The sequence below is a fragment of the Tasmannia lanceolata genome, unplaced genomic scaffold (genome assembly GCF_043159265.1).
Source record: "Tasmannia lanceolata isolate RefF3 unplaced genomic scaffold, GAP_Taslan_0.1 ptg000011l, whole genome shotgun sequence".
Classification (NCBI taxonomy): domain Eukaryota; kingdom Viridiplantae; phylum Streptophyta; class Magnoliopsida; order Canellales; family Winteraceae; genus Tasmannia; species Tasmannia lanceolata.
This window is the reverse complement of record NW_027518688.1, coordinates 26,123,827-26,195,366: the sequence shown is the minus strand read 5'-3', so window position 1 is coordinate 26,195,366 and position 71,540 is coordinate 26,123,827. Positions and strand designations below refer to the sequence as shown.

At 37.3% G+C, this 71,540-nt stretch overlaps 4 protein-coding genes across 9 annotated transcripts; 2 read left to right on the top strand and 2 right to left on the bottom strand.

Annotated features, from left to right (window-relative positions):
• Positions 1–6,858: 6,858 nt before the first annotated feature.
• LOC143886814 (CMP-sialic acid transporter 2) lies at positions 6,859–17,503 on the bottom strand. Of its 2 annotated transcripts, none has more exons than XM_077390948.1 (15): positions 17,304–17,503; positions 16,095–16,158; positions 15,899–15,962; positions 15,675–15,786; positions 15,396–15,475; positions 13,688–13,763; positions 13,491–13,591; positions 9,001–9,072; positions 8,686–8,734; positions 8,544–8,585; positions 8,338–8,459; positions 8,131–8,190; positions 8,002–8,050; positions 7,315–7,409; positions 6,859–7,211 (listed from the first exon to the last, which is right to left on the bottom strand). In XM_077390948.1, exons 1-15 carry the CDS (start codon positions 17,328–17,330, stop codon positions 7,160–7,162), a joined length of 1,065 nt encoding a protein of 354 aa, XP_077247063.1. In that variant the 5' UTR covers positions 17,331–17,503; the 3' UTR covers positions 6,859–7,159. The 2 variants fall into 2 exon arrangements, with proteins under 2 accessions (XP_077247063.1, XP_077247064.1); XM_077390949.1 differs by having other exon boundaries at positions 16,046–16,158; positions 17,304–17,330.
• A 3,898-nt stretch (positions 17,504–21,401) lies between these two features.
• LOC143886813 (ADP-ribosylation factor GTPase-activating protein AGD2-like) lies at positions 21,402–53,972 on the top strand. Of its 5 annotated transcripts, none has more exons than XM_077390944.1 (20): positions 21,404–21,552; positions 22,962–23,038; positions 25,296–25,396; positions 25,908–25,978; positions 30,472–30,534; positions 33,184–33,228; positions 33,831–33,896; positions 33,991–34,038; positions 34,130–34,225; positions 34,337–34,378; positions 34,515–34,730; positions 34,898–35,029; positions 37,946–38,164; positions 38,374–38,460; positions 38,584–38,868; positions 43,998–44,119; positions 45,854–45,944; positions 49,277–49,731; positions 51,829–51,983; positions 53,522–53,972. In XM_077390944.1, exons 1-19 carry the CDS (start codon positions 21,505–21,507, stop codon positions 51,941–51,943), a joined length of 2,379 nt encoding a protein of 792 aa, XP_077247059.1. In that variant the 5' UTR covers positions 21,404–21,504; the 3' UTR covers positions 51,944–51,983; positions 53,522–53,972. The 5 variants fall into 5 exon arrangements, with proteins under 5 accessions (XP_077247062.1, XP_077247059.1, XP_077247058.1 ...); XM_077390943.1 differs by having other exon boundaries at positions 38,581–38,868; XM_077390945.1 differs by having other exon boundaries at positions 21,479–21,552; positions 22,962–23,025; positions 38,581–38,868.
• A 2,184-nt stretch (positions 53,973–56,156) lies between these two features.
• Positions 56,157–60,590, top strand: LOC143886810 (uncharacterized). Its single transcript, XM_077390941.1, has 4 exons — positions 56,157–56,328; positions 56,486–56,657; positions 59,205–59,551; positions 59,839–60,590. The coding sequence occupies exons 2-4, from the start codon at positions 56,501–56,503 to the stop codon at positions 60,415–60,417; spliced, it is 1,083 nt and encodes a 360-aa protein (XP_077247056.1). The 5' UTR covers positions 56,157–56,328; positions 56,486–56,500; the 3' UTR covers positions 60,418–60,590.
• Positions 60,591–62,350: 1,760 nt separating this feature from the next.
• Positions 62,351–67,741, bottom strand: LOC143886811 (ATP-dependent Clp protease adapter protein CLPS2, chloroplastic-like). Its single transcript, XM_077390942.1, has 4 exons — positions 67,374–67,741; positions 63,389–63,487; positions 63,112–63,221; positions 62,351–62,630 (listed from the first exon to the last, which is right to left on the bottom strand). Exons 1-4 carry the CDS (start codon positions 67,615–67,617, stop codon positions 62,550–62,552), a joined length of 534 nt encoding a protein of 177 aa, XP_077247057.1. The 5' UTR covers positions 67,618–67,741; the 3' UTR covers positions 62,351–62,549.
• Between the last annotated feature and the right edge of the window lie 3,799 nt (positions 67,742–71,540).

The following is a 71,540-nucleotide window of genomic DNA, read 5'->3' as shown; positions in this document are numbered from 1 at the left end:
GATTATATATTGCTGAACTATGCAGGTCTGAAATTGACTTAAATGAAACATTGGCAAGTGATTTGTATGGCAACCATGTTTGTGGAGGTATTGATGACTTTCAAAATGTGGGAGATCTTGAAGTGAACTTCAGTAATGTTTTTTAAGACGGTTTCTGTGTGAGGGGTTTAGATTTAGAAGAAGAAAGAAATGATGATGATAATGACGATGGTAGTGATGATGATGATGATGAGGAGGAGGAGGAGGATGATGATGATGACGATTATGGAAATATCGGTGTTAGTCCATGCGCTCAGCCTTTCAGTGCGGATTCTCCTATCAGAGAGGGATCTCAACCGGTTCCGACTAACAGTAGTCGGCCAATGAAAGCAGATGAGATGTTTGTTGGGGCCCATGATGTAGATACTAATAATCTTCAGTTTGAGCAGTTAACGGTTGGGGCAATATTTTCTATATGCAACACTTCAAAAAGGTTGTCAAAGAGTACGCTATTCGGCAGAGGTTTATGTTCGTGAGGTCAAAGTCAACACCGAAGAAGTATGCCGTTCGATGCAAGGTAGAGGGTTGGAAATGGCATATAACGGGTACTAATCATATGACCTGTGTGTTAGTGAAGTCGTTTGTCCCCGACCATACGTGTAGAACTAAATTAAGGGGCAATGATCACCCTCTTGTCACAGCAGCTTGGGTTGCTCAGACATGTTTACGCTTATTTGCTTGCTCAGATGATGTGAGGACGAGGATGATACGAGAATATATCAAGAGGCATTGGGGTATAATTATAAGCTATTGGAAGGCGTACAACGCGATGAACATCATACTTGAGATTAAGTGTGAGAATGTGGAGGACTCTTATTGAATATTGCCTGCACTTACAGTTCAGATGATGAGAAGAAATCCCAGCAGCTATATGCGTGTTTTCAGAGCCAGAGATTTACGACCTAGGGGAGATGATAGATTTGTTCGCTTATTTTGGACATTTGGTCCTAGCATACGGTCTTTTCATCGAACACTCAGGCCTATAATTTTGGTTGATGGGACACATCTGCGAGGGAAGTATCTAGGAATCTTATTGATTGCAATCGGGGTCGATGGTAACAACGGTTTATATCCATTAGCATTTGGGGTTGTTGAGACGGAGAACGAAAATAGTTGGAGGTGGTTTTTTATGTTGCTGAGGCAGTACGTATTGGCAGCGGAGATGAACATATTCACCATATGCTCCGATCGACATAAGGGGTTGTTGCAGGCAGTGCCTAATATATTTCCCAATTCTCATCATAGTTATTGCATGCGTCACCTCGCCGCCAATTTGCGATCCGAGTTCAAAGATGTTCTACTTGAGAGATTGTTTTGGAAAGCCGCAAGGACTTTGAGAGAGAGTGTGTTCAGAGAAACAATGGAGAAGATTAAGGTGAGGAATGAACGTGCACACAAGTGGATAAGTGACATTGCGAACGAACACTGGGCTAGTTTTTATTTTAAGGGGAATATGTATGATGTATTGACTACAAATAGATCGGATTGTTTCAATGTTGTCCTGAAGGATGCGAGAAGATTGCCGATTGCATCATTGGTAGAGCACAGTAGACATCAGACTACAGACTTCATTCAAAAGCGTCAGAAATTGGGTCATAGTTGGCAAACAAAGTTGACTCATTAGGCAGAAGAACGTATAACATTAGCGAGGGAAGAGAGCCGCCAGTATACAGCTTATCGAGTTGGGGTTCATGAATATGAAGTACGGTCCATTGAACATACAAACTTCTCAGATATTGTGATGACTTCTTTTTTGTTATTTTGTAAAGAATGGTTGTAATTGGAACATCAATACATAAACAATTTTTTTGGATATAGATATGCTATTTGTTCTCTATTTAGTTGTCGCTCTCCTACATCTAAACCATGAAAAGGGACTTATCAACAGTCAGAATTGGATTACCGGCACAAACAATAGGATTATCAACCAAAATCTAGGTTATCGACTCCCCCAAAATAGGTCATCAACCAATCGGAAGTGAGGTTATCAACACTCAAAATTGGATCATCAACCCATTCCCTTGGTTGATAAAGCTACTGGAATTCAAAATCCAGGTTATCGACTCCCTCAAAACGAGGTTACCAACATTCGAAAGTGGGTGATCGACCGAAAAATTAAGGTTACCAACCTCCCATTTTTTGGGTCATTGACCTTGGAATGTGGGTTACCAATCCAGAAAAAGGGTCACAAACCAATTTTCCGTCCGAGGAGTGAAGCTGCTGGACTTGAAAATTAAGGTTACCAACCTCCCATATTTTGGGTCATTGACCTTGGAATGTGGGTTATCAACCCAGAAAAAGGGTCACCAACCATTTTTCCATCCGAAGAGTGAAGCTGCTGGACTTGAAAATTAAGGTTACCAACCTCCCATTTTTTGGGTCATTGACCTTGGATTGTGGGTTATCAACCCAGAAAAAGGATCACCAACCATTTTTCCGTCCGAGGAGTGAAGCTGCTGGACTTGAAAATTAAGGTTACCAACCTCCCATTTTTTGGGTCATTGATCTTGGAATGTGGGTTATCAACCCAGAAAAAGGGTCACCAACCATTTTTTCAGCCGAGTAAAGCTGCTGGAATTGGAACTTAAGGTTACCAACCTCCCTTTTTTTGGGTTATTAACCTTCGAATGTGGGTTATCAACCCAGAAAGTGGGTCACCAACCATTTTTCCAGCCGAGTAAAGCTGTTGGAATTGGAACTTAAGGTTACCAACCTCCATTTTTTTGGGTTATTAACCTTCGAATGTGGGTTATCAACCCAGAAAGAGGGTCACCAACCATTTTTCCAGCTGAGTAAAGCTGCTGGAATTGGAACTTAAGGTTACCAACCTCTCTTTTTTTGGGTTATTAACCTTCGAATGTGGGTTATCAACCCAGAAAGATGGTCACCAACCATTTGTCCAGCCGAGTAAAGTTGCTGGAATTGGAACTTAAGGTTACCAACCTCCCTTTTTTGGGTTATTAACCTTCGAATGTGGGTTATCAACCCAGAAACACACATGTCTAAAACCTGTTTAAATTTACAAGTTCCAATATTCAAATTGAAACACAAACACAAATACACTTCCATAAAACCTGCTTACATTTACAACTTCTCCACATTCATAAACAAGTTCACAATTCCATAAAACCTGCTTACATTTACAACTTCTCCACATTCATAAACAAGTTCACAATTTCATAAAACCTGTTTCACCAACCAAGTTCTCCACCCATTCACAAACACAAACACACTTCCATTAAACCTATTTCAATTTACAAGTTCTCCACCCATTCACAAACAAAAACACAGACCATAACAACTTCCCTTGCCATTTAACAAATCCCCTGCCAATCTCCATTAAAAAATAAAGTTTGATCATCAGAAAAAATAAACATCCATCAACATTAGAAGGTGTTCCTATATAAGTGTGCAGTCCCCAAACTCTCCTCGTAAAAATCTCTCACAGAGTTGTAGCCGAAATTCATGAATGACTTTCGGTCCAAAGTTCAGTGGTTGACCATGGTAGAGATGCTCAATCGCTTATAGGACAAAAGCGCCGCAATCAACCCTGTATAAAAGCATGCATTGAATGGAGTTACTTTTAAGCTAACTACGAATGAGATAGGAATACTAAAAAAAATCGAAAGTTTTAAGTTTGAATCCACCCATTGTTCTGCTTTCGGAAGCCATCCATCTTTGAATATGGAAAGTCATCGATGTTGCAACCCCGGCCCTTCAAATATTCCTTCATTAATGCTACCTGAATTTAAGACAACGAAGTAATATTGAGTGTTATACATATGGAAGTAACTTTAAATGTTACGGAAGATGTTAATTTACTTACAGTGGGAGATGCTCGCTCCTGAAATGAGTCCCCTTCCATGAGTTGAACTCGACCATCTTTTTATTCACCATATCAACAAGCACAAGAGGCCAATGAAAGTCTTGACAGCATGGGATTAAAAGCATCCCAATATCTTCTGACGGGATATGGTCAAGTGTACGATGCAACAGCTCGTTCGCCAACCGATCGGAGTCCAACTTATTTTTGTCATCCATTGAATCACGCCCTGAAGTCTTATATCCCTGTACAATGAAATGAATTTTGTGGGAACACTAAATCATGGATAAGTTGTAAAGTAACATGTATAGCTACAAAAAAGCCTCTTACATGTACTGACGAAGGAATATATACAATCCGTCCAATCAAGGCATTGCTGGAGGCGCACAAATACTTCCCATATACATCCAACACCTACAACTACATCAAGTGTCAAAACAAGTTTATCAGGTAAATATATGGGACTTACCAACAGCAAATAAGGGATTATCAAGTGCAAAAAATTGTGATTCATGTACAAAAGGGTTTACATAAACCATCTATATTCGGGTCATCAAACACTAATACCAACTTTATTAGTAGGGTACCAACTCTATAAGAACAGTTTCAGAGATAATAGAAGCAGAAGCCCTAAGTCACTATTTTAAAAGGGTTATAAGATAGGGTTATCAATCACAATAAAGATAGGGTTATCACACACAATACAGACAGGGTTATTATCACACACTAAAGACAGGGTTCAAACGCATTAATGGAAGCACTAATCCTAAGAGAGTAGATAAGCTACTAACCTTCACTTACACTTCGTGGGTTTCAGGCGTTAATGGAGAAATTTGCAAGAGGTAGGCGGTAAACTTTGGTAGGTGAAAAGTAAGAGAGAGAAAAATCCAGTATAACGTGTTCTTTTTGCCACGAGGGGTATTTGGGTAAAAGGCCATGTCAGAAAAAGGTGTTTCGACCTCCGTTCACCAACTTTCAAAAGGGTGTCACCCATTCACTATTTTCGTATTTTTCTGTCACCAGCTGACAATTTTTCCTTGTTATTTTTCTGTCACCAGTTGACAATTCTTTTTTATGTTAAAGGAGCATTTCTTTCTGGGCGTTGATTTTTTCGCCCCACTGTAAGATGATGAGCTATTTTGGGTAAAAGGCCATGTTAGAAAAAGCAGAATTACATCCTTTTATAGAAAGTTCCCGACAAATAATTGCATAATATCATCCAAGAAGTCCTACTTTTAGAAAATATTTGCTAAAAGGTCCCTACAATTAGCATACGTCAATTTTCTCCCTTTAAATTTTAAAAAATTTTAAAATGGCAAATTTACCTGTAACCCCTTTAATCCGTTTTAGCCTATTTTGATTTCCCTTCCAATATTTTCAAAAAAATAGAAAATAGGAGAAAATAGTATCTCTTCGACTCTTCCAATATTTTAGACAAAAATCTCGTAAAATCCTACAAAGTTGTTAACGTTTTAGCCAATTTTGACTTTACTTTTAACATTCTCCCTACCTCTTCTTGTAAGATTAGAAGGTAAACCCTAGCTAGCTTATTCCCGGAACAAAACTAAAACCCTAGCTTACTGCAACCGGTGGCCGTGATATAAATGCTCGTCATTCCTCCAAAAAAGGGAAATTCAATTGTTTTAACGAAATCAAGAACGCCTCCAAAAAAGGGGAATTCAATTGTTTTAACGAAATCAAGAACGCCGAGACCTCCAAGCGTTTGAGATTGGCCAATCGAGGGTTGATCTTCATGTTGTAGACCCTTGCTTTGGTTTGGTTTTCTAAAGAATCATTAGGGTTTTCTAGAGAGGTTTTAAACACCCCAGACACAATTAGGACTAAACAAGGCCTCAAGACCGAGTCAGGGTAGAGCCTAGTTCAAGTTAGAAAAGGTGAAGATCGTATTAGTCTTCTAATTGATCTAATTGCTCAGATACCATGTACAACAATCTCTACAGTGTTTCTCAGGTCCGTTTGCTTCAATCTGTTGACCCCACCCATGCTCGGTCTTGATCAAGTTTCTTAGATCTATAAGCGTATCTCCTAAAAAAATGTTTGTCTTAATCTTTTGCAGGGATCTGTAGTTCTTACTGCCTAGTATTTTCTTAATCTTTTAGCTCTATATACATTTCTAAAGGTGTTCGACTTGATCATTTTCGCCTATTTCCTAATTTATTTTCGAAAATCATGGAACGGAAATCAAAATAGGCTAAAACCGATTAAAGGAGTTGGGCGGAAAGATTGCCATTTTAAAATTTCAAACAGAGAAAATTGACTTATGTTAGTTTTAGGGACCTTTTAGCAATTCTTTTTTAAAAGTAGGACTGCTTAGATTATATGCTTTCTTAGGCACTATTACACAATTATTTTGGGGACTAATCAGCAAAAATCCTAATTTTTAAAAGTAAACTCCATCATCTTCTTCATTTTCTTCATCTCTAACCCAATCTCTTTCCACATTTCGCCCCTTTTAATTTTTTTTTATTACTGGGATGAATGATGTGGTAACTTGGTACAGGTACATCCTTAGGTGAATCACGGTGGCAGTGTGCGAGAAGTAACTATATTATGGTTAGTTAAAAAGTGAACCAGTTTAATATTAGCTAATGGGGGCTATTATATAGCAATATCCCAACAGAGGAAAAACTACCTTCAAGTTGGTGAAAACACTGGCCACTGTAGCCCAAATAGATCTTCGCTTGGCATTGATCAAAAGCACTCTCCTCTCCCCTCATCCCAATCACATTTGCATTCATCGTCTTCTACATCTAGCATTGTTCTTCTCTGCATTCAGTTTTTCATGCTACAACATCTTGAGAAGTTAGAAGACTGGTTCCCCTCGAATCTAACAAACGGCACTATTCTTCTCTTCAACATCGCATTGTAGGTGGAAAGAGGAGAGAACGTATCATGAGCACTCAAAATATCTGTTGTCAGGAACACTTAAAAAAATTCATTCTGATTCTTGAATGTAGAAATGATGAATAAGAGAATGGTTGTCGAACACAGCCAAAAATTTTATCTTCATTTTCCCCATATAAAAAATATAGCCACGATAAAGAAGAATTGATCCAAGACATAACATTTAATTTTGATCAATAAAAATTCACTTGAAGTAAACTAATGATTAAAACAAAAACCCCGGTTAGGGAAGTTAAACCAACTCTCATACGAGCTCCCGGCAGTTCATTCATCTGACCATGGACTAGAGCAACTTTTGATTCTGCTATATTTTCTTCATTGATATAAAGTATTACACGGATTAGTCAACCACGGGCGGGGAAAAAGGAGGAATCATCTTTGAGGCTTTCCAATGGAGTGCAAGTAAATTGAGACAGAAATCACCCTGAAATCATATCTAGCAGTTAAACTTTGATTTAATGCAGAAAAGAATAACTAAACTATTGCACCAAAGTAGATGTTAATGGCTAGAACTTATAAGTACTTACGTTGAACCAAGGAAGAAGGCAAGAGAGAGATGAAACCCAAAGAGAAACACAGATACAATGGCTGTCAGAAGCATCGCGACTGAAGTAGAATACACCTGTATATTGATGGATAACCAAGTGAATTTTGCAGTAGTCAAATTACTCGAGGATTCAAGCAAAGAGATAGTAAGCAAAAAAAAATTATATGATGAAGGAAAAGTGTAAGGTAATCCATTTTTTCGAAATAAATAAGAAAATGAGCTAATATAGATAGACAAAAGGGGGAGGTTGAATATTCTCACAAGAAGGATCCAGTACAAAACTACTTTTCCACGCTAGATAAGAATTTAACACGAGATCATATTGTTAATCCAGTGGCCATCTACCAAGGATGACCATAGCCCAAAAAGCACACTGATTGGAAAATCCTTACTGCTGGGTTGGTGGCAATAGATGTATGAAATAAAAAAAGAAAAAGAAAAAAAGGACCTTTTTAACAGACTTGGGCAGTTTTTGGCACCCATCAACTCTTCAAGTCATCGCCAAAAATGGGTAGTGAGACTCAATGAGTTCCCGACCCATTTCCATCATTTATTTGAATAGCCTTTGTTAACCCATTTTTCATTAACTTAGAAAATCAGTAATCACAATGACCATTCTTACAACGCTACTAATGTATGATGAAAACTAGCCATGTTTGCAACTTACCTTCACAATATTATCAGCATATTTCATTACCATTGATACGGCAATTCCACTGCAAAAATAGCCATTAGAGAGATCAGATAAATGCCCAGCACAGGAAACATAGGGCACAACATGTCTGATATAAAATACCTGAGTGCATGATTGAGAACCATGCAAGTTGTGATTAATGAATAGCCATGAAAGAAACCCCTGAACATCACATATGTAAGTCACATTTAGTTACTTGGATTAATAAACTGGTTAGCAGAAGAAACAGCATCAATAACTTCAAGGTAAAATAAAATTCATTTTAAAAAAAAAAATAAAAATCCAAGGTAGAATTCTCTCCAATCTTACTTGTTCATAACTGCATCAAAATCCTGAACCAATATTGCAACGGCATTAAAGGCCATCCCAAAGACATAGAGCCAGAAGTTTTGCACATTGATATTCCGCGAAGGACGCTTCTTAATAATTGCCTGGAAGTCATAAATAAGAATCATGACAGATTCTACCAAAGACAAAACCCACAAAGACAGCAAAACCAATGTATTAAGTTAGACCTCTGTGTAGACCCCAGCAAAGCCGCTTAATAGTGCCATAACCTGAAAAAAAAAATCATTAATTTCAGTGATTGTTATGATCACTAGTATCAGCTTTAAAAGTTTTTTTTTTAATATAATGATGCAAGAGCTCAGGACTCACAATAGCCATCATCCAACCTTGAAAAGGAGTTTGAAGAACACGGTCGGAACTGTGTAAAGAATGTTGTTAATAAGAAGTGGCTAATAAATCTTAATGACCACGTATAACTTATTAGAACAAGATTCTCTGAGAAAAAATTGGTCAGTAATGTATAAGTACAGTGTTTTTTTTTTAAAAGGATAAGTACAGTGTTTTTGTTTCTTTTTCAGACAAACATGAAGAAACTTCTACTATTTACTGATTTTATTTTTGATATCTCATCCTTTTTATACCAAGAGGCAAGACATATTTCCATGGATAACAGACTATGCTTACGAAGAGTTTAGTTGTGCCGTTGTGCATCCTGCACATAATAGAATAAAAGCTGCCCACTGGATTTCGCTTAACCTGGAAAAAATAATCAGCAAGTGATGGAGCATTTATAATAACTGAATCTCAGTTTAAACAGATAAACCAACTTGCACAACATTCATCTTTAAGAAGCATTGCTTTTTTTTCCTTTTTTGAGAGATAAGTATGAAAATTTAATTACTGACCCCAAAGTTATACTTGGGGTCGTCACCACTAAGATGTGCCACTTAGATAAAACCATAAAGACAACAAGCAGCAACCAACTACATTCCATTTGATGCCTATTACGTTATCTTAGTTCGAGTTTATCATCGTGCCAAAGTAAAGATCCAACTAGATGTATATTAGGCATTTATTCTTTCTTACTCTTATCGCTATATTCTCCCCTTGAGAGTGCAATCACAGGCGGCCAACTTTATAATTTGGACATAATTGTCTGACAAGAGAGCACGGCAATATTTTTGTTAACTTACCAACTTCTCCAATAGCTTATGCTGTTGGAGAAGTTGGTAAGTTAACATGGTATCAGAGCCAAAGGTCTTGAGTTCAAACCTACCGGATAGCAAAAATCCACATGCGATGGTCGGCCCAAAGTGGGACCACATGTGCCACGTGTTTGCCAAGTGGGCCACACGTGCGGGGGAGTGTTAAAGTATAAAAGATAAATAACGCCTTTCTCTAACGGCTTAAGCTTTTGGAGAAGTTGGTAAGTTAACAATTTTCATATGCCAACAAAATCATGGAATTACTTTATTGGCAAATGCAAATAGAAATTAAAATAGAGATTGAGCATTACTTGTCCCTATTCTTGATTCCTGCAGGTGATCGAGAGAATAGAGGTTTTACAAAAGAACTTTCTTTGGAATGACAAAGTATCCAAGAGGAAATATCATTTAGTTAAATGGGAAGAAGTGTCAAGCCAAAAAAGGAAGGAAGGTTAGGCACAAGAAATTTGAATTTTTTTTTTTTTTTTTTTTTGAATGGCAGATAAATTCATTAAAAGCAAGCAAAGACCGAGATGGTCAATACAAGCGAAATAGGCAAGACAAAGTATAATAGAAATACACAATGGCTCCCACTATGCAATAAGAAAAGGGAAAGGGAATCATGGAGGAAGGAAATCAAACAATTCTAAAACCTCTCTAGAGACACACACCCTCATTAGCCAACCTATCGGCATCCCCATTTGTAGACCTCCTCACATGCTTGAACAATATGGATGATTCGCCCACTCTAACAACCCATCAAAAAAACCAGCAAATCTCCACAGGTGAGCATGCGAACCCCCACGCCATCGGATTACATTGAGGGAGTCCCCTTCCACCACCACCTCGTTCATGTCTTCATTTTCTAGAAGCTCTATTCCTTGGTGGACCGCACACACTTCAGCCCCACTTGAATCTGTCTGATGGGACCCGCAAATGCCCAGCTCATTGCTCCAAACTCATCTCTTAATACCCCTCCAATACCAGATGGCCTTGGATTTCCAAGGCTCTCAATTTTTCATAATCTTGGGAACTTGTTCGAAGCTAACGCAAACTTCTTTCCACTTGTTCCATGGGTCATATTCTGACATAAATCTAAAACATGTCAGGAACTTGACCCAAGAGATCATTAGAGCTATCACTTTGCTGGAGAGGAAAGAAGATCTCTTAGTGTATCCTTTAAATACACGCGCATTTCTCTCTTTCCACAATCACAGTATCTTTCCTTTTTTTATCTCCATGGGGCCGCCGACCATCCTTCCAATAGACCTATGAGCATTGATGGAAACACACAAGATATTTCAAATCTAGCCAATATATTGCTCCACACCTCTCTGGCCACTCTGCAATGCATAAACAAATGATCGATTGTTTCCCAGCCTCGATACAAAGAGCACAGTGATCGATGATCAACAACTCTCGCTTTCACAAGAAATCCATCGTCTGTATCCTTTCTAGGAGAGCTGCCCAACTGAATACACATACCTTTGGTGGCACTTAGATACTCTAAACTTTGGCTACTCTAGAAGGCACAAGGCAAGACACAAGCTCATAATATAGAGGTTTGATAGTGAAGTCCCAAGATGAGTTCTAGATCCAAACCCTTTTATCCGCCCCTGATTGCTTTATGCAGAACCCTTCAAGCATCTCCATTAACCTGGCCACCGCACTAGCTCCCTATTAAATAAATTCCTTCTGAACCTGGGCAACCATACCACCTTATCTCTGCGTTCAAAGCACTCGCTTACTAGCGCCTCCTTATGAGCAGCCATAAGAAATAATTCAGGGACGATCTCCTTCAAAGGGAGATGGGTACACCACTTATCCTGCCAAAAACTAATCTGCTCCCCTGAGTAGACTCTAATCCCATCAGAAATTTGAAGTCAATGAATAGAGTGTCAATTGGGAAGTGGTTATTGAGATTCAGAGAGGACTGGGCAAGCCTATGGAGATTGGCCATTTGTTCTAAGTATGGGTCTAGATTTGGAGGTTAGTTCTCAAAAAAAAACTCAGTGGAGAGAGATTTGGAAAGTATAAGATACTTTTCAGAATGGTATAAGGTTGGAAGTGGGTAATCTATTAAGATTCCGGTATGATGAATGGAGTTTTATGTTATGAATAGAGTGGTTATAATCCCCTTTTGTTATGAGTTATGACTATCCTGATTTACTCAACTTGATGGTGGATAAAGGATTATCGTGTGGAAGACTTTTTTGAAAGTGTGTGGAAGGGTTGCTGTTCCATGGAGACTTTTTAAATTGGGAAGTGGGAAGGGTGGGTAAGAGAATGAGGAAAGGATCCTCAACTGGAGTTTGTATAGTTTGGTCGCTTTATAACCCCTTAGTGAGCCAAGATCCTAGATCTTAGGCATCGAGGGCTTGGAGTTCTTCGGGCCCCCTTAGAGTGAAAGCCTTCTTATGACAGACCTGTTTGGACAAAATTCTCATAATTGATCATCTTTTCCGAAGCGGTAGGATCATTTTTAATCACTGCTCCCTTTATTTGGCAAATGGAGAGTTCGTAGACCATCTGTTGATTCATTGCATGTATTATAGGAATCTTTGGATCTTTGTTCTTAACCTATTTGGTGTGAATTGGGTTCGTCCAAGGCATATAGATGAGATTTTTTTAGACCTAGGTTTTTGCTTCTTGGGGTTCTAGAAGCAAGACCCTGTGGCACATTTTCTTCACTGCCACTATTTGGCTCATTTACAAGGAATAGGTGAATCTTTAAGGGGACATCCAAGAGTGTGTTTTGCATACATAGGCAACTCTTTGCGACAGTGGTTTTTTTAGCCTCTTGCCGACCTTCATCCAAAAGCTTTTTAGTTTCTTCATTAGACTGATCATGGGAGGAGGTTTGGCTACGAAAAAACAAGGTTGATCATCCTCATCCCAGGTGGGTGTCTGCCCCTGCTGGCTTCTTTAAAATGCACTTTGATGGGTCGAGTACCAGGAACCAGGGTCCAGCTAGTATTGGAGGTCTGATTAGATCATATCTGAGTAAGACTATTTGTCTCATGGCTGATCGAGGTGAAAGATTCCAAGTTTCCGACATAGCAGAGGTGCAAGCTACTCTCCACGGTATTCGCCACATTCACCAGGAGAAGTTGGAGCACGTTCTTATTAAGGGAGATTCCCACAATGTGAATCTCTGGGTGAAAGACAAGTTAAGTTTTCCTTGGATATTTGTGGCTGCTATCGAGAAAATTATCAATATGACTGAGGGTTTTGACGTGGAATTTATTCATGTCTTGCATGCAACTAACGAGGAAGCGAATCACTTGGCCCCGTATCACATTTTTTTACTTTCTCCCTCCTTAAGGGGAGTCTTTTGCCCTATTCTTTTTCTCTTCCTGGATTGTTATCTTTGCTTTCCTTCATGCTTCTGTTTTGATTGGTTTGTCTCTCTTCGAAAACCTATTGGTCTTTGTCTTCTTTGGGCCAGGGGACTTTTAGGAGCCGTTTGGATACGCGGATTTTAGAATCTTGGATTTCCTCAAAACTGTAGATGGGAGACAAGAGAAGAAAGAGACCAGCCGTCGTTTTCAGATTTCTCACCCTTCTTTCCGACAGCAAGAGAGCAGGAGATCATCCTGTGTTTCCAAGTTTTAGAAATCCCATGATGGGGGAGAGATTTCTAAAACGTCGATTTCTTACTTAAAATCCAAGAAACGCTGTCAGGAGTCAGGACAGCATACAGCAGCTTGATCATGAACCCTCTTTTACACTGTTTTCAAACTAAAACCTGGATTCTAAAATCCGCGTATCCAAACGGCCCCTTAATGAATTATCATCATTAAAAAATAGAAATTGAGGAAAAAAAATACAGTTGACACCTGACAACAAAAAGTGGCAACAAATTGTGTTGTGTCGAGTTGAAATCTGTCTAAGTATACAAATATTGGAGAAACCCAACATAACATGAAAACACCAATTACTTTTCACGTAACAGAGCAAAGGCCTTACTGTTTCTTCAGAATGATACGGTACAACACACCAGTGCTGATGATATTCAGGTTCTTCAGTATCTGGTAACCCGGTGCATCCACATAGGCAAAGATGTAATACTGTGCAGCAAAAAATAAAATTATAATCTACCCAGGGTTTTCATTATTGCAAGCTAAATACACTTATTATTCAAAATAAAGCTTAACGTGACCTACCTGTAGTAAGTTCTTAACAAGGTAAAGTGCCGCAGGAATAGGATAAGCAATAACTTCATCCAATGATGTACTTAACCTGAGAAACAACAGGATGGCACACATAAGAACTGGAGAGAAGTAGCAATCTAATCCAAGCCGAACCAGATTGTGACTTCTATCTGTTAAATTTTTAACCTTGGTCTGGCAGTTATCAAGAACCAGACAGTGTATGGTATCAGTCCAGCTTAACCAACTCCCGTAAAGAGCAAAATATCGGTTCAGTTTAACCAACTCCATTAACAGTAGAAGCATCTCACTATCCAAAGCAACATGTTAACTAGAGGAATGCTAAAGTGAAGGGCGCCCTTGCAGACAAATATGGAGTCAAATCATTTCAACTCCTTTGGCATGGAGATTGAATGGTTGCCTCAATTTATGGAAAAGCATTGATTGATAACTAAATTGGACTTTAGGACTCATTTAGCTGCATTTCACTTTTTGAATGCCAAAATCATCAACTAACAGAAGATTCTACAGAGGAACAACTCAACATGGGGAGATGACATTAGGCTCCCTTGTCTTGATACTGGCATCCCTCTCTTCCTTTTAAACTTCTGTGATTGGCTGTTGAAAGCTTGTTGGCAATTGGAACAGCCAATGTAAGAAGTGTAAAAAAACAATGATGGCACCAATATCAAAATGAGGGAGTATGGATATCAGCTCCACTCAACATATACCTCTCAGATCCAAGAATGAATTTATCGTTGAAGGAACACTTAAAGTGGGAAACAGAGGGACTGTTCAGCTTTGTTCATGCATAAGCAAAATAATTTAATTAAATAACTCCCCAAATGCCATTACACTTGTGATATCTAGATAAGGGCATGAATATAGACATGGATCAGAAATACAGCTTGGCATTTTTCAAATTCTAGGACTCTTATGAGACAAGATGCAATAAATGTAAAAATAAAATATCATAAAAAAGTTAACTACATTTAACTTTGAGATGGAATTAATAGTAAGTTTAAAATAGCAACTATAAGAGACACGGTCAATTTTATTGCAAATATGTGACACCAACAAACAAAAAACATGAGAGCTAATTTGAAGAGAGGGATATGTGTTTGAAATATGATAGTTAGGAGTACAAGTATTATACTGTGTCGGACACGATATGATAGGCCCTGCAACTATCTAGGTATCATGGCATCATACCAACAGACATACTTAAAGGGGCCAATTTCGACCTTGCATTGAACATTTAACTGTTTTTGTAATTGAAAAATGAGTACAAATGCACATTTAATTGGTGTTACCTCTTTGCCATCCATCTAAGCAAAGCTCTAATGAATGAATAAAACAACAAATTTTAAAAATTATCTCTAAAGTGTGACAACAACAAATTAAGCATTACCAAACAGTACTCAAGAACGATTTATGGATAAGACCAAAGTTTTTTTTTTTTTTTTTTTTGGAATGGTTTAGACCCAAGTTTTATATCAAGATTTGGAGGCCCGGGTTCTAAATGCAAGATACAAATTGTCTTTAAATCTTCGGCAGTAGCCCAAGCCTCCAACCGACAATCAAGATAAAAAGGTGTTATGAATTTATAACATCCTAACTTCAGGCAAGCAAATAAACCAAATTCATCTTCTATATTCTTTCTACAAGATTCAAAGAAAGAATAAGATACTACAAGATATGATAGACATTGCACCACTCTTACTTGTTATCTTCTGTGACACCTTCACTTTTCCATATTCTTCCAAGGGCAGCAAGTGATAGAGCACATTTCAAAGCCTCCACCTAATTCCAGGAAAACAAGTAAAAAAAGAATTAAGTTTTCAAATATTCACAGATCACATTTCATTATATTGCATTTTTTATATCATTGTGACAGGTTTTGTTTGATATCCGTCATTTCTTCTATACAACAAAGATAACTGATTTCAATAAGGTCATGATCTTGAAATAGACTCATAAAAAGGATGTTTTATTTCCTTACCGAAAAATTTGCAGTAGTAACACTGTACTCGTACTTCCCAGCCCTTTTGGACCATACAATCAGTATTGCCTGTGAGCTCGTAAGCAATGTCAGGGCAATTGTAACAATTGACCTACAACAACAAGAAAAGGTAATGAGAGAAGCGAACCATTAGATTATTTTTAATATTTTCTCTTGATCGGGTACCGAGTGAAATACTATTAACATTTCTCTACTGTTCTTACTTGAGCTTCCACTTGGATCTCTCAGCCAAGCTTCCCCCAAAGCTGACCATATTTCTTACAGGTACTGCAGAATCATGAGCTACATACTATAAGAGCTAAAGAAACAAAGGCTAGTCACAGAAAGGCTGATACAATAAGGAAAACTACCCATCGGGTGCTGCTCCAGGTTCAAGCTTGAGCTTTGACAAAAACATACCGCCTAAGAGAGGTTTCCCATGTGGGTCCAATACATCTCTTTCGACGAGATCCCCATCTTCCTCCTACAAATGATATACCATTAAATATATATACTACGCAAAAATTATAAAAGATATTTCTTCCTAGCTTTTATACTTAGAGTTTTCAACAAATTAAAAGTTTCAATTCAACGAAACTCTTGAAGTTCATAACGGTTGAAAAATATGTAATAATACATACGACGAAAATGAATCCAGATATCGAAACCCAACACAATTTCCACTAAGAAACCAAGCTTTTAATCTCCCCCAAACAGAAGTTAATGACAATGCACGAGTTTTGACACACAAAGAGCGTCAAATAAAGCAGTTTTAGATCCAAAAACAAAATCACTTTCGACCATGATCGGCCACCTAGCTTTCAAATTAATCAAAAAACAACCAATTAAAGAACCTAGGTGTGAACTTAAACTGAAAGGCAAGAGCTTAGAGAATTTTTCACAAACTAATTACAATCAAGTTGCAATAAAATCAATGCTAAAAATGCCCAGATAAGAGTTGTAAATAATATAAGTTAAACAGGAATCAAAAAGGCATTTTGAAAGATCCTAATTTTCCACAAACTAATTACAATCAAGTTGCAATACAGTCAATGTTGAAGGAACCCAGATAAGAATTGTACAATATAAAAATTAAACAGGAACCAAAATGACATTTTGAAAGCTCCAAATTTTCCACAACCCAGATAAGAATTGTAAAACATAGACATTAAACAGTAACCAAGATGACATTTTACAATCAAGTTACAATACAATCAATGTTAAAGGAACCCATGTAAGAATTGTAAAAATTAGAAATTAAAAAGAAACCAAAAAAGACATTTTGAAAACTCTGTAGCTAAAGTAATGCCTAATTCCAACCAAGTTGAAATACACAGATGTCAAAACCAATCAATATAAACTGACATCATTCAAAAAAAAAAAAAAAAAAACAATATAAACTGACTAAAGAAATCGACATGGAAACTTAAACTACTGAACATTAAAAAAAAAACAGATGGGCTTTCGGGTATTCAAAATGGGTACCTGCAAAAGAATTCAAATCGAGTAATGGGAGTGAAGATAATCTGAAACCCTAGGCCAAAAAAAAAAAATCCACAAAATGTACGGATTTGATTGACGGGAATAGAGAAAAGTAAATGGCGGATAAGATTATGGCAAGATTATTACCTGATCTTTGATTTTTCTGTATTCCATTGAGAGGCCAAATCAAACCCTAGAGAGCGATAAATGAGAAATTTAATAAGCTCAGAGAAGATCCTCTGTTCTCTGTCCTACCTCACTCTTTCTCATTTCGTGCTATGCTCAATTTTTTGGGAGAGGGTAAATTCGCACCCCCTATAGGATAATTCGAACCGTTTTTAACTGAAATGTGGCAGACTTTAACGTTTTTTGACGTCAAATCACTTTACTAGGGTGCGGATTATCCTGCAGGGGGTGCGGATTTATTATCACCCAATTTTTTTGCTTTTCAGAGGTCGCTTCACGTCCTGCGCGGCTGAGGGAGGAGTGTCCGTTGCCCGATTTCCACCGTTTAAATGAAGTCGATATAAGTGATCTAAGTCGTCCATTCATATGATCGTTCTCGCCAAATATCTGCCCTGACAGATGATCCTAACCATACGATTAGTACCCTGCACGATTGAACGGTTGGAAATAGGAACGGCTCCTATGCTAAACTGAAGGGCGACCTTACATTTTTAGTGTTGTTACAAATGCACTATGATGACTTTGACGGGGCAGATCCAATGGGGCGCCCTTGCGGCTGGTTCTGGAAGGGTGCCCTTGATGTCTTTTGTAGAGATTTTATAGGGTGTAAGCCCTTATAGTCCCGTATTTTTCAAAAAAGTACTGTATGGACCACATCATAGGATGACCCAAACCATCAAAAAATTATTTCTATAGGATGATCCTAGACCTCCGATCTATGAGGTTTCCATAATACACACTGCTCTTGTGGTAGTAACGTGATGCTGCAGGTATTCAACTTGAAGTGAGGTTGAACAAATTACACGTGGTTGTATGGTCCTGATGAAAGGGGAGAAGTGTGACAGTTGCCATCATTTGGTGGGGAACACATTGACAGATGATGTTTCTAGCAGTTTAATGAATGATTATAGAGGGAGTGACATGCGTGCTCATAAGGTCTCTTTCTTAGTTGTTGCATGGACAGATTTTCCATGCTATGATGAGGAGATGACAACTCTTGTTGGTGGAGAGGACAAGTCGAGATTCCTCTCCTGACTTGTTGTTGAGAGTTGACTTGGGGTGTGGAGTTATGATCCAGATGATTCGATATTATATAAATGTGCTGCTAGTGGTTGCAGACGGTCAGACGGTCACTGAATGTTTGTTGTGACAACAAATAAATGGAGAGGCTAATGAAAAATTTATAGGGTGATTAGAAAACAGGCAAGTTGGAAATTGTTGTGATTGGTGTCTTGGTTCCACTCAAGTGGAGACTCTTGTAGTCATAGCGGGATTGGAAACTCTTTTATAGCCACAGAAAGAGGGTTGTGAAATTTGAACAATTTCACAAAAAGGCGGGATTGTATTCTTCCTATGGGGAAATTCTGCTCAAGACCATTTAACGGTAAATTCGGTGGAATTAACCAGATTGACCTCATGTGGCTAAATTTCTACAATTATCTTAGGGCCCGGTTCGGATGCTGAGAATATTTTGATTTGGATTTCTAACATTTGCGGCCCTTTTTGTGTTGTGATTTGGATCCGGATCAAATCCTTTGATTTCCAAATCAGCGACAATGATTAGATTTCCAAATAAGCTGTGGAAATAACTAAATGGAAACCCACAGATGTGGCAGTTTCCTTCACCCTCTTTGCTCCTCAGCCTCTCCCCTCCGGTAGGAAGTACCCCCTTCCCTCTCCGTCACCCTCAACATGAGCTGGCAGATCTATTAATTTTGTATTCAAAATTAAATTCCAAATCCAAATACAAAATATGAGGTATCCAAACGGCCCTTAAGTTCGCAGAAACAAACTTGTAATAAAGCTGACATATGTGAGTACAAGAGTACAGAGCTGTATTGATTTACTGCATTTCTAGAAGGAGCCAAGTGTTTGTTAGAGTTAATCCAACTAGGTTGGAGAGAAGGGGCCAACTTCAAGAGAACAATTTTCTAATCTTGAAGTTGGTCCTCTTCCCTCCAACATAGTTCGATTAACTCCAAACAAAGTGGGATCATAGTTTTGCTCAAGGATAATTATGGCTTCCAACATATGTGGCAACCTCATCTTCATTGTTTAGGTGACAAAAATTATAGCCAATAGAGAGTTCAAATGGATGTGATGTATGAATTTCAAGATCTATAGTATATTGTTAAGGCCATTCACTGTGCTATGAAATCAAGCGACTCTCACTCAACACTAACTCAATTAGTAGAGTGAAATTGCAAGAATGACAGGAAAGCGTTGTTCTTCGTCATCATTCATCAAGCTGTGGATGAAGTCACATTTGAAAGAATCTCATTTGAAAATAAGTGAAAGCTAATTTAATCGAATAATCTCTATTGTTAATCTATTAAGAGTGAATGGTGAAGATCTCATGATATAAAAAATTATAAGAAAATTCTTAAAAGCATGACCAAAATTTTTGAATATTATATGGTTACACTATATTTGTTTTAAGGGTTTTTTACATCATGCCAGAACAAATTGGTATGACAAGTGATCAAAGGAGGAGATACAAGGTAAAAGACCTGAAATTTTGTCGAAGATGAGATACAAAACTGTAGACTACCCTTCAAAGAACAAAAAACAATCACCCAAACTAAAATAATCAGGGCTCCACCTTAGAGACTTCTATTTCTCCACTTATGTAAAGGTGGGCTATATGGAAATGAAGCCCCGAGGACACAATGCCCACAAACTATTGATTGAGGACTAGCTTCAATAACAAACAAGGGTGCTCGCACTTTGATGTAATAGAAAGAGACGAGGATACAAATCTAGAAATCATATACATCTCTACAAAGATTGTTTGAAGCAAGACTCCAGACAAAGCAATAAATCATATACTGACCCACTCACAATGCAAATGGGAATGGCAATACATGGTGGAATCTCACAACCAATGAAAGTTTGGTCTAAATATAATATAAACACACATGCAATCTATGCACTGTGTACATTTCCCACTGCAAGGACATATGCCTTCCCTTTTTTAATAGTAAGATACAAATGGGTGTCTTCTTTATTCTTTAATATTCTAAGGAAACTGTGATGAGAAAAGTGTTCCTGCGCTGTGCTTTAGTGGTTTATAAAGCCACCCACTGGTTCCTATAGCAGTCCACAAAAAGTGATGAATAGGAGGCTTTTATAAGCCACTATAGCGCAGTAACACTTTCCTCAACTACCTTATCTAACATGATATATACTTTCATCAAGACCACTTATTTAACCTTTAATAAACTTTTAAAACAAGATTAGGCTGCTGATATTGGAACTACCATGTTTTAATAATTGCACAAGCTCAGCTTATCTTTTTCCTCCATAATATGCATTTGACAACATTCTGGAAACTATAATAACAAACGACAAGATGAGTTAGTACAATTATTTGCCCAAGATCATTTACAACCATTAGTTTATGCAACGATGGACTGAATTATAAGATCACAGGCTCGGAAACAGCTGATATTTGCACTACCATGTTTTTGATAATGAGACAAATTCATACAGTCTTTTCTTTTTTAATTGCCTGGGTTGAGATTTTTGGGAATTGTAAGCTGAATACATAATAAAAGACAAGGCCAGTTCGTCTCATTATCAAATCATGGTATTGGGAATATCAGGAGCTAAATAATTGACAATTCTCGGTCACTGTACACCAGGTGTACGAATAGGCAGATGTCTTTGAATTTAACGATCATGATCTTTGATCGGATTGATTTATTGGGGCCCACTAGATGGACGCTTCTTTGACTTCAATGATCATGATCTTTGATCGGATTGATTTTTATTGGGGCCCACTAAATGGACGCTCCAGATTTTACCAATGAAACTTTGTCTCATAAATCGCGCACAGTCAAAATCTTTTACATCATCTCTCTGTACAGCGCGTGTGAGGACTGAGGAGACAGTAATAGACTTTCTTTACCTCCTTGCCACCTCATCATCTGTTCTAGATCCAGTTCAATCACCAACAAAACCCCTACTTCCAACTCAAATAACGAAAATACCCTCCTTAATCAGTAAAACCTAGTCCTTTGATATTGATTTTCAGAGGGAGAGGGAGAGAGAGAGAGAGAGAGAGAGAGAGTACCCTCCTTAATCAGTAAGACCTAGTCCTTTGATATTGACTTTCAGAGAGAGAGAGAGAGAGAGAGAGAGAGAGAGCTCTGAAGAAAAAATGGCAGCTTTTACGAAGCTCGAAGATTCCCCAATGTTCAGAAAGCAGGTCAGTTTTAGATAACTCTGGTTCGAGATTTTTCTCTCTCTTTAAGTTTTTGTTTTGATTCGATCGTTAAAAATCTAAAGAGATTTCCTCATGTTTTTTGATTCGATTCTTAAAGATCTAACGAGATGTAATGATGATTTCATGCTCTTGCTTTTGTAACCGTTTGGTTACATGGATTTAACAAGCTAGAAGAACCTAGATTTTATAAGCTAAAACCTGTATTTTGTAAGTTAAAACCTAGATTTTATCATCCATGTATTGTAATATTCAGGTTTTAGCTTATAAAATCCAGGCTAGGTTTTAGCTTGCAAAATCCAGGATTTTACAATCCTAGATTATAAAATCCGTGCAATCAAACCGCAAGTTTGTGTTTTTTTTTCCTTTTCTTTTTTGAACATTCCGTGCAAATCTCGAATATGTCATTCAGTGAAAATCCGAGCTATTGAATATTCTATAACTGAAGCTGAAGATTTTACTTGATTTTTTATTTTCTTGGTGGAATTGCAAGAAAGATTGGATTTTGATGGTTGTTGTGACATTGGTATGAATGCTATCCAAATGGGTTTGGGGATTTTAGATTTACATCATTGGTTCTGTGACAACGCTAAATAACACGAGAGAACCGTTCTAAAATTATAGAAAAACCTGATTTGGTTGCTCTCTCTCTCTCTCTCTCTGAAAAATTGTTTTGAGTTTGGTCTCTCTCTCTCTCTAAAATTGTTCTGAGTTTTCTACGGTAGTGGTTGGTTTGTGCAAAATTAAATGAGTCTAAGTTGGTATTTAGATTTGAACCTGAGATTGTTGGGTTAGCAGTTTGCTGTGAAAAAGGGAAAAAGATGACTTTCTTTTTGTTTAGTAAGAAAAATGATCTGTTTTAAAGTAGTTTGATGATTATTGTGACTTCTATCTCTAATAGTGGTGAGAATTATACGTTTACCAATTTTTTTTTCAATGGGTTGTAACAGCTTGTGGTGAAATTTCAGTGACTGTATAAAGCTATTTGAATCCAAGACTCTGGATTGATAGCAAATTACTGCTGAAAGCTGTGAAGGAATAATAGAAATAATTGGGAGAAATATGAACAAAAATGGAAGGATAACATGGTAGGATTTTGAAAATAAAATCAGATAGTGATAGTTCCCTAGTCCTATTAAAACAGCCTAATCTAAGTCATGTATCCCCTTAATCACGTTTTCTTGTTTTGAGTGCATTTAAGACGACCCACCTATATCTTGAAAAGTTATTATTTTATCTGATTTATTAACTTTGACTCAAATTATGGATTTTCATCTGGTGTGCTGTTTAGGTCCTTTCTTTAAATGAGCTGCAATTAAATTTATTGCGTCTCTGTATGGTTTGGGTGCCCCATGTCAGTATGTTAATTTTTTCTTCTTCCATTTGTTGTGCAGTTATATACTCTTGAACAGAACACGGAGGAGTTAAAAGATCGCTGCCAAAAACTTCACAAAGGATGTAAGAAGTTTACGTGAGTCCCTTCCTTTTTATTTCCCGGTTCTAATCCATGGATCTATTAAACTTTGAACCAGTTGGAAAACATTCTTCTATCCACTTTGAAGATGGTGCCAATGTATTTCCAAATCATAAGTTTGTCACATAAAGTGATGGATCAACTATTTTTTAGTTTAAGGTCCTTCTACCCACATTTATTTGTTTATTTATTTTGAACTGATGAACTGATGTTGGAATAATGCTATTTGTTTCAACCATGATGTTGTGGATTCAATTCCATCTTATGTAACAAAATGGGAAAGAGGTGAAATCTATTTACCTACATCTAACCATCCCTTAGTTATGTGCTAAAATGCATGAACTTAAGTGAGGATGGGTGGACACTTGAGGACTTGGATCAAGAAGAAAGCAAGAAAAGGACATATAGGGTTTGGTTGTGTAAGAGATTAAAAAGAAAATGATGTGGAAACTAAATGAAGAGAGAAAATGAAGTAGAAGGGAAGGACAAGAATAAGAAGTTCCTTGATCTAGATGTAAGCCATTGGATCTTGATCTTGATGATCTATCTGCTCTGATGCCATGTAAAAATTCCTTGAAGGTGATGAATCAAAATAATAGAGAAACAACAAGAAGGGACAAACGTAGAGTGTAAATTCTGTTGAAGCTTCATTAATTTCGTAAAATAGGGAATACATTGGTATTTATTTTTATATGAGTGATCAAATGACCTAAATACCCCTCAATTATACAACTCATCTCTTTTCAAAGTTTCAAGACTCTTTCAACAATTTCCATGATAATTTTTGGAATTACTTGAAAGTAACAGTTATTAGAAAATTCTCCTGTAGTTCTTTCTTTCCAAATAAGCCATATAAGTTGAAAAAGTAAAATTCTTCAAAGGCTCTTTTATGAAATTCTACAATAAATTCTAGAGTTACTAACTTCAATATCGAAGTAATAATCATTTGAAACGGCACTCACTATGAAGGAGTTCAGATGGGTGGCACTGAACGAGCTGGAAAATTGCTTGGGGAATGTATAGACTATAGAGACAGCTATATGTCACAGCAGTGGCCTACATCTAGGCGGACCCCTCCCCGTATCAGATTTCTTAAGCTGGACTTAGTGGCTCTAGCTGGACTATTTTATGTTTCTCATCTATGAGCTTTCACCATACAAGACTGAAGCATCTACTGATCACATATATAAACTTTAAAAAAGTGAATATTCTTAGTTATATACCAGCCAATGTATTTACACGCTATGTTGTTGTTTGGAAGTTTCATGAAAATTTTCTAAAGGATTCATTAACCGACCCCAACTAGTTTGGGACAAAGGCTTAGTTGAGTTGTTGTTGTTTGGTAGTTGCTGGCATGTTGCTAAACATCTAGATTATTTCTCACAAGAACATTTGATTAGGTAAGCATGCTTATAGGGTTTTTTTTTTTTTTTCTTTTGAATGGTGAGCATGCTCTTAGGTTATACACCTTCCACACAGTAGTTGCTATAATGTATAAACCTTAATTATAGAATCTTTAATCTCTTGATGTTGCAGTTTTCCCTAAGGACATTCATGCCTGAGGAACTCAGAGTTATAACAATCATTCTCGACTTTTCTGATTGTTTTTGTTTGTCTACACATGATCTTACATATGAATTGTTCTTGAGTGATATAACTACAGATATCTATGATGCATGTTTCATGAATGATTCCATGCATGCATGCTTGCATATGTGTACTAGACCTTCTGTTCATCTGCTAAGGGATGTATGGATGGATACACGTCTGCATTGCATTTGCATGTGGATGTGGATCATAGTGAATTTGCATGTGCTTCTCCATGTGTATGTTTGTTTGTGTGTATATCTGTGCTTATAGCATGGCTTTACATGGACATCTGGGTGGGTGCAAGGGCTTGCATGCGTGTGTATTTGGGCATGTCTGTCTTGTTTATGGATATATTTTTTATTTGATGTATGAATATCTCATGACATATGCATTTTTTAAGCTGTAATGTGCATGTATTTATGGATGGTTTATTCACTTATTGTGACCGTGTTTAGATTCATGTATCTTTGTTTGTATACACAAATGATACTTCATTGTGTGCGGCATTTATGAAAGGCATTTTAAGCTGTAATGTGCATGTATTTATGGATGGTTTATTATGACCTTGTTTAGATTCATGTATCTTTGTTTGTATACACACTTGATACTTCATTGTGTGCGGCATTTATGAAAGGCACTGATGTCTCATTTCCAATTTTTACAGGTTCGCCCTTGAAGAAGCATATGATGGAGACCTTGCCTTTGCAGATTCCTTGGAAGCATTTGGGAGTGGACATGATGATCCCTTAAGTGTATCCATTGGAGGTTGTTCCCACTTTCCATGGATGCGCTCTTTTTTCCTTTCATATTTCTCATTTCTTTATCATAAGCACTGACATGGTACCTTGCCTGGATTACAAAATGAGGTTTCAGATTTATCCAATAGTTTTAGTGGTGTTTTTTGTCATCTTTAGTTACAGTTACTGCTGATCTAATCCTCTCTTTTCTACGAGCATGACTAGTCCACAATTCTTCATTATGTTTCTTTTCCCCCCACTTTATACGGTATAAAGCTTGTGGCCATTTTTGTTTTCTTTTATCTTGTAAGACTGGCTTTGGGAGTTTTTTTTTTTATGTGGAACATCATTTTGAGAAATATCATCTTAATTGCAATACAGCTCTCAATACCTTTTAAAATCTCTTAATGATACCATTCATTTAAAATTTATTTTTACTCTTCTACCAGTCATTATTTATTTATTATTTTTCAATCCTTTCCTGTTATTTATGTATTTATTATTCTTTTTTTGCTGCTTACACAATTGCATTGTGATAGGACCTGTTCTATCTAAGTTCACCACTGCATTTCGCGAACTGGGTACTTATAAGGAACTTCTTCGTTCGCAAGTAAGTCTTGGAGCTACAACTTCCACACTTGATTTTTTTCCTGATGCTTACTCATTGGTACTTTTGCATCTTGCCATAATAGTTATACTGCATGGCTGTTGGAATTTCTTTTCATTTGCTTTTCAATCTTATAAATAACATTTGACTTTCCTCTTGATAATACTTCTAGGATTTACTTGGGTCACACTTACTGATTTCATGGAGTACTAATCATAGTTATTAGAAAGGGAAATTATTTCAGGAAGCAAAACATGAAATGAAAGCATGAAATGAAGGAAAAAGGGGCTACGAGAAATAGGGAGGCAACATGAAAGGGTATGCGAAAAATATTGAGAAACGTCTTAGGAAATGTGTTAGAAATGTTTGGGAAATGATAGAAAAGCAGTCAAGGAAACCTTAAGTGTATTAAATAATAAAAAATTTATAAAACAAGAACTGTGATAAGATGAATGTCTATAATATGAATGCAAGTGAAACAGTAATAGAACACATGCACAAAGTGTCAAAGCCACACATAGAAGTTAAAGTAAGAACCGTGTTTCATCGCGGTGAAAACCATAGAAAAATAGATGGGAATCCAATTTCCTTACGGCAAAAACAAATATAGAGGACCCATTAATAACAAGAAGGAAAAGGTGAAAAGAAACAAACTATATTCTGCCTCTAAAATCTTATGAAGCATAAAGGCAATGATAAAAATGCATGATTTTTTCACACCTAGCACACAAAAATAGAGTTGAAAAGATCAAAAGAACCACATCCACAACCATTCGACATGCAAACCAGACATGTTTCCACCCCTAACCTGAAATGGATGCCATATGCACGACCATTAGAAGCACTCAATCGAAGACGAACCTTCTGCCCCAATCACTGTCTTCAACGAGTAGAACCCCCAACTGTTGTCTTCAAGAAAAGAGGAAGAAAAAAAGCTGGTGAGAGAAGAAGAAAATATAAGGAAATAAATAGAGAGAAGAGTTAGCCATTGTCATAACATATCCAAGATTCATGATAATCCGACGGTACGATCTGAATTTGAGATCAGATTGGAGCCACCCATTTCCATAATCTGCAGATCACGTTGTTTCTGCCCTGAAATTGACGGTTTTACAGTCTGCTCGTCATCCAACTCTGGTAGATCGATCCTAGATACATATCCTAACCTAGATCCGAAAATTTGATTGATCCGAAGGAGGATCATCCTAAGATGCCAAAATTATAGATTTGGTTCAAATCTGCAATCTATTTGAACACTCATATTCTTAGATCACCTTCTCTTTCTCTCCCCTCATAGATTGTCCTGCATAACATTTGGTATCAAAGCTAGACGGTCTTGCATCAAACAATCAGATTTTTTAGTCTTTAGTTTCCTAGTGTTCAATTTCATTGATTGTAATAAATCTTTTGAGATGTCGCATTTGCCGTCTTTGTAAGCTTAGAAAGCATTCTTAACTTCTTAACTGCCATTTAGTTCATAGAATAGTATTTGCACTTCTTTTCTATTTGATATTGTGCGTTTTGATGTTTGGGGTCTTGGTCCTGTTTCTTCGATGTTTGGCTCTCTTTTCTTTGTTATTTTTGTTGATTATTTCACTCGATATACCTGGATTTATTTCATGAAAATAAAATCAGATGTTATTTACCTTCTCTTCTTTTGTACGTACATTACTTAGCGTCATGATGCCTGTATCAAATGCCTTCGAAGTGAAGGTGGAGTGGAATACACCTCCTGAGCATTCAAGGAATTGTTATACTGTCATGGCATTGTGCTCAGCTCTCTTGCCCACGTATGTTGGCTCAGAATAGGGTGGCAGGGCGAAAGCATCGCCATATTTCTAAGACTTTTCCATGATGTTTCTCTATGGTGTTCCAACACACCTATACACTAAGGTTTTTCATATAAATGTCAGAACATCAACATCCTCCCATCTTCCACTCTTGGCCATTGGACATTGTTTCATGCATTAACATGTTGACAACTCGAACATTCCCTCGCTTATGGGGATGCATCTGCGGCATTCACATTCTATCGACTTAGAGGTCTCCCAAAGAAAGTTGCATGCATCTTTGTTGGCTATAGTGATGAACATTGTGGTTACATGTGTTATTCTTTTATGTGGGACAGATATTAATCTCACACTACATCATCACCTTCACTGAGAGTTGTTATGACTATCGTCACTTTGGGCCGTGAGATTAAGGAAGAGACATGCAACCTTGTTCATTGCATCATGTCTATCGACACATCTATTGATTCTCCCTCCATCCATCGACAAAGGATTCTTCGGCCTCATGGAAAGTTCCAGGGTCAACAACACAAACACAAGCATGCATTGAGAAAGACATTAGATATCAATGATTCATGACCATTAACAAAAGCCACTACTAGTGATTGATGTGTTGAGGCTATGGCTGATAAGACGGGTGCTCTATATAGAAACGATGGCAACTCATTGTACAGGCTAACTCATTTTGATGGTCCTTGTCTCAGCTAAATGTCAAGAATGCGTTTCTTCATAGGAATATGAAAGAAGTGTATTTGGAACAACCGTGGGAGTACGAAACAACTAATACAGATAGCTATGCGTGCAAGCTGAAGAAAGCTATAAATGGTCTCAAACAAGCACCACGTGCCTGGTTTGAAAGACTATATCCAGATCTCCATAGATTTCAGTATGAAGGAATGAGTTAAATAAATCTTTTATTATTAGACGTACTTCATCAAGTATGACATTGATCCTAATGTATGTTGATGATATTATAGTTACTGGAAGTGATTGTTGCGGGAATAAGAGTGATAGTGAACCTGGAATCACACTTTGATACGAAAGATCTTGATCAGTTGCGTTAATTTATAGTCATAGAGGTTGAACACTCAAAGGAATGAGTGGCAATGATCTAATGAAGATGCACACCAAATCTTCTTCATTAGTTCCACACTTCCACATTACCAGTGAGCGCTTCTATTGCTTGTGATAAGATGATAGAAAAGGAGAAAGGATAGAGTACCCTTTTATATATAGAGCTTCCTTGTTCATTAGTTCCACACAAGGTTTAAAATTTCGACCGAAACCAAAATCAACTGAAACCGAAATTTCGGGAAAATGCAAACTTTAATTTTTTTTACAAGATTTCAGCCGAAATTTCATTACAATAATGAAATTAGCCTTTTTTTAACCGAATATCGGCTGAAATTTCGGTTTCGTCTCTGTCCAAAACCGAAATTTAAAACCTTGGTTCCACAGGATGAATTGCAAACCAGTGAGTGCTTCTATTGCTTGTGATAAGAAGATGATAGGAAAGGAGAAAGGATAGAGTACCCTTTTATATATAGAGCTTCCTTGTTCATTAGTTCCACACAAGGTTTAAAATTTCGACCGAAACCGAAATTTCGGGAAAATGCGAACTTTAATTTTTTTTACAAGATTTCAGCCGAACTTTCATTACAATAATGAAATTAGCCTTTCTTAACCGAATATCGGCTGAAATTTCGGTTTCGTCTATGTCCGAAACCGAAATTTAAAACCTTGGTTCCACAGGATGAATTGCAAACCAGTGAGTGCTTCTATTGCTTGTGATAAGAAGATGATAGGGAAGGAGAAAGGATAAAACACCCTTTATATATAGGAGCTTCAGTACCAATTGTTCACAAGACCAGATATCTTGTATGTTATGAATTAGTTATGTTAGTATATACATAACCAAAGGGAGGAGCTTTTTCAGTCAAAAGGGGAGAATTTTGAGTTATATTATAGGGATAATGAGTTGTGGGCTGTTTAATAAGGTGGACGAACGGAGGAGTTACAATTGCAGAATATTTAGATGCTGATTTGGCATGAGATCCCGATACGAGAAGATCTATGACAGGGTTTTGTGTGGTAGTGACTAAATTTCTTGTTTCATGGAGCCCCAAGAAGCAAAGGACTGTGGCTGGAATGGCTTGGTCCGTGCATAAGTAGAGTATAGGGCTATGACGTCCATTATTGCTGAGCTCACATGGGTCTTGATACAAGAGCTGTACATCTTTTTAGACTCACATTCATTGTTTTGTGAGAGCCAAAGCGCCATTAAATGTCAGAGGATTCTGTGTTTCATGGTAGGACCAAACATACTGAGATAGATTTCGCTTCGTTCGAGAACATTTTAGCTTGAGGGGTAGTAGTAGACAAGTAATTACTGGTCATCATATATGCAATTCTCTACATCGTTAACATATAAGGGCTATAATTTGATTTACTCATTTTTTTAATACAAGTTCTCCCACAGGAATTGTGTTATCTCTTTCTCATCTCTCTTCTCTTTACATCCAATAACACCTTCAGATTCTATACATTCTCCGAGTAAAAAAGTACGCAGATCTAATTAGTTCACATAATTCTCTACTTCAATATTTGGTCACACGAGATTTGATGCTTTAATTAGGAATTGATTTGTTATTCTTATTTAGAATCTCTTTTCTTTCATTCTAAAAGATTTTGTCTCCCATATTACAGATGGATCATATGTTAAGTGATCGCTTGGTGCAGTTCATGAATATTGATCTACAAGAGGCAAAGGTAACTCTCTCTCTCTCTCTCTCTTAATCTTTTTCTTTCTTTGAGCCTAGTAGGTCTGCAAGTGCAGCAGTTAATATGATGCTTCTTTTCATTTTTTTGGAAGAAAATTAACAGTTATATGTAATATACGTAACCTCTATTATTGATAAGGTCACTCAGTCCATATTGCAAAGTTTAATGATGGACAATGTTAGATCTGTCATAAGAGTACTAGATTTTAGGTATTTTATGACCATTGAGAGTCATCTATTCTGTCCATGGCTTAAGTTTCCTGGCCATCATATTCATTACTCAAGTCTCTGCTTGTTAAAAATTGTTTCATATAATATATGTGATAATCTGATGGGTAAACGGTGATCATTGACCGATTACTTTGATTTATTTAATCAATCATTTCACCTGATCAAACTTCCAAGGAAGAATTTTGAATGGTTCTTGGACCAGATACTGAAAGCCTTCTTTCTTAAACAAGTGAAAGTTACTTTATAGGTAATAGAGAGGAATCACATAACATGTGACATGACAACCCAAATTCCAGTCATTACGTCAAGATATAACAAAATCAATATGAATTTCCAAAATTTTTTATCAAAGAATTGCCAAAATTTTGAGAATAAGGAACTCCGGGTTTTGCTAATTTGTCTTTAAGATTGTGACCTTCCTTACGAATGTGGGTGTCTCGGGCAAGTTTTGATTAGCTCATTCACAGAGGAAAATAATACTTATCTGTCGAAGAAAGGGAATGCATGATATATTTTTTGCACAATTTTTGTCTTTCAAGAAGGTTATTTAAAGGAAACAATGTACTTCTAGTTTCCATGTAAACTACTCTTAGAGAGCAAGATTTTAATTCTAAACCTAATAATTCTGGATGTAATGAAGGATTTCGAGGACGATTCTTACCTAGATGTATAGTTGTTAATGATTATACTCCCATTTGTTACTCAAAGAAGCATAGTATACTACTGATGCATCTACTCTTGACGAAGGTGGGATATCTCTTGTAGCTACTTATACAGTCTTGCAGGCTTTCCAACAGAAATATGTCTACTCAACTGATTCCCAAACTTGAAGAATTGAAAGCTTCACTGATTGCTTACTTCATTGATTATAATCACGAATTCACAATTAAGTTTTCTCTCTCATTTCTCAAAAAATGGAATCTAACTGATTTGGTTCTTGTTTTCTTCCATTGATGTATCCCAATTTCCCCCGTCCATCAATAGACATGCAAGCAGACTGTGCACTCTAGATAGTTACTTCCTTCTAGGTTTACTGTGTTAGTCTGCCATTGTTATCATCATGATTGCCCATCTGTGATACAGCACTCACCACATCAGAAACAACGAGAGACTCACCAACAACACTACTATCATACATATTGCTGATTTACTGATGTCAAAGTATCTAATCACATGAGGTAACCCATGGGAACGCGAAATAGGGACAGTGAGCACATTGCAACGCCGTTTATCTCCCACACAAATAATAAGTGAAAATTTTCTTATCCGATTTGTTTGTTCTTCTCTTCCAAAAAAAAAAAAAAAAAAATCATGGCTGAAATTGTAGAATTCTAACTATTTGTACCAGATTTGGATGAAGTCACGTAGATCTGTTCTTGTGGATAGATCTGACAGTACAAGTGGCTGTGTGGAAAAATCCACATTAGCAAAATCTCCATCTTCTGATTACAACCCAACCCAGGAGGAGGACAGATGAAAAAAATATCAGAGTACAAAGTAGAAATCTAGGGTTAGGGTTTGTGAGGTAAGAGAAAGAATAAAGAGAGGAGGAGAAACGAATTTTGTATGAGGAAGAGAAAACCCACAATCTCCCACACATTATTATATGTAAAACCCATTCAACTTTACTACAAGAATGCCACTAGTAAATGACATTAGTCATGATAGGCCCCCATTCACACATTATAATGTTACAATAACTCCACGATAGGACCCCATAAAACATCCCAAAAGTCGTTTAGGGTCATATTTAACAGAGAACATGGACAATGTGACCATCCATAAACTCAACTGTCCGAGCCAAACTAGATGGTCCGGTGGTCCCATACAAATTGGTCATAGAGATACCATCAGCAAAGATGTAACCAAGTAGGTGTTACTTCCTCTACAAATAACCCACATGTAACTTTCATTAAAAAATTGACTGTTGTACATATTGAGCCATTTGAGCTCCTTTTCGCAAATGAAGACTAAAAAATATTATGGCGAAGGGATTGAGATGCCTAGTTGTGGATTGTTTCTTTTGGGTTTCCTATCTTGCTATGTGGTACTTAGAACTTAGAAGTTACTTTTCAACAGAAGAGCAATTAGTCAATTATTAAAGCACATCTTCTACTTTTCTGAATTACCGGTGGATCATGTTTATCTCGAGAGCATCCAACTTGAATTTACTGATTATTTGTCATCCTACCAAGTCAAGGGTGTTGAAAATGGGTAGTGGTAGATTTAGTTGAGATCAATGCACATGTCATGGATATTAAATGGGCGAAATTTTTTTATTTAGGAGAATATCTACCATATTGTTGAACTTTTCTCATGCATTCACCTCATTCTTGAGATGAAAAATTCTTGAATCTTCTTTTTGTTTTGATAATTTATCTTATTAATTGGCCTTTGATTTTTGTAGGATTCTCGTAGACGCTTTGACAAAGCAACACTTGCATATGATCAGGTATTGTGTATTCCGGGCTATGTTCGATACTCTCATCTGGAGTAGATTGACACCTTGTCCAAGTATTTTAATTATGCATTAGACTTCTTTGTATTGTCATAAGTTCAATGAATCGATATATGTGCTTCAAAAATATCAAACCATTCTTTTCTTCTTTCAGATTTGCAAGTATACTTGAATGTTTTCCAACTCCATAAACGCCATCATATGAAAAACTAGCTGCTTTATTTGCCTTCATTTCCACTTGAGTTTCGGTCCAATATGTTCTATGTATGCATTCTTATGTATTGATTCTGCCTACATGGATTTCTAATTGATGAACAATATTGTGGGGAAGCCACTCATATGGATTTTAGTGTTATAAGGTTATATTATGTCACACTCACAAGACTGTAAGTGTCACCAATAGGTTATATCAGTCAATCCCTTCTTACAACCTTCTTAAATTTATTTTTTCAATTTTATGATTAATGGAGATTCACACATTGGAAATGTTTTTTGTTTATTTAATTTATTTTTATTTTTTCTCTTGCTTTCCTTTTAACTCTTAGGGGCTTTGAACTTTATACCTTAAAGTTATTGATGTTAAGTTATCTTGGTAGGCACGTGAAAAATTCATGTCACTAAAGAAGGGCACACGAGCAGATGTTGCTGCTGAACTAGAAGAGGTAAATTTTCATATAGTAGTAGCCTCATTTTTGTTGATTATTACATATGACTATTTGGCAAAGTTCAAGGGTTTTTCTTTCTGTTTTTGGACAGGACTTGCACAATTCAAAGTCAGCATTTGACAGATGCCGCTTCAATCTAGTACGTATTATATATTTGATTATTTTCACTTTCCAGGTTAACTCTTTTTGTCATTCTTTCCAACTATTCTCTCGGATTCTAAGGAATTCAGGTAAATTCCCTCACAAATATTGAAGCAAAGAAAAAGTTTGAGTTCTTGGAGTCTCTTGGTGCAGTAATGGATGCTCATCTGAGATATTTTAAGCAGGTATGCTTTAATGAGTAATTGTTAAACCATTCCATTCTTTCAGTTGGATAATATTTCCAATTACATGAACTCAACATGCAGTTGCTGATTTTATTTATTTATTATTTCTAGGGTTATGAACTGTTGAGCCAGATGGAACCATTTGTTTACCAGGTAAAACTATGTCCCCATGGTCCTAGAAAATATTTTTAATAGAACGCAATTGATTTTAAAAAGTTTTCTAACTTTGCTCAGTTTGTAAAGAAAAAATTGATTTTTTTTTATTGAACGGAATTGTTTCTGAAAACAGGTTTTGACGTATGCACAACAATCAAAAGAAATGGCCAATAGTGAACAAGATAAGCTTGCAAAAAGGATTCAGGAGTTCAGAACCCAAGCAGAGTTAGATAATTTACGATCTTCGAGTAATATAGAGGCCTCAACAAGTGGTGATGGTATCCATGTTGTCGGCATAAGTTCTTACAAAAACATAGAAGCATTGATGCATTCTACTGCTAATGGGAAGGTATTGTTTGGTCACACACGTAGTTTCCAACAAATCTAGAAGGAAAATGGCTTATTTTTGTTGATGGCCTAAGTGAAACTACTTGACTTTTCACACTCAATTTTGCGTTACATTTCGAATAAGATATCTTCAAGTACTTATTGGAGAATCCTCTTTATGGCTTATAGGTTGAGACAATCAAGCAAGGCTATCTCCTGAAGAGATCTTCAAACTTGAGAGGAGATTGGAAGAGGAGGTTCTTTGTACTTGACAGTCATGGGACTTTGTACTATTATAGAAATAAGTGGAGCAAGCTACCGGTATGCTATATGGTTCCTTTCTTCTGTCATTATACCTTCCTACCCTTATCAAATGTTAAATGTTAGAACACCAGTATAACTGTTTACTGTCTGGTTCTTTGGCATCACGTTACTTCCTCATGCATGCAACAATTACCATGTTTAAGTATTTTTATAGAGTTTTTATATGACGCCCGACCGTCAAAATTACAAGGGCAGGGTGGCAAAACCCTGCCCCTTGATTTTTGATCTAAGTGGGAAGTCAAAAAAGGTGGTTTGACTTAGATAAAAAATCAAGGGGCAGGGTTTTGCCACCCTGCCCTTGTAATTTTGATGGTCGGGCATCATATAAATTCTCATTTTTATAATCATTATCATTTATCAGTAGCTAATTTTGGATGATATGATGTTAAATGGTTTCAAATAACAATAACAATGTAGTTTCTTTTATTGGTTGCTTAAAGATTTTCATTCTGTGGACTATCCAAGAAAAGGGTGCTCAGTCTCTAGTCTTGTTTTTTCCTTCATTGAAGTTCAACTTACCTCAATGTTTTCATTCATGCATATTGAAGGGTCACAAGATGCAAGTAGAAGGGTATTGTACAAGCAATCCAATTAGCAGCATCAAAACCTTCTTGGTTTTCTTTTGTTTTCTGGGCAGTCAAACCAATTTCAAATTCCTTTCAACCCAGCCAACAGGGATCGACGTATATCCATCATCCAAACCCTTGTTTCTTCTATGAAAATCCAGAAATCTTCCAACAGGGCAGCAATATTCTCTGTATTGTATGGCAGTTGTCAAGTTTGCAGATCCGAAGATCTGATAAAATTTTACAACCTGAAGTTGGATGAGGGTTTTGGGAATCTATATTTTTCTTGGGTATTTTGTTTGTCATCTGGGCTTTCTTTGGGCATGAAAGATGAAACCCACCTAGAGGGTATTGGCACGAACATTTTTGTGATATCTTGCATATGAGCTTGTTGGGAATTATTTGCTTACATTTAGAGTCAAACCTTGATTGGCTTTGTATGATTCTGCTTCCCTTATCTTACATATCTTGCCACTATATCTTGCCAGACAGTCATGCATCTGGAGTAAATTGCAGAGATGAATCCTCTAATTATAAACACTCTCTCCTCCACACATGAAAATCAGGGAATGATGGAAGCAGAGTTGTAATTTATAAACCTGCATTGAATATGCCATATCTGTTTACAAGCACTCTTGCATACTCAAATATCTGCAGTTCATAGAACACTTTAGTTCATTCTTTCATACTCAAATATCTGCAGTACCCATGACACTTTGATTCATCAAAGCAACTGCTTGCTTCTTCTGACTGGCAAACTGATACTTATTTGATGTAGTATGAATTTATTGATGTTCTTGAATGCAAGGTTTTAAATTTCAGTTTCAGTCCCTACTGAAACCGATTTTTTTTTAAAATTTCCGTCATTTTGGCCGAATTGACCAAATTTTGGCCGAAATCAAACCCGAAATCCGAAATTGACAGATTTCTGTCCCAACCGAAATCTGAAATTTCAGAGGCTGAAATTTAAAACCATGCTTGAATGATGCAAATGTAATCCTTTGTGTGAAAGTAATGCGGGTGCTTAAGAGGGAAGAAGAATAAAATTAGAACACAAGAACACAACTTAGAGAAGAAGAAGAAAATGGGAGCAAAGCTCAACCCAATTGATATTCCATCAATTACATAAGTTTATCAACATCCAAAATCCCCTCTCAAGATAGTTTTTAACTCTTTAAATAAAAGAAAACCAAAGCAAATTCGTTCAAGCTCCTCCACTAGCTAGCTTAGGGACTAACATAACATTAATTGCATAGGAACTCACTAACTTTGACTGTTTTGGGAACCCACAGACACAGTCCATCAAAACTGCCATAATTTTCTACCCTCTTGTCCAATTTTCAAGCACCAATACTTGTTGGAAAGATCTCAAAGAGACCTACAACTTTGTAGTTCACCACTTTCCATAATTCTTCCATTTAGAAGCTCAAAAATCAGGTTCAAAATGGGCCAGCAACATTAATGAGGGACTGCACCTTGGAACTCCACCAAAACCACCTAGGCATGACATGGCTACCATGTTGGCACTGCATCACAAAGACATCAAAGAAGAAGAATAAAGATAAAGGCAAAAAGAAACAAGGGGCTGATTTGTCTGCACTGTCCCCAAATCGGGTCTGACTTTAGATTACTTCCGTGGGCCCCACATTGGAATGTATGCATTGAAGCTTGGTGTGAAGGATAATCATCAACTCAGCTACCTTTGGTTCAAAGTTGGTCCATAATAGACCACATTTGTTATGATTTTGGTGTCTAGAAGAGAAGTGATTTGTTAGTTACTGCGAACAGGAGCTGATTTGCCATTTTCATTTAAATAACTTGTGGTGGCACCTTAAGAATTTCACTTTATCACTTGGAGGGAACATTAAACCTAGGGTTTCATATTTAAGAAAAAGAAAAGAGAGAAAAAGGGACTTTCTTTTCTATTCTCTTCTTTTCTATTGAGGCTCCTAGGGTTACCCTACTTCTCTTCCTCTTCCACCTGTTCTTCTTCTTGAATCCATTTTTTCTATTTTTTTGATACTATGCATTATTGAACCAATTAAAATACAACAGTATAGTTTAAGAAGTAACAGTGCATGACATATTCGTGCGCATAAACCCATTAACATAGATTACAAATTGTCAGCTATGCCAAGTATTCTAGGTGGTGGGGACATTGAGTTGACTGGAAGCTCCACCTAGAATCCGATGGTACTTTACTCCATAGTATCATGGTTTTCAGTTTTTTTTTTTTGAATAAGAATCCGATGGTCCTTTACTCCATAGTATCATGGTTTTCAGTTAGTATGCTATATGTTGTTAGAGAACTTGTTCTAGAAATATTTTCTTTCTTTTTCTTTACCAGGGATCACAATTGCATCATTCAACTGGCTCAACTGAGCATGGTAGTGGGGTGTTTGGTAGATTCAGATTCTCACATCATAGGACATCATCTGAAGGTGAAGAAAACCTTGGGTGCCGTACGGTTGATCTTCGTACTTCGACAATAAAGATTGATGCAGAGCAGACAGATCTCCGATTTTGCTTCAGAATAATTTCTCCCTTGAAGATGTACACATTGCAGGTATTCCATTCACAATTATTAGCTATTGAATTTCTCTTTTTTGGTTTAATAAAAAAATTCTTGTTCTGGATAGCTAGTCCTTTCATTTGCTTTGTAACCTGCTAATTCTTTGAGAAAGAAACTCTATTTTTTCTACATAGAAGATAAAAAAAGACGGATAAACTTTAAGAATCAATATACAATGTCTTGTTCTCTATCATTTTCAACAGGCTGAAAATGGAGCAGATCGAATGGATTGGGTTAATAAAATCACGGGGGTTATTGCGTCTCTTTTAATTTCTCCTTTACCAGGGCAGGTTGATCTCTGAACAATTTTTCTTAATTTTTCATTTTCTTGTTGTTCATGATAACATTTATCTGAATTTTCATGGGAACATGCAAGTTTTTACTAACAGGAGTTTGATTGGATCAATTAGCAGCTTGCTCCTGGACAAACGTACAATGAGGATATTAACATTTGCACTGACCCTGGTGGTTCTAATTCTCTGTTAATGGATGGTGGCGCTTGCAATGCAAGATTAGAGGACGGCATGAAAGTCAGAGGAAATGATAGTGTTTCGATGACTCTCAGAAAAATCCCTGGAAATGATACTTGTGCAGAATGCGGTGCTATTGAACCTGAGTGGGCGTCACTGAATCTTGGAATCCTAATATGCATTGAGTGCTCTGGTGTTCATAGGAATCTTGGGGTTCACATTTCAAAGGTATATTGTCTTATTACGTTATATGTTTTTCCATTTCCATTTGTTAGATTTTTTTAAGGCTTCTTTGGCTTGAATTTGCAGATTGTTTTTAGTTAGAATCTATTGTTGCTACCTAATGAGGAAGCTAGCTGAATCAGGAAATATTAGAATTATTATTTGAAGAATAGGAAACTGCTTTGATATGATTTAATTTCAGAACTGTCTTATACCTTTTAATTAAAAAGTGTAACAATGCATTCCTGCCATTGTAAACATGATTTAAGAGCTTGGGCTAAATTTTCTGTAGAAGAATTTGAAGATGCTAAAATGTACTATTTAGTGGGTGGAAGGTTCGTCATCCTTGACAGGAGCTTTGTCATTGCTTTCAAACTAGTATTGCTGGCTTTCTGGGACTGGGAACTCTAGGCTGTAAGGATTGAGGTGTACTACTTAAAAGGATCAAGTTTCAGGATTGTAGAGAAAATTGAGGGGTTTGGCTATAAGGATTGAGGCATAATATCAAGTTTTAGGATTGTAGAGTAAATTGAGGGGATTGGATATGCACAGGGTGGATGGTTCATACTTTTTAGTAATTTTCGAATGAAGTGCTAGATGGCATGGGAAATTGAGGAGAAGTGCGCATCTGGTTGGACATTTGTTATGGAGACTAACACTTGCTCTGAATTTCCCTATTTTCCACCACTTACATAGTGGGGTGCTCGGTTTTACGGATTTGATAGTCCTGGATCGTAGGTACGGAGGTGGTTTCGGATAGGGTATTTGGAATTTCGGTTCCAGCTCTTTGAACTTTTCAATAAAGTGCATATTTAAAAAGGTCATTGAAATAAGCAGTTTGCTTGATGATGTTTCCAGAGCAGTTTCCTTTCTATTTGTTTTATCGGATTTCCTGTCAGCATGTGATTCAAATGGGGGTCTCAAGCTAATCCTTTGATGCTTAGTTATAAACAGCCATCATGGGGGATGAGTGGAGAGAGACAAGTCAGATGGTGAGGACAGATGCGTTGCAATTAGAGGGTTCTCAAGCTAATCCCTAGATGATGCTTTATTTTGGCTGTTTGGTTCTAAGCAGTCGTCATAGGGGGATGAGTGGGAAAAGACAAGCCAGATGGTGGGGACCAAGGCCCTCCAAGCAATGAAGATGTCCTTGTGCATGAACAATCAGTAGGATCTGACCCTTCGAGGGAAGGAATTTGTAATGAGAAAGCTTAATGGTAGTGAATTGAGAAAAAGAGGGGAAAGATGAGGCAGATTTAGGGAATGAAAGAGGTTGAATGCAATTCATGTTGAATGTAGAATAGAGAAGGCAAAAAAAGGTACAAGAAAAAGAGGTCAAAATATAGGATGGAACAAAGTGAGGAGAATGGAGAAGAATAGGCTTAAATAAAACTGGGGAGAGTTGGGAACCTAAAGAAAAAGGTGCATAGGGCTGGAGTCGGGTGATTTGATTTCAAAAGCAAGGTTTTAAATTTTGGTCTTGGTCGCCACTTGAACAATAACTTTTCAATTTCGGAAATGTTAGTGACATGCTTTTTAATTTCAGAAATTCTATCATTTGCTAGATTCTCAAAAAAAGAAAAAAAGAAAAAAAAGAGAGAGTGAAAGAAATTCTATCATTTGCTAGTCGGAAACATATGCAAATGATAGAATTTTAATATGAAACTTCATAAATGCTGGAATAAGCACAAGTAAACACTTAGAAACCATTACATAAGCAAGACAACCATCCATAATGGTTTAACAATATTGAACACCTAGTGGCATCATACATGTCTGATAATTCACTAGATTCCACATTTCACATGCAATTCATGTAAATATTTATACATCCATAACGGGTTTAACAACACCAAGTGCCTAGTGACATGTGTTATCCTGCATGTTTGATAATTAGGTACATACAAAATTTCGCATGTAATTCATGTAAATATTATACATAATACATACAGCACATTTCACATGCAATTCATATAAATATAATTATGTAACACAGAGGTATAGTATACCACTATACCACTAATGCACGTACAATTTTGTTTCAGTATGCGTTTCGATGGGGATGGAAACAGAAATATTTCAATGGTTTCATGTCGGTTTTGACGGAAATTTAAAACCATCACAAAAGGGATTTACCATTTTAAATAGAGAAATGCTATTTTCCCCCCTCTGACAGATAAAATCCAGCCCCCCCCCCCCCCCCCCCCCCCTCTCCCCTCCCCAACGTTATTTGTTGTCAAAGAAAAATGTTAAAAGGGGTGAATTTATCCTTGAGCAGTGAACCATTCTCACAGAAACCGTTAGAGAGGGTGGGTGGGTGGGGGAGATATCATTTCCCTTTAAATATTCTATCAGATTTTAGATTTGGAAAAGAGCACACTTGCACTTAATTAGTGATAAGTTGGGTTTTAAATTGCACGAACTTAAGTGACAATCGTTGGTCTCTTCTTTGGTTTTCAAAAGTGTGCTTAATTGAGTTGCTAACTTGCACCTCATTTAAATGATGCTTAAGTTTGCAATGAATAAAAAATTCGTGGGGTTTGAGAAAGGAAGGGAAACCCTATTGTTTGTTGGACTTGGAGAAAAACCGTAAGATTTCAAATATTTTTGAAGAAAAAAATATAGAAAAGGAGGAATGTGAAGCTAAAGCTTAAGGTGTTTTTTCGTCTTTGCCATTCAAAAAAAAAGAAAAGAGAAATGTGAAGCAAGAGAGAAGAATGAAAAATGAAAACTAGCATTTGATTATGTAGATGAAAAAGGATAGTAAGACTAGGAAGAAAGAAAATATGAAGATGAGAAGGATGCAAGGGGCAAGAAGGGCCTAGGGGCCTTACGTGAGAGGGGCGCTACGGCTTTTTTTGAAGCGCTTCAAAACCTTTACGTGAGAGGGTCTTTACTAATAGTGGCCCCTCTCACGTGACGCGCAACGGCTCGACTTAACTAATATGGCATTGCTTGCATGGTCCAAAACTCAATAATAGCGCTAACGTGCTACGACTTTGAAGCCTTCGCTTGTTGCTTGATCACGTTGTAGACCTTTTTATCTTGATTTCAATGCTCTGATATGATCTAAAAATCTCTTCATGATGACAACCCATAACCCATAAATGTTTAGAAGAAAAGTGAAGAGAGTGAGATGGATTCTACACTCAATTCCTTCACATTTCGAAAATAGGGACTATCTATGTTTTACATCATGTGGTTATATGATCAAAATGGCCGTAGTCAAATAATTGACCATGTAAGTGCTTCCTAGGCCGTGTGATTCCTTTTCCAAGAATTTTCAAACCATCTTGCATGGATAATGTTTGGATGTTTTGATATGGATATGAGATACAACAGAGGCATGCCAACATATGATCTTGGTTATGTTTTGAGGAATCTTGAAACATATTTTGCTATGATTTCCTTGGTCTCATGAGGTGTTCTTTTAGTTTTGGGGATCCCAACATTTAACATCTCAAGCGCTCAAAATTATTTGGGCTTTACACTTACTAGCGCCATTACATCGCCGGTTTCTCCGCAAGCGTCCTCGCTCCCCTGGTAAATTTACATTTATTTCCCAGCTTTTTGCACTTCTATTACAAAACTCGGTGCAGGGTAGTTATGGGATTTATGGCTCCTTTTGCCCTAGATCCTGTAACGTAAACCCTCTCATCTCTTTAAATAGGGCTACATTCTCTCTCCTTATCTCACCATTCTGTCTCCGATCCTACCATAGACAAACAGGACAGAGACGAGAGCCCTGGTGCTCCACGGTGTTGGACAAATGGAGGGAACCATAAACCCAGAGTTTCTTTTCCCTTATGTATTGTCTTTTCCGTTTGATTTAGTTAACCTGATTGTGGTCAGTTGCGAGATCTTTCGGGACTTATATTACAACATACGACTTCAATCAGGATAACAACCGCTTATTTTCTTTTCTTTATAAATTCATCTAATTTACATTAAGAAATTAAGCCTAATCCAAATAAAGGATAAAAAAGATGAGTTATTCTGATTAAATTCTTCAAAAATGCCAAATCAAGTCAAGAGACCGGGTTTACCCGGGCATGAGGGGTGCCTAACACCTTCCCCGAATGTAACAATAGCCCTTACCTAGATATATGTAAGGACCATGCCTTACTTTCTCATCTCTTTTTTTCTTTTCTTTCTCCTTATCTGTAGACTGTTGTAGACTGTAACAGGCTAACAACTATCTACTTTTAGAAAGGAACAAAATGACAACACGTGTCCTACAGACAGCTGTATGCAAACAAAGTGTGGAGACATGGGATAACGTTGGAAAAGTCAATCTGTGGACGCATCTTGGAGGGGCAAAAATGAGGCTGAAATGCCGATAATGCCCTCAAAGAAAGAGGGAGACGGAAGTAAAGGTAAGGAGCTTGAAAGGAGGATGCGTCTGGGATTTATTTAGATAAAAGGGTGGAAGAAAAAGTTGGTCGTTTTCGTTTTGTATTCTCAGGAATAAATGATAGAGACGAAACAGAAAGCACATGCAAATGACAAAAATGCCCTGTGCTGTGGGACACAATTGTAATTATGAGTGTGGGACACAATTGGAAATAAAGGCAAAGGGTGGAAGAAAATAACCCACCATTTTGGATTTATATATAGTAGTTAGATTGGTGTGTTTTGTTTTGACTGTCTGACTCTGATGTATAAATCCATTGGTTCTAATTGTTGGAAAATGAGATTCGTGACATTTTTTTTTTCTGAACACAGTTAAAAAGTATGTGAACTTATATCATATTTGCAAAATTTTATCATCATCATATGGATCACTGTTGATTACAGTTAATGATTTACATTCAAGTATGTTCCCTAAGTCGGCTTGTGGTTCTGTGCATTTCTTAGTTCCAAGTTCTTGTAACTCGGTCTAAGAAGCTACATTAGGAAAAGTGTAACTTCAAGCATTAATTTGGGTAGACTTCTATTCTAAGCCGATATAAATAAATGTTCCTCCTGTTTTGCAACATGTTCCTCATGTGTCTATTACTAATCCCGCTATTATTTCATTAGGATTATGAATTTAGTATGAAATGATCTTATAATTCTTAGTTTGTTTGGTTCTGGAAGAATGCTGTAGTCTTGAAGCATCAAATAATAGCTAATAATTGCCCTATTTAGTGCAGGTTAGGTCACTAACATTAGATGTCAAGGTGTGGGAGCCCACCATCTTGAATTTATTTGGTGCCCTGGGTAATGCTTATAGTAACTCCGTGTGGGAGGAATTGCTTCAAGGTCAGGATGAAAGGTAACATTTCTTGACCTGACTAAACAAGTCATGTCCTATATATATATATATGTATATGAGAAAACTGTTGGTGAGCTTAAGCGCACCAAACCTATGGTGCGCTTAAGCTCCCCAATCACATGGGGGCCCACTTTGTTAGGTGATCCAAAGCATTCATTTTAAAGGCCTTATGATAGATAGGGGGTGTACCAAAAATCAGCTCCATAGGATCATCCTAACCCCTTCATTTGTGGAGGACAAAAATGGGCAGATTTGTGTCTGTCCATTTTTGTCCTTCACAAATGGAGGGGTTAGGATGATCCTAAGGAGCTGATTTTTGGTACACCCCCTATCCATGTAAGGGACTTTAAAATGAATGCTTTGGATCACCTAACAAAGTGGGCCCCCATGTGATTGGGGCGCTTAAGCTCACCAAAAGTTTGGTGAGCTTAAGCGCACCAACAGTTTCCTCATATGAGAAAACTGTTGGTGAGCTTAAGCGCACCAAACCTATGGTGCGCTTAAGCTCCCCAATCACATGGGGGCCCACTTTGTTAGGTGATCCAAAGCATTCATTTTAAAGGCCTTATGATAGATAGGGGGTGTACCAAAAATCAGCTCCATAGGATCATCCTAACCCCTTCATTTGTGGAGGACAAAAATGGGCAGATTTGTGTCTGTCCATTTTTGTCCTTCACAAATGGAGGGGTTAGGATGATCCTAAGGAGCTGATTTTTGGTACACCCCCTATCCATGTAAGGGACTTTAAAATGAATGCTTTGGATCACCTAACAAAGTGGGCCCCCATGTGATTGGGGCGCTTAAGCTCACCAAAAGTTTGGTGAGCTTAAGCGCACCAACAGTTTCCTCTATATATATATATATATATATATATATTTATACAAGTGAAATAGATACAAAAACAAAGTAAACGAAAAAGACCAGAAGAAAGAATAACAAAAAACAGGCGATATGTCACCCCATAATCACAAGTGATGCATCTCATTTCAAATTAATTACTCAGAACAACTGATTCCATAGTTTGCATGGGTGTCGGGTGAGTGGGTAAAAGCGCACTCCATTGGATTCAGAAGATTCTTCATTTCTCTTAAAAGTTAAAACTCTTCTAAATCTCCAGGGGAGGGAAGCTCTTTACCCTTTAGGCCATTTCATGTATTGAGCGAATCAGTTTCAGTCCAAATTTTAGAGGGTTTTAGACTGACATTATTATTATTATTATTTTTTTTTTTTGAAATGGCGACTGACGTTGGTTTATTATCATTCCAACCCCCGTTAATTCTTTAAAAAAACAAAATCTAAGGGCTGGATTTTTCATTACTCTTTAATTTTATTATAAAATTATTAGGTGTAGGATATAGCATTTTCATGCGACAGTATTCCCCTGAGATTGTATAAAATCAATACATGTATAAAGAATACCACAGTAACAATATTAAAAAAATTGTCATACGTACCATTTTACTGGAGAACATCATGAGTTCATTGCTCATTCATGGAATATGAACTGAAGTTTATGTACTTCTGTCAAGTCGACCCTGTTATTTGATTCAGTTGAGAATCATAAAAGCCCTGAATGTTCTACCTTTATTTAAATGTTGAGAGATTTGACAGATTGGTTTCTCAGCCAGTAATTTATCTGTGACTACTTTTTAATCAACTTTCTGTTTTTTATAATCTTGATATTAAATACAACTTTGTGTTGTGATTCCATTCAAATGTTATAATGCCATGCAGAAGGGATGAATCAAGCACGGTTCTCTTGTCCATCACAAAACCTGGCCGAAAAGATTCCATATCAATAAAGGAGAAATACATTCAATCAAAGGTACTTATTTCAGTCTACTCGAAGTTCTTTGTTCCCTGTCAAAAATTAACCTGCCTGCCGTTCTCTCTCTCTATGAAAACCATTTATCTTTTTCGCTCTGCTGTTATTATTTAATTGATTAAAAAGGATGTAGAACTAGTAAATCTGATTAGGGATTGACAAGTAATTGAAAAGATTCCTTTCTTTTTCTTATTACAATTCTATTCGGGGTACAAGTTGAATCCCTATATGATACAATTCAATGAAATATCTTGGATCTATATCGGATTGGTACATGAATCATATCGATCAAGTGAATCAGCAATTGTTATTTTTATGTGTGATTATTCAACTCTCTAAGAAGTTGTCTACTTTTGTTGGATTCCAAGTAGATTTATGTGCATCAAGTATGTGCTTTGCTTTTTAAAGATTTTCTAGTCTGGTTATAATATTGAAATTCATGGTCTTGTCCCCTTTCTTGGTAGGCGATGGATCAATTGTTTTTAATCTTTTGAGTATGACCTTAGTTCTGTGCCGTTTGATATCATTTGCTCAGAGTGTTATCCTGGTACTGCAAATTGCTTATGGTTTGTGAGTGGGAAAACTTGAATACAGGAACCTAAACCTTCATAAGCCATCAAGCATATGAAATAAAGTTTTTATAGTTAACATGATACAGTTCATTTATTGCCTAGGTCTGTATATGTAGACTCCACACTGCTGAGATTTTGGGAGATAAGTTTTTATAGTCAACATCATATAGTTCATTTATTTCCTAGGTCTGTATAGGTAGACTTCACACTGCTGAGATTTTGGGAGCCGCATTATCAGGTTCCCATGATGTTATGTTCAGTTTAATATGAACAAGTATCACTTTAACCAGTATAAAAGAGTCTGGTTAGGGATGCCATTGAAAATGTTGGAGGCATAATTTGCACTATAGGTTATTATTTATTAAAACAAAATTTACAATGTTTTCTAAACTTGCAGCTGAGATGGATTATCTTCTCATTCCATCTTCATGATTGTTCTTATTAACTTATTAAGTTCCTAACTTAATTTTGTGTTCTCAGTTTATTGTGATAGACAGCTTTCCATGGTTTCCATACCACTATCTATATTTGCAAACATGAGTCTGGTTAACTGGAATCCTAACCCTGAACCAGCTTGTTTGTACACTGTTTTATGCCATCACTCAATTCTTAAATATGTTAAGTGTAAAGTTGCAAGCTATGTCACAAATATCTCTCTCGGAAATTTGTGGGCAAGGGAAAATCTCAGGATATATTATTATTTTTTATTTTTTTCGGGTTTATATCGGGAAAAAACGCTAAAATAAAATTATTTAACAATATATAAATTAAGAAACGGAAAAGTGACCGTACTCGGTCGAGTAGATAAGCTTATCTACTCGGTCGAGCTAAAAACAGTGGGAGCCCACATTTTTTGGGTGATCCAAACCATTCATTTGAAAGGCCCTTACCTAGATAGGGTGTCCACAAACATAGGATCATCCTAACCCATCCAACTGTGGAGGGAAAAATGGACAGACACAGTTTGTCCACAAATCTGCCAATTTCCCCTCCACTGTTGGATGGGTTAGGATGATCCTACGGGGCTGATTTTTAGTGGACACCCTATCTAGGTAAGGACCTTTCAAATGAATGGTTTGGATCACTCGAAAAATGTGGGCCCCCACTGTTTTAAGCTGACCGAGCAGATAAGCTTATGTACTCGACCTAGTACGCTCACTTTTCCTAGAAATGGAAAAGTTAACAATTAAATTTTTTTGAGAAAATATTGTAAAAATTTCCTGATATCATCATGATATTATCACGGTAAATGAAAATCTCTCTCTCTCTCTCTCTCTCTCTATATATATATATATATATATATATATATATATATGAGGAAAGTGAAGCTACACCGCCGGTGTAGCTAACTTAGCTACACCGCCGGCTTAAAATACAATGGGCCCACATTGTTTTGGTGATCCAAACCATTCATTTGATTGGCCCTCACATAGATAGGGTGTCCAAAAAAAATCAGCTCCATAGGATCATCCCAACCCTTCAAACTGTGGAGGCAAAAATGGACAAATTTGTGAAGGTTTTTACACGTTCATTTTTGCCTCCACAAATCGTAGGGTTGGGATGATCCTATGGAGCTGATTTTTGGTGGACACCCTATCTATGTGAGGGCCAATCAAATGAATTCTTTGGATCACCAAAACAATGTGGGCCCATTGTATTTTAAGCCGGCGGTGTAGCTTCACTTTCCTCTCTCTCTCTCTCTCTCTCTCTCTATATATATATATATATATATATATATATATATATATATATATGAGGAAAGTGTCTCTAGTCTCTCCCCTAGATAAGCTTATCTACTCCTCCCTTTAAAAAAACACAGTGGATCCACGCTGTTTGGATGATCAAAAGCATTCATTTGATAGGTCCTAACATAGATAGGGTGTGCCCAAAAAATCAGCACCAAAGGGTCATCCTAGAACTTCGTTTTATGGTGCCTTGTGGTACCCAGAATGGACACATATAAACGTCCACGTTTATATGCGTCCATTTTGGACACGGTGTGCCCAACAAAATGAAGTTCTAGGATGACCCTTTGGTGCTGATTTTTTGGGCACACCCTATCTATGTTAGGACCTATCAAATGAATGCTTTGGATCATCCAAACAGCGTGGGCCCACTGTGTTTTTTTAAAGGGAGGAGTAGATAAGCTTATCTAGGGGAGAGACTAGAGACACTTTCCTCTATATATATATATATATATATAGAGGGAAAGGTGTGCGTACTCGGTCGGGTTAAAAACAGTGGGGGCCCACATTTTTGGGGTGATCCAAACCATTCATTTGAAAGGCCCTTACCTAGATAGGGTGTCCACAAAAAATCAGCCCCATAGGATCATCCTAACTCATGCAACAGTGGAGGGAAAAATGGGGAAAAATGGACAAACACAGCTTGTCCACAAATCTGCCCATTTCCCCCTCCACTGTTGCATGGGTTAGGATGATCCTATGGGGCTGATTTTTTGTGGACACCCTATCTAGGTAAGGGCCTTTCACATGAATGGTTTGGATCACCCCAAAAATGTGGGCCCCCACTGTTTTTAACCCGACCGAGTAGATAAGCTTATCTACTCGACCGAGTACGCACACTTTTCCCATATATATATATATATATATATATATATATATATTAAAATTCTTGGGATTATTTCGGAATTTTGTCGTTTTATCAAAATATCGCGATAAAATCACTATTTTGAAAATATCGGAAATATTTGTGACATAGGTCGCAAGATGCTGAAGCTCTTGACATTGCACTTTGCAGTATGTGGAGAAACTGCTAGTCACCAAAGAAATAACTGAGCCTGGTTTTCCTTCTCATGCCACCTGCATTTGGGAAGCGGTCAAGACAAATAATATACGAGAAACTTATCGTCTCCTTGTGGCATCTGATGCAAATGTCAAAACCAACTATGATGAAGTCAACCCCAGTGATCTTTGCCACCTCATCGAATTGCCGGACATAGTGAACAACAGCGACATGGAGATGAAGCAGTATGATCCAGCCATCTGTCCGCGAATTAATAATTCTAGTGAGCCGATAAATTGTTTGCAAGGTTGTTCCCTATTGCATTTGGCATGCCATGTCGATACTGTGATGATGGAGCTGCTGCTACAGTTTGGTGCTGATATAAATATGCGCGACTTCCATGGAAGAACTCCTCTTCACCATTGTATTTCCAAAAGGAATGACTCATTTACTAAGTATCTACTTCGGAGGTAAGAAATTTATTCCGAATTAACACTTATTACATGAAGACGTTTATTTTTTTTTATTTACATAGAGATGCCTCGAGTTGTCAAGTAATGGCTGCCATGTGGTTCCATTTTCTCCAAAGCAGGAAGTTTGTGGGCCTAGCCATGTGCCTACTGGTTACAACATAAGGCACGTATAATTGAGTTCATGAGTCTGATTCGAGATTACCATGAAGAAATAATTTCAGGATCATTGTTCTTCAAATGAATATAATTTTCATTTGGTTTCCTACTATTACAAGTTAATGTTGGAATTTTTAAATGCTCGGTCTATTCTTGCAAATTGACAATTTCCGGCAACATAATTATTCAACATGTTGCAACTCAACAGTATTTTGGCCCATTTGAAGAAGTTAGGACTGTGTAAATGCATAGGAAAGGTCCTGTCAGCAGAATCATAGCTTGCCAACTGCCCTAGCCTCATGTCAAAAAAAAGAAAAGAAAAGAAAAAACTGCCCCAGAATGCTTTGCTAAACTGTTTTGACTCAGCTTTCAAGAGTACTGAGCCGAGTCAAGCATGTAATCCTCAAACCAAATACCTTTTCAAATCATGTTCTTGATGCACCTGATTCTCTTGGCTCGATTGATTCCGTAATATTTTTAATCTATAAACAGAATGTCATGTTTTCTACTCTAAATTAACCCTAGGTAGTCATTTGACCCCTCAAACCTATGTACCTCTCTTTTCTGTCAAACCGAATACTTGGCAAAGAAGACTTTTGCCCTGAATGGAAACAAACATCTGGGCAGAAAATCATGGTTATGAGTATTACTTTCTTTGGGTTAATTTTAATATATGATGCTTAGTTTTTTCTTTTTCCCATTTTCACCTTTTATTTGTTTATTCCCACTCAATTAATTAGCACTATGACATTATAGTTTCTTAATGTTTAAAGCATATTGTTTTTCTTCTTCCAAATTTCCCCCCTTTTTATGTAGAATAAGCAGCTATACACTTTTCCCATGTTCACCCTCTGCTTTTAGGCTTTCTAATGTTTCTTTCATAGTTACCGGATTCGTCATCCGCCCTCCGACCCGCGACCCGGGGTCGCACGATCCCAAACGTGGTTCGCTAGCGACCCTCACCGCCAAAGATGACGACCCGCACCGACCTACGGGAGAGAAAGAGAGAGGTGCATATAGACTAAGGGAGAGACGGGGAGAGAGCTACAAATTTTATATATGTTGGGTTGGATTAGAACTGGAGCTTTCTTTTTGAAAAAATATGTACGGTATACATGAGTTTTTTTTTTTTTTTTTTTTAATTAGATGGATGTAGTATGGACTTCCGAAGAATATTTATATATTCTAACAGGAGCTTTCTTTTTGAAAAAAAATATGTATGACATGCATGAGGTTTTTATATTTTGTGTATCAAATGTATGTAGTGTATGGAATATTATTCTTGTAAAAATATATGAAATTATATATGTGTGTGTGTGTCTGAATTAGCGCTCCAAACTGACCCGCGACCTTGAATAGCGAACCAACATAGCATACCTTCATCGTACTGCGTACCGGGCTACCATCGTACCCCGTACCCGTACCACGTACCGGAACGAACCGCGTTCTAGGTAACATTGGTTTCTTTTGTGATGTTTTCATATATTTTTTTCTCTACTTTTTAGAAATTTTAAAATTTTTGATACGAGTGCACTATGATGAAAGCATGTGCTTAATCTGCAGAATCTTTAGTACTGCAATTGATCTTGAATATATTTTCCAAGTGTGCACCTTGGCTTTATTGTATTTATTTTTGAGAAAATTTACTTTGGTCACTACTTATATCATCATTAACATTTTGCACCGTACAAGTTAGCTGATAGAACATGGATTTTGCTTGGATTTTTGCGCTTCAAAGAGAATGTCCAGGAAAATTGCGTAGAACTTGCCAAATGGCATTTTTTAGGGACTCAACCCAAGAAAGTTGCGAGTAATTGGAATGTGATGGCTAATGCATTTCTGGTAGAGTTAGTGATGATACCTCTATATAGCTAATATTTCTACCCTATTTTTCGCAATTTTGTCTTGTTTGATATTTGGTAATGTGTTCACTAACAGGGGTGCTCGGCCATCAATTAAAGATGGTGGAGGGCAAACTGCCCTGGAAAGAGCTATGGAGCTGGGAGCAATAACCGATGAAGAACTGTTTGTCTTACTCACTGCCTGTGACTGAAACTGGGCACTCTTTTCCGTCTGAATTCGCCAACTTTACTGTTAGTCTTTTTCCATTTCACCTTTTCATATTTAGAGAAATTATATGGTGGCCGACTGTCAAGTTCCGTGAAGGTGGTACGATGGACGTACCATCCTTGATATTTGATCCAACAGCAGCCTCTTAAAAAGTGTGCTGCTGTTGGATCAAATATCAAGGGTGGTGCCGTTTTCACGGTACTCGACTGTCGGGCACCATATAAAAACTCCCATATTTAAAATTATTATATTATTTGCCATTATGTTTAAAATGTATTGCTCCACTTCACTCTGGTAGATAACACAAAGAACAGTCACCAAAAAGCCAAAAAATAACTAAATAATCCTATCTGGTGGGATGCCTTGTCCCCATAATTGTATGGACTTTCACATATATCAATAAATTTGTCATCTTTCAAAAAGAAAAAATAACTGAATAATCTCATCCGTTGTAGGTAACAGTTATTTGAAGAACTGGTCAGGGATTTGTCCGTCTCGTCCTTGTAATGCCATTGTTTGTTAGTATTGTACTTGTTTTCTTGTGTGTGAACTTGTGGCATGCTAACTGCTATGCCGCCATGGCATAAGAGTTGCATCAACCATATTTCAAGCATTCAGCAAGTGAATCCAACTGAAGCTGAGAATTGTTGTGATTCGTGTGTTATAGTTCATAAATGTTCATGATAAGGCGGCACCAATGATTGGTTGTATTTCATAATTTTTTGGTGTGATTTGTGCAGAGTTTTCCATACGTTTAGGGGCTGTTTGGATATGCGGATTTTAGAATCCGGGATTTTTTCAAAATTGTAGCTAAGAGACAAGAGAAGAAGCGGACCAGCCGTCATTTTTGACTCGTTTTGACTTCTCGCCCTTCTTTCCGTAAGCAAGAGAGTAGCAGATCCTCCTGTATTTCCAGGTTTTAGAAATCCCAGGATGTAGGAGAGATTTTTAAAACCTGAATTTCTCACTTAAAATCCAAGAAACGCTGTCAGGACAGCATACAGCTGCTTAATCATTAACCCTCTTTTACACTGTTTTCAGACTAAAAACCTGGACTCTAAAATCCGCGTATCCAAACGGCCCCTTAGTATGTGTTTTACGTACATTTTTATGCATTTCACTTGTGTTTCTCACATATTTCACGTAAGTTCCCTATATGTTTCCTTCACATTTTCCATTAGTTTCTCATGCGTTTTGAAAACTTTTTCCCAAATCTTTTTTTCACGTTTCGAAAACATTTCAGAATTGTGTTTCCGGAGAAATGTTTTTCTCCACCAAGGCTTTTCTGGCAACTATGGTCCTACCATTCTGAAGACAAGTAGTTGTTTTTTTTTAAAGTAACAAATTTTATTATAGAAGAAAAGGAGGGGACAAGATGTCCCACAGTTCATGACAAGTAGTTGTTCATCTGCAAGGCGAAAATAGCAAATTTTTCAGGTTCTCGACCACTCTGTGAGAGATATTTGTAGGCATGCTTTGATCAATGGTTTAATATTTATACTGTGTCTTACCATTAAAAAATATATATTTATACCATGTTTTTGTTTATTGTTTTTCCCAGATGAGCATCGTTGAGTTTCGGTGCACTATACGATATCACCTGTGAACACTGAACAAGCTACAATGACATGTACTTCAGCCAGGCATTGAACTTGACAGCATGGTTCCTTGCTCCCTGCGAACGGCTCGTCTTATCCCACCTTAACCTGGTGCCATCCCAAGCTCTCAATGTGAAAGAACCTCTGTATTCTGAATTCGGAGCGGATTTGTTACTAAGATGGAGGTGGTATTTATCTTTCACCACACATGGAAGATGCATGGCAAACCCCGGCAGGAGATCATCTGACTAATTTGTGACTAATTTGTTCTGGTATGCTGCAATGTCAGCTTATGTAACATTGTTTATTCACACACCAAGCAAATATCTATCATTTATTCTCGCAGTTAGCCATTGTCGGAAGTTCTGAAGATTCTTAATATAAGTGCTATTTAAACTTATTTGGTTGCTCTAATCCATGATGTTGGCAAGAAATACTGACGCTAGGTGCCTTGAAAATTTGCAAAATCCAAGGTTCCCTAATTCAATGAAATATTGTAATTAGGCTGTGAAATGTGAAGGTTACAATGTACATGCTCATTCTTTCCCCCCCTCGCTTCCCTGTCCGTACACATGGCATACAGGTGTGGTGATCAGGACCGTTCATCTTGTTTGCCACGGAAAGATTTTGGAAAATTTCCAGGCCCTGCACCGAACAGGAGATTGATCCTAACCACCCGATCAAATGCATGCCTTGATGATGCAAAAGCTCGTAGGCGATGGAAAACATTGGATAAGCTGGTCTTGAGATTGGTTACAATGCTTGGATAATATTGTGCTGAATAAACCCCTGGGATTGGCTATCCTGCTTTGGGTGGTTGACTGGTTGTTCTTAGGGTGGCAACTTGGGCCGGGCTCCACCTGAAACAGACGTATTGGGAAAACCCATCCGGATTTAATTTCGGGTAGGTTAGGATTGAGGCCTTGGGCAATCTAACCAAACCTTAAACTGGTCCCATATTTCTAATTTCATCATGATTTTTAAAATCTAAGATTATGGTTTTTTGTATTTTTTTTAAAAATTGTTTTGCTCTTTTCAACCCAAATCCAATCCGACCCAATCCGGCCCGATTTGTAATAGCAAGTTTTGTTCCGGGAAAACTAATCTCTAGATAGACTTGGTACTCTGTTCACGTCAACCTTTGTTTCTTTGATAAGAGATGATATTTTCACTTCACCCCCTCTCCGGTACGCATGCGCCCCCCTTATAACGTGAACAGTGGCCAACTTCAGCACTTTTTGACATGATTAAATATTTAAATCACGTTAATAAGGGGGGCACATGCTTACTGTAGGGGGGTGAAAATATCATCGCCCTAAAATATTACAGGAACAATTTACGAAACATAGGTACATCAATTATAGGAACAACTTATCCAAGGATTTGTTATCGTTAACAAGATAACTTATGCTAACATTAGCAATCATATGAACAACTTATCCAGGGAATTCCATCTCACAGTGTAAAACAACCAATTACTCGGCTTAAGCTGTTAGAGTTGGTGTTCTTCAATCAATTGTACTTCAACTCAACTAAACTAAACCTTTGTCCCAAACTAGTTGGGCTCGGCTAATGAATCCTTTAGAAAATTTCCATTAAGAAGGTGAAAGGATATATCCACTCAAACTGACTAAGTCTAATTCTGACACTAGTTGGGTTCGTCTACATGGATCATTTTCTTCTATTCTCTCCTATCTAAGGTCATGTTCTAGGTTATGCTCCTAGCTTTCAAGTCTTTCATCACTGTTTCTATCCAAGTTGTTTTCGATCTGCCCGTACCTCTTTTTACTCCATCAACTTGGCATGAGTCACTTCTCACTTCTTCTCACTGAAGCATTCAAAGGCCTACGTTGGAGATACCCAAACCATCTTAAGCGGTGTTCTCTCATCTTCTCCTCAATTAGTGCTAACCCTACACTTTTACAGATGTCTTCATTTTTAATTCGATCTAACTTATGTGACCGCACATCCATCTAAGCATTTGCATCTCCGCTACACTCATCTTATGCACATGCTGCTTCTTGGTGGTCCAACATTCTGAGCAGTACAGCATGGCTGGCCTCACAGCTGTCTTATAAAACTTTTCCTTCAACTTAATAGGTATTTTACAGTCGCACAAACTTCCAAAGCATGCTTCCACTCAACCACCCTTCTCTTATTCTGTGGTTAACATCCTCTTCAATCTCCCCTCCCTCATCTAGGAAGGAGAGATTGAAGTGGAGGAAGGAGAATTATTCCAGAAGCTTAAGCTATTAGAGTTGTCCTTTACCTTAAAATGGAACCTCCTTTAGCAATGAGATCAAAACCATGTGGTTCTTCTGATAATGTTCTATACGATCGATGGCCTTCATCTCACAATCACATACACGCAGTGTTTTGTTGACCCAAAAATTGCCTTTCACCATTGATCGTCCCTCCTCACCCACCCACCCACCAAATGTATCATGTACGTGTGATTTGATCACGGCCGTTGATTTGGTTGATGACCACAAGTCCACCCCATTGTCATTGGTCCCACCACGATTGGATGATAGTAGCCAGGTGGGGCTGATTTTCCTGTTCATTATTTTTATGAATGAATGAGAGATGTCCCCTTGGCATAGGGCCTGGACCAGGCCACATGGTCGCCTCACGATGGTCCACCATATCAACAGCCTTTGATCAAACACATGTGCTACGATATTTTTTTAAGCTTATGCTTCGCGCTTACAAAAATGTTAGGAAGAATCACAGCATCTGAAGTCTAGCGAGGGAAAATTTCCTTTCTCTGGTAAGCCCCCGTTCAAAAAATCTTCTCTGACTCCTTTAAATCCATCGATTTCATACTATCTCAACCTAGATTTCATGCTAAGAAGGCAATAAGAGCAGCTGCTTGTTTAAAAATGAAATCTAAAGTCTAGGGTTTTCTTTTCTTTCTCTATAAACAGAGGTGATGTTCTGAAATGCTTGAGGATCGAAAAAGAAGGTATAGAAGTAAGAGTCTGCGACCTCTTCGAGGTGGATGCACAAAAAGAAGAGTCTCTCAAATGTTGGATGATCGAAAAACAAGCCCTAGATCCAAACTACTGCTACCTATCTTTGCGACCCCACCCAGAAAAGGTTTTAAATAATTCTCTTTTCTTCAACTCTTTTTCCTGTTTTAGACATATAAAGGCCGTTTCAATACATTGATTTTATAAACTAGGATTGTAAAATCTTGGACTTTTCAAGCTAAAACCTCAATATTATGAGCTAAAACCTGGATTTTATAAACTAAAACCTTGATTGTGCATTTTCAGGATTGTGAAATCCAGGTTTTAGTTTACAAAATCCTGGATTATAAAATCCATGTATCCAAACTGCTTGATAGGGTCCATTGAAAATACATGCACACAATTTTAATTTGGGCCTTTTTAGATTGAAATTATGTGCTTAGGTGAACGGGGTGATACCTAATTTTTTTGTTTCTTGAGCTTTCTCGATCCGGCTTTATTTTCTTCAAGGTCAATGTTTCTGATGTAAATTGGGCTTCTTTCCAAGTTTGTGACCTAGGATTTATATCATTTAATACGATTAGGTGTTTTCGTAGATTATCTGTTACCAACTACTGCATTTTCTTCAATTCTAAATGCCCAAGTGTAGATGCCATCTATTGCTTTCTGATTCTGTTCTCGTTTGTACCTAGAAACTTTTACTTTGGTTTGTTGGGGTTTTCACTGAAATTTTGAAATCTAGGGTTTTACTGCATGATAATTGCTGACACTAGGGACTTGAATGCATGCCCATCGATTTTCTAGGTCTTTGTGGCACTGGACTTGAAATTATCAGTGAAAGAATGATTGATCTGTGTTTGTTCTGTCTGTTTGGATCTATCTTATTATATGTTGAGTATATTTTGAAGTATTTTCTTTGTTTCTTAAGTCGTCTCACCTTTGATTGATGTGTTTTCTGTAGTTTTAGTTTATGTTCAGATCTGGAACTTCTATGGTGGGATATGAATTTCATCCCTTTCTCTCCTTTCTCTGTATAATTTCCTGATCCGTTTATTGGCTTACTACTCCGGAAGCAAACTGAACTCTTGCTGGTTGATGGTTGTGGTGTTGGCAATCTAAACTAGAATTAAAACTCGTATGTTGTCTTTCTTGCTAGAGCTTGAATTGAGAGTTAGTGTGACGAGGGTGGAAGCAACCTATTTATATCTTCTATACAAATCAGGTACCTGCGTAAAAACAAGTATTGTGAATCCACGCATCTCAAGCACTTGGTGATGAGATTCTTGAAACCTATATGAGAGGGTATCTTATACTCTTCTCTATTAGTCTTTAACTCTTTGATCCAGGCTTATGAATTGCCACAGATTGCTGATGAAATATTAGGAAACATTAGAGAACACTTCATATCGAAGATCTTGAAACTCATTCTCATTTTCCTTGAGGGCCCATTTGGATACCTCATATATTGTATTTGTATTTGGAATTGAGTTTTGAATACAAAATGAATAGATCCGGCAGCTCATGTTGGGGGAGAGAGCGAGCGATGGGGGTACTTCCTAATGGAGGGGAGAGGTTGAGAAACAAAGAGGGTGAAGGAAAGTGCCAGATCTGTGGATTTCCAATTTCTTATTTGCACAGCTTATTTGGAAATCTGATTTATTTCACTGTCAGTTGCTGAATTGGAAATTCAAGAATTTGATCGGATCCAAATTACAATGCAAAAAGGGCTGCAAATGTGAGAAATCCAAATCAAAATCTTCTCTACATCCAAACGGGCCCTAAAAGTAATTGAGCAAGGAATTCAGCGAGTAAGGGCATAGGCACTAAAGCTGAAATCATTTATGAAGCTATACTTGCCTGTATTCAACTATTCTAGAATTATCATTTGAAAACTAAATGGAATGACCACGATATAGACCTGAAGATAGTTGAGTTAGCTAATGAGTATAGACTTATAGGTCAGAGGGGGTGAATTATTTGTAACACAATAGTTCAAGTATTTTAATTAATTTTCATTTCCAAGATAAATTAGTTCTCTACTCCAATCATTTTAATTAATTTTCGTTTCTAAGATAAATTTTTTATGCTATTTAGTGGATTTTGATGGGCAATTCCACCTCTGTTACTTATAGGAGCATATGAATATGGCAACAATCCACTGTCATCACTTGTTACTTAGGCTAGGGGTCTCTTTATATAATTCATTATTGTAATCATCGCTACGGCTATACTATAATAACGTGTTTATATGTTATATTTTACTGTATCGATTCCCCTGTAATATGATTAGTCTCTTCTTCTGGGATTAAAATTCTTCTTGACTTTGAATTTAGAACTTTTTTTGCGTAGATAAGCTGGGATTGAACCTGCAACCTCAAGGTTGAGATACACATTCTCAACCATTGAGTTATAGACCTAATTCCTTGAATTTAGAACTTAGTACTAATTGTGAAAAGTCATTCATGATCCAATTTGCCAGTGTTTTCTTTGATTCTTGAATCATGTTCATTTGGCCTTAATTAGTGTTTGCCAATCTAAAGTGTATTTTTTGGACCCTTCTGGTCTTATTTAGACAACGTTTTTTTATTTTAATTTGGTTTGGTTGGCTTAAACTTTATTAAGCAACTTGTATATTTTCGGCTTTGAATGGGCTGTATATGGAGTTATTTTGTAGGAATGAAAAATGAAGAGGTAGAAACTCCTGTCAATGCTAGCCTCAAGAAGACAGTAACCTGGACAGTAACTATGGATCGTTACCTTACTGAAGTACTAGTAGAGCAAGCACTTTTAGGAAGGAAGGATGAAAATGGTTTCAAAAAAGATGCATGGGCAGTCGCAGAGGCAAAGTTGAATGCAAGATTTGGAACTCACATTACGAAGGAGAATTGCAAGAATCGGCTGAGAACTTGGAAAAAACACTACTTTACCTTGAAGTCTCTACTCGACCAAAGTGGCTTTAGATTGGATGATGTTTCCTCTATGGTGATCGCCGATGATAGTGAATGGGATGAATATCTCAAGGTATATTTCTCATTCAATAAAGGTCACTGATGTTGGCACTAATATGTTTTAATAATCGGACTAACTCACCTTGTCTTTTCTTAATTTGCTTCTAACATTTTTTTTTGGAAATTGTGATAACTTTTTGACAGCCGGTTAAACAGTAAAAGACAAGGTGAGTTAATGCAATCATTAAACCATTGTAGTGCCAATGTCAATAGTCTCAATAAATCCTAGTCGTAATTATTATAATTTACACCAAATGATTGGATTTACACATGATATAACATAAATTATTTTCTCCATAGACACACCCAGATGCGAAAATCCTCAGAAATAAGCCTCTACCAAACTACTATGAGTTATCTATCATAGTTGGTAAGGATCAAGTTGATGGAAGCCAGTCTATGAAGGGTATTGAAGCAAAGATTGAGAATAACACTCTTGCATTGGACAATGCTCAAACTATAGCCCTTCATATGGATGTAGACTCTGATGATATGATAGATGATATGCATGAGTCTGCGTCTTCAGATGGAGGCTTGGAAGGGTCGTCTCCACGAAGCGAACACCCATCTATGGCATCATCAGGGTCTAAACAGTCAAAGAAACGGAAGCAAATCACTACCATCAATGTTGCATTGGCTGAGATGACGAAAGCAATAAGATCGCTAACCGATGGAACCCGAGAAACTGCCAAGCGTCTTGAGAAGGAAAAGAAAATTAAGACGGTGTACGAGGAGATTAGGAAAATTCCAGACATTGACAACCGTCTTTTGTTTAAAGCGATTGATTATTTGACCTCAGACGAAAACAATGCGAGTATATTCTTGATGCTTGATGAGAATCTAAGGCACGAGTGGCTACTGTTTCATCTTTCCACTTGACATTTTAGTGCTCCTGTCCATATTTACAGGTTTTTGTTTTTCTGTTTATATTTTGATCTTGATATGTATACTTTTTTGTCAACATGGAATTTTGTATTGTGGTTCATCATTTTTGTGGGCATGTTTACTATTTTATATGTTGTTTATATGCAAAATGTGAATGGTTTTATGGAGATCTTGACTTGCGTTTGATATGTGGTTGACTTGTCAAATGCAATTCTTGGGTTTTTTTTCCTGGTTAGAAAAGATAAGCTCTTCTTATTGAAAGCAATCCTAGCCTCTCTTTGTAAAGGTTTTAATAACAGGATTAAGCGGCGATATCAAGCTTGTGAAGATTGCGACGATACCGTTGCCATAGGAGCTTGCGGATATGCAAGGCACTGTTTCGGTCTAGGGTAAAAAAATTCCTTGAAAAGTTAATTTTTTAAGCTTTTGGCTAGCTATTTTTTTTTTCAGAATCTGAAAATTTTCATGTTTTTGAGGAAAATTCCATTCCCACCGGAACCTGGAAGTTTTCTTTTCATGGAATAATTTGTTTCTTTCATTTTTTTTCCTAGATTCAAACAGCCCCTAAAACTGGTGATATCTATGTTGCAAATCTGGGGCTTGTGGGTACTGGAGGGTTTTTTCTTTGACATGTAAGAGGAAACATCAATAAAAATGTTTTTCAGTACCACTAGCATTACTAATTTTAATGAAGCAACGACACAGGTTCTCCTTACCAATCTCCAGAACTTAAGAGCAATGCTGGTGTGGAATTGTACACGAAGGTGAGTCTTCAATAGTCCATGAGAATAGTAGTTTCTGTTCATTATTTTTAATAGAAATGTCAGACCATAGTTCTGTTTACAGGATGTTAAAAGAGCTGAGGAAATAATGACATACATTCTTTTGGTTTTGTTGGTTTTGAAACTGCATTTCATACACAGTGTTTCATATATACTTGTTTGTTTCAAGATTCAGCTACACCAATGGATGGCTAGCATTCCCTCAACCCTAACTCAACCCGCCTCTAAATCACTCAACCTAACTCAACCCCGTCTAACCTGTTTTTAGCAAATCGAGTTGGGTTCGGGTTAATCACTAGCAAAAATAGAAACACTACAAACAAAAAGAAAAAGAAAAAGAAACCCCACAACCCTAAGATTCAAAAAATTATGATAAAATTAATTAGAGGATGGAGGTTGGGCTCGGGCTCGGGCTCAGGTTGCCCAAGGCCTCAACCCTAAGGTCCTGTTCGTTTGAGATTATGAATACCGATGATTTTTTTTTTTGAATGGTATTATGATAACCGATTACTGGACTCAAAGTTAATGTAATTTGAGTCCAATAATCAGTTTGGGGGCTCACCATTAGTTGTAATTATGTCAAACGAACAGGGCTTAACCGAACCCAAAATTAAATTAAGCTGTCTTTTCCCAATCTAAACCCAACCCAACCCGGGAAATGTCAACCCAACCCAGTCCAAGCAGAAATAGGGTTAAACCTGTCGGGTTCAGGTTGAGGCCGATCCAAGTTCATGGTGCTGACCAGGCTGTTAACATATTCCAGGGTGAAGTTCCTTCACCAGAAGAAAAATCCCTCACCCATTTACACTCCCTTGGCACTTCCCTCTTTATTTTTAGGAGGCTTCTGTAATTATTGTAACAATCAATGAGAGAAGTGCAAAATAGATAAGGTCTGAACATATAAAAAAGAGTAAGAGAGCACAATCTGTCTTTATATTTGTTTCTTTTATCATAAACGAGAAAGCTTTTCTACAGAGTAGAAAGCATTTTGGTTGAGAATATGATTATTCATAGCCAATCAATAAAGGACATCTTGGCACTAAAGTGATTGGCCATTCTCACCATCTCACTCTAATTATTATTTTTATGAAAAAGTAAGTTCTATTAATAAAGGAAAAGAAACAGTACAAAAGAGGCCCCTCTCATGAAGAAAATGCCAAACTCATCTTCATACATACCACCTCACAGTTGTTTAAACAAAATTAAGGTTTTGTATTAATTACCTCACTGTAGATAATCTACATCCCGTAGACCCAGATCAATAGTTCTCATATGAACATTTGCCACGAGATTAAAATTCAAAATTGCATAGTTTATAATGTGAAAAAGTTGCAAAAATATATCTTATGCCAAGCTTGAATCTGGTTCAATCGCTGATCTCAATCCCCAACGTACCATCATTTGAGCATAAAACTCAGCATGCTCCTGCTCAACCATGATCAATCAGTAATCATTAAAGAGAACAATATGGACATGTAAAGAAGGACCAAAATAAGCCATAATGATCCTTAGGCCTTGTTAGTTTTTGATTTTGCGAATTGAGTTTTTTAGTCTAAAACTGGTTATTGGTCTCAAAATTAAATTCAATTTCGAGACCAACAATCAGATTTTGAGTCAAGATCCAAAGTGAACTAAGTATGTAGTTGAGTATTTAATTCTCATATAAATTATTGAGTTTACACCAAGAATGAGTTTCTGAAGCAACATGGGCTTAACCCTCTTCTAACTTCTTTTTTTTTTAAAATGGTTTAATCCTCTTTTACTTATTTGAGAATAATCAATCTCACACTTGAACTCAATTCTCAAAATCCAAAACAAAAAATACCTTAAAGAAAATAAGAGCACTGCAAGTTAGATGGCTCAAGTCTGTTCAGTAAAGGGTGTAAACTGTTAAATGTAGAAATACCTTTACTGCAACTATAACGACAGCAACACCATTTTCCCGTGATTTGTGAAATAGTTTTCTCGCATCATCAGGCGTTATTGATGGAACGGCTTGTGGTAACACCTTTGCCACTTCAAATTAGCAAAAACAAGATTAAGTATGTTGGACAAATCAATAAGAAGCAAGCAATTTAATCTAAATGCAAATTAAGTAATGTGGCCTGATTGACAGATATCATGTTAATTAAACTACTAAAGTATTATAGCTATCGTAGTTAAGAGGATTTTTCAGTAATCACCTATTTTTTCAGTATGGCGTTGATCGTCAATCAGCAAGACTCTGTAACTATCGCCACTGTTTACACCTATCTTGGTCTTCCCCAGTCCAACATTTCCTCCTGCGAATGAAAGAAAATCATTTGCATGTTCGAATGATGCAAAGCAACAAAGATAAACAATCATAATTAGTTAAAAAATAGGAGCATTGTTGCAATAAGAAATTAGCCACGATGGCTTTCGAATAATTTGAGTCAAACAGAAGAAGGCAATCACATGCTCGATTCAAACTTTTCCCAAGTAGACATTAGAGTTTAAGTACTACGTTGATTTTTTTTTTTTAATGGCAGTACTAAGGTGATTTTTTTTTTTTTTGAATGGCAGTACTAAGGTGAATATCACATAAGAACTTTGTAGTAGCACCACACTTGACAACTGAGAGAGAGAGAGAGAGAGAGAGAGAGAGAGCTTTACGGCGTAGGAAAAAGAGCTTTATATAAACTCTAGAGTCGTACATTGGGCAGTCAGAAATCCATATAGTTTCTCCAAACTCCAACGCACGACATAAACCAATATCAATTAAAGATACTATCTAATGACCACTCTATGAAGATTTACCACAATCTTGGCAAGGATCTTACACAAAAAGTTGAACAAGGAAGTTGGGTTGGAAGCTTTAGCAGCTAAGGTGATGAAGGTTGCATTTACCTCAGTTAGCATTTTGGCTTTGGAGAAGTTACATCAGTGGCATCCTTCTTAATGAGGTACCACAATGCCTTAAAGAAGGCCCCATGGATCCATCAGGCCCCGTGGCCTTATTTGGATCAGCATGAATTCTAACCTCTTTGATATCTTTAGCAATCACAGGTCCTGACAACCAATCAGCCTCGGCAGTACTTAAAGACCTCATGTGGTTGGAGGTCTTAGAAGTGAAGTCAAACATGATTGGATAAGAGGGCTTGGAAGGGTAAAACGTATTCTTTGTTTTGTTTTGTTTGTTTTTCATTTGTGTATCTTGTGTTTCTTTTGGAGATCTTCTCGATCACCTTTTTTATCATTCGGGCATTTAGGCCATGTTTGGATACCCAAAGATTTAGATTTGGATTTCTCACATTTGCAGTTGAGATTTCAAACTGGATCAGATCCTTAGATTTCCAAATCAGTGAGGGCAAAAAAATCTGATTTTCAAATCTGTTCCGCAAGACATTATTTGGAAATCAATATTTGTGGCAATTAAATTCACCCTCGCTGCTCCTCGACCTTGTTGCAGCAACAGCCAGACGTCTCTCTCTCTCTCTCTCTCTCTCTCTCTCTCTCTCTCTCTCTCTCTCGTACAACATCAGCATGAGGATGGTTGATGTATTCTGTATCCAGGACTCAAATCCAAATCCAAACACAAAAACATGAGGTATCCAAGTGTGGCCTTAGTGAATTCATTATCATTCAAAAAGAAAAGATTGAGGTCTCGGAAGAAAGTTATCAATGTGGAGCCAATCCCATCTCGATTGGATAAAGGTCTTGGAAGAAAGCTATCAAGGTGGAGCCAATCCCATCTTGATCATCAACATTGGTTCCGTCTGGGTAGCAAAAGCTGTGGATGGTGTTGTGGTTCCTTCTCGAAGTAATGGCAGCGAGAAAAAAATGCAGAATTTGAGTCTCCCAGGATCAGCCAGCTGAGCCTGGACTTTTGATGGAGAAGATTTTCTTCAAGAACAACAGTCACTAGGCAGTTGTTCTTCATTTATTTATTATTAATTTTTTTTGAAAGGTATCACTAGGTAGTTGTTATGCACAGATTTTCACTCTCAATGAGGTCCTTGTTGAGGGGAGATATATCCATCAGTCTCTGAATGAGATCTAGTTCTTTACGGATGATAAGGAGAGCTATAACAATTCTTCTGAAGACGTTAGCGTTCCATTCTCTTATGCGAACCTTTGTTTCTTTCAACTTTTGGAACAATCTATACATTGGATTGCCTCTCACATTGATATTTGAGGTCCGCTCAACCACACAGTAGAGAGATTGATCCTGCAGCCACATGTGAAACCCGAGTGGTTTGCCCGCCTTCAAAGTGTCTGTTATGAGCATTACAATGAAGGGAGTGTGGCCAGAAGTGACTTGAGCCTTGAAATCAACACGAGTGCAGATAATCTGGGATCCATGATCTGTTTATCAGTGCTCTGTCGAGATGAGTGCAAATTCTATAATTTGGATGGAGTGCCACTGTTGTTTCAAGAGATATTGAACCCTGTCGCTTTGAGGTCCACGACAGCACAATCATGAATAAAAGCATCGAAGTTCTCATGTCTTATGTGAATCCAGGATTCACAGATTGAAGAGAAAGAAAGAGAGTAGAAAGATGAAAGCCAACAAGAGAAAGACAAGGATGGAAGGACACTGCTTATGAACCCAGCTATGGAGTCTTGAAGACTTCACTCTTACTAGTGCTTGAGAAGCTACACGGCCCAGAGAACGCAAGACGGGCTGGCACACACTGATATGGTTCAGTGCTCACACTCTGAGACATGCTTTCCAGGCATGGCAAGCCATCTGTTGGTGGCTCTACACGGTGGATAGGATCACTAAGTTGGGTCACTGTGTCAACAACAAATGTAAACTCTCTAATTCCATTCCTCGAAGGCATGAACCATCTCTTCTTCAACTTTGCCAACTCTACTTGGGTTTGGCACTCAATTGTATGGAGATTCAATCACCAGCGTAAGCCCCTCAAATGTGTAGGAAATGAGGGAGCTTGGATCATTTCCAAACACAAAGGAAAAGATCAGGCCAAGACAGCTTTCAAAAATGCATTTGATGCCACCATACACCACCTTTGTAACTCTGGTGCAATCTTTTTTTTTGGTAGGTAAGCTGGGGTCGAACCTGAGAGACCTCAAGGTTGAGAAGGCAAAGCCTTAACCATTGAGCTACAGGCCCAACGCCTCTCTGGTGAAATCTTGGTCCTATGTGGTGTAGAGACATGCTCTGTAGCTCTGGTGGGTGGTTTTACATTCCAAATCCACTCTATGGGAAGGATTCAAATGTGACTTAAGCCAAAATTGGTAAGGATGGAGTTAGCTGTTTGCAATTCAAAGCTAGCGGGGTATCCAACTGCCCTGTCATTAAGGAAGACTTTCCAATGTGCTGATTGGGGGTTGATACAAGCAATGGTCAGCAAGATGTGGTTTTTTCATCATTGGATACACTTGTTATCCTTGGTTCACATCGACTTTTGTTCTTTGATAAAATATTACTGGAACCAAATTAGTGAGCATCGAAAAAGATAACTTCAATATAAACTTATCAAGCAGGATAGACAATACTAGTAACGCTTCATCCAAAGGTCGCAGTGGTAAACAGCCCCAGTAGAGATTCTAATGGCGAATCATGAAATAAAAATGATCTTTCTGATCACTTATTTCATAATCATTAATCACATTCTTAGTATTATTATTATTATTATTATTGGTCCCAGCGTCCATATCGGTCCAGGTATCCTTATGGGTCCAGGTATCAATATTGATATATTTTCCAAGACAAAAATTGAGAATTCTCTACTCAAAATAATTTCCACCTATAATTTGGCTAATTGAATTAGTGAGATATCAAACCTCTGTCTTTGGGTATTGAGATATCAAACCTATTAAAACTCTAGAGGAGATGTTAGATGCGACCAATTATGTATTCCTTATATTCGCGCAAAATAAATATTGCATGTTTCTTTTTAAAGGGATTTTATTTTTCCTCTTCTTAGTATCTTGATAGTCTAACTATTTTTTCTTATCAACAAACTTAGTCAAATAAAGTTTACTAGCATGGGTAATTAATCGGTGCTTGAGAACAACCAAACAACTAATTCTTTTACAATATTCAAAACCGATCATCAAATTGTTTATCTAACTCCATAGAAAGAAAAAAATTCGTAGAAAAGAATCACTACCTACCAATTCATCAATCAATAAAGCGGGAAAAAGAAAAAGAAGTAAATGGGTGATTCAAGAAATTGCCTTCTTCTGCTTGTGGAGTGGGATCGAATTGAGACTGATCAAAAGACGGGCGCTCCAATAGCCCTGTGCCTCCTTTCAATGATCCAAACCTTGAAGTTGCAGACATGGAAACCATTGCCCTTTCTTGGGTCTTTTTCAAAACTATACATTTAGGGCTGACGTGGCAGGAAAACCAAGAAGAAGGAGGTTTAGAGAGTCTGAGAAGAGAAAATGAGCTTGCCGTACCACTGATAGCCATTTCCATGGGAGATGAGAAAGATAATGAAATCCTCTTTTTATAGGAGGGAAAGCTTGAGTTGTTCAAAGGGTTTTTGCTTTCTTCCTTGAAGAGAACGTTAAGAGTTAAGACCTTACATAGGCTATAACATTTCTCTTCTTTTATAATAGGAAAATGGGGCCAAAATAAAGCTTTAATTTTACCTTTATTTAATATTTTTGTGGATGCTATATACATCTTTGGTTTAACATGGGCGTACAATACACACGTTTCTTATCTTGTATTATTCATTCACACATATTTGATTAAAAATAGGGAGATGATATCTGCGCAAAGTGTTTTGATAAACATGCGCATCACTTGTCTGTCCTGTAGTATTTAAAGAGCTTTTTCAGAACCTTAACATCCTCTGACATCTCTTTAAATACTACACGACAGACAAGTGGAGCGCATGTTTATCAAAACACTCTGGTGGTGCTGATATCATTTCCCTAAAAATATAAAGAAATTTTTTTTGCGTTCGCTCATTGTTGTGCTCTACAAAAAAATGAAATCTTCAGTTGATTAATAAAAGGTAGCAATAATGAAGATTCTAGAATTTTGCTATCAAGCCTAGAATGTTCTATACCACTAAACCTATTTGAGCTCCAAGAGGAAACACGTGGGATACCCAATTTACACTTGTATATGTATGTAGGAAACAATTGTCTAGTTATTGGATTGTTTGTGTGCTCTAAGTTGGCTTGCAAAGCCATTGGTTGTTGCAGTCTGTACCCACCTTTATTAAGTCCGTGCTCGTTTTTTATTTTGAGAATCGATAGGCCCTGTTTGTTTTAGATTATGACACCTGATTGTGGAGTCCCAACTGATTATTGGGCTGGAAATTGCACTAAATTCGAGTCCAATAATTAGTTGGGGACTCCACAAGCGGGTTGTCATAATCTAAAACAAACAGGCCCTAAAAAGTATTGCATGGATTACTCCTGGGCCCACTGTGTGAGAGGGCTGAGAAGGAGAGGAGCGAATTAAGTGGGCGAGAGTCGAGAAACTCTGAAGTCCCTCCCATCTCTCACTATTAGGCCCGCAAATGTTCCATAGAATATTTTTTTCACTGTGGCCAAACACGATGAAAATCTCTGGTCACTCAATTTCAGGTATAAGTATATATCCTTTTGTTGTGGTGCCTAGTACTCAAGACATTAGGTGGCAACATTTTTTCTATCCCTTCTACCTTGCCTTGAAAAGTAACGTCACCTTACATCTTTGAACCAAAAACACATATTTCAGCTAACCAATGCGAGCCCTTAGGACCTTTGGCTCTGATACCATTTGAAAACAAGTAGTTACTCCAAAACCTTAAGCTGTTGGAGAAGGCATTATTTATGACAGGGCCACACCTAAGTAATTGAGACTATTTATCTTTGTACAACCATCACGATGCCATCCACATGGTCCTAGTACCAGGTCTGTAAGATTAAGGACTGCAAAAATCTATGATTTACCTGTTCTTGGTGGAACTTGTTGGGAAAGTTGCCTTGTTTCAACGCCTCCACCTTTCTTATTTCAATTAGGTTGTGTTGCAGTCAAATTTTGGTTATGGCTGAGCTAGAGGTGAAGAGCGGATGGACGATCTTGATTTGTCCTAGCTTCTTGTCCTACACACACGAGAGAATGGTTAGAAGACCAACGCGGAGGGGGTACTCCGCGAAGGCCCTCCGATGCTGAAGACAGCAACAGATAAGGAAACTCAACTTGAAATAGTAAGTTTTTGGGAATCCAGTCTCTTACCTTTTAGATCTTACCCCTATTTACAGTGGTTGGGGTGTGACAGAGCTAATCTGTAATTTCCTTTGTGGTATGATTACCATATTGCCCTTGAGCGGATGGCAATGAGCTATAAATACCGCTTCTCACAGGGGTCTTTGCTGACTGTAGGAAATTACTTTACTGCCCTTTTGACAATTGGGGCCCTTTTACACGTGTAGTTCTCCGATTGGATGGTTATTTTCATCTTCATTAGGTTGTTTTGATTGAAGGGGGAAGGCGAAAGGTGATAAAAGCAGATGTTTTTTCTCTCTCTCTAGACGGGTGGCAGCAAGAGAAGGGTGTGGGAGGCAAGTGAGGGAGAACGAAATTCAAAACATTGAGAATGAAGAGAGGAAAACCTCAATGACCGTCCTTAGTTTTCCCTTAAGTAGTATCTTATGGCGGGAGTCACATGATAGAGTATATCTCTAGAACTCATCCTCTAGGATTTTTCTAAGAGATTCGCATTAGAGAGGGAGAGATCCTTAGGACCCAACAAATTTATTTTCTCTTCTGCCAAGGTAGACACTCTTTTTATTGTTAACTTTTCAAAAGTTTTCAATTGATAGCAAGAGATTTTTGAATTGCTGACCTGATATAGGTTCTTTCCGTGAGATCTAATTGATGAATTCACCCTAGTACTACTCAAAACATAAACCATGATTACATGCATGATATGATGATCCGGGCCATTGATTTGGTTAACTATCACATCTCCTACAATACGCTCTAATGCTATCATACATAGAGGAGATCTTAAAAACTCAATCAAGGCATGTAAGAATCAAACTGTGGAATTTCTTTAACTAAACCCTAGAAAACATTTTGTTATCAAACGGTTAGGATCATCCATGAATCTTATGTCTGTTTGATCTGAACTGTCCATCTGGTACGCCTTGTTTTGGATCTACATCTACTATGATTCAATAACATCAAATAATGTGTATTTTTGTTGTTGTTGTTGAAGATGGACGGTCAAAATTTATATATAGCTAACGGACGATGTTAGGATAAAATGAATGACTGATTTTCAGGGCAGAGGAGATCAAGCAAGGCCTATCAAACGGACGGTTCAGATCAAACAAAGGTGGGTCCCTGTTAGCATATTACAATGAGGCCATAACCCCTTCATGAGACTGGCCCACATGATGTAGATATCATCTTGGCCATTCATCTTGTGGGCACACAGCAAAGATAATTACCCTTTAATTTTTATACTAAAGGAGCATTTCTTTCCTGGACAATGATTTTTTCGTCCCCACTGTAGGATGATGCGCTCCCCTTGTAACGTGATTTGACGTCAAAAAGCGTTAAAGTCAGCCCATAAATCATCTCCCTTTCTGTTGCCATCTTCAACATGGTAGATCCAAACCGTCCATGTGATGGGCCACAATGTAAATAGGTAGTGCCCCAAAAATCATTTCCATAAGATGACCTTCAAACCACCAAGTCTCAGCTGAATAACTTGTCTTCTTTGTTCTGGTGTTACTGGAGTTTTAATTCTTATCATCTCTGGTCATAGCTTCTGTTATACCATATTTTGTTCATCTTTGGATACAAGACTACAATTGATTGAGGTTTCATTTTCATTTTGTCCTATACATGATATCAACATATTTTACCACCTTCCAATTCTAGAATTTCTGTATATTTGCTGGCATCTGGTATTGCCTTTCCATTTCCATTCATATGCTAAAGGATTAAATAGCTCATCACCATCTCTACAAGATGTACCTCTAACTCAAAGGGGAAAAACTAAAGCAAGCAAGATGATGCAAGGAAACAATAAAAAAAAACCTTTATTGAATGTCAAAATAGGAAGAGCAAGGGACGAGACTGATTTAACATTGGCAAAAACAGCCATAAACTTGATCGACAAATCTTGCAACATCCAACCCGTGTTTCAAAATGTGGAAGTGAGACAAAACGCGGCCAACGTGGTCATAACTCGGAGTAATCAAAGGAGTTTCAATTAACTTGGTAGGGTAAATGCAGACTCAAGCAAGAACCCAGCAGACGAAAAAGGGAATCAACTCCAGTGAGTATTGATATGAGGAGTCTTGAAATAGTGTACCCAACCCCCTTTCTTCCTAGTTTCAACTTCAATTTTTCACCAATTTTTTTTTAAGAACTGACACCATGTA

Excerpts from the sequence above, each read along its gene's own strand:
- LOC143886810 (XM_077390941.1), top strand. The coding sequence starts at position 56,501 with ATGCTTGAGGATCGAAAAAGAAGGTATAGAAGTAAGAGTCTGCGACCT. Across the intron at positions 56,658-59,204 it reads TGCGACCCCACCCAGAAAAG|GAATGAAAAATGAAGAGGTA; the intron begins GTTTTAAATAAT and ends GTTATTTTGTAG. Across the intron at positions 59,552-59,838 it reads AATGGGATGAATATCTCAAG|ACACACCCAGATGCGAAAAT; the intron begins GTATATTTCTCA and ends TTTTCTCCATAG.
- LOC143886814 (XM_077390948.1), bottom strand. The coding sequence starts at position 17,330 with ATGGAATACAGAAAAATCAAAGATCAG. Across the intron at positions 13,592-13,687 it reads TTGTTAAGAACTTACTACAG|TATTACATCTTTGCCTATGT; the intron begins GTAGGTCACGTT and ends TTTGCTGCACAG. Across the intron at positions 7,212-7,314 it reads GCCTTCTTCCTTGGTTCAAC|GGTGATTTCTGTCTCAATTT; the intron begins GTAAGTACTTAT and ends ATATGATTTCAG.
- LOC143886811 (XM_077390942.1), bottom strand. The coding sequence starts at position 67,617 with ATGGAAATGGCTATCAGTGGTACGGCAAGCTCATTTTCTCTTCTCAGA. Across the intron at positions 63,222-63,388 it reads ACGCCATACTGAAAAAATAG|TGGCAAAGGTGTTACCACAA; the intron begins GTGATTACTGAA and ends GCTAATTTGAAG. Across the intron at positions 62,631-63,111 it reads TCGTTATAGTTGCAGTAAAG|GAGCATGCTGAGTTTTATGC; the intron begins GTATTTCTACAT and ends ATGGTTGAGCAG.
- LOC143886813 (XM_077390943.1), top strand. The coding sequence starts at position 21,505 with ATGGCAGCTTTTACGAAGCTCGAAGATTCCCCAATGTTCAGAAAGCAG. Across the intron at positions 21,553-22,961 it reads CCCCAATGTTCAGAAAGCAG|TTATATACTCTTGAACAGAA; the intron begins GTCAGTTTTAGA and ends TTTGTTGTGCAG. Across the intron at positions 45,945-49,276 it reads AGAAATACATTCAATCAAAG|TATGTGGAGAAACTGCTAGT; the intron begins GTACTTATTTCA and ends TGCACTTTGCAG.